Genomic DNA, 72,089 nt, shown 5'->3' on the forward strand with positions numbered 1-72,089 from the left:
AACTCAGGGCGGTGGTGAATGGCAACTGCCCGAAGCAGAAGCACAGCTCTTCCAGTGCCAAAACAACTCCACCTGCCTCATGAACTTCACATACCATCAGCTGTGCTAGCAGCTATCTAGGAAACCCTGTTTGGTCACTTCCGGTCCAATGCCCATTGAGCCCAGTGTGATGGAATCAAGCAGGTTGAGCACCCACACTAAACTAACATGGAGTTCCTCACTCAAGGCACTCAAAACTCCACAACCAAATACAAGTTCAGCACCCAACCATTTCCCGCTGCCATGGAAACCAAGTGCTCTGGCACCACATATGTCTGAAAGTGGATATGACACCTAGGGAACTCAGGGCGGTGGTGAATGGCAACTGCTCGAAGCAGCAGCACAGCTCTTCCAGTGCCAAAACAACTCCATCTGCCTCATGAACTTCACATACCATCAGCTATGCTAGCAGCGTTCTAAGAAACCCTGTTTGGTCACTTCCGGTCCAATGCCCATTAAGCCCAGTGGGATGGAAACAAGCAAGTGGAGCACCCACACTAAACTAACATGGAGCTCCTCACTCAAGGCACTCAAAACTCCACAGCCAAACACAAGTTCAGCACCCAAGCCATTTCCCACTGCCATGGAAACCAAGTGCTCTGGCACCACATATGTCTGAAAGTGGATATGACACCTAGGGAACTCAGGGCGGTGGTGAATGGCAACTGCCCGAAGCAGCAGCACAGCTCTTCCAGTGCCAAAACAACTCCACCTGCCTCATGAACTTCACATACCATCAGCTGTGCTAGCAGCTATCTAGGAAACCCTGTTTGGTCACTTCCGGGCGAAAGTCCATTGAGCCCAGGGGGATGTAATCAAGCAGGTTGAGCACCCACACTAAACTAACATGGAGCTCCTCACTCAAGGCGCTCAAAACTTCATAGCCAAACACAAGTTCAGCGTCCAAGCCATTTCCTGCTGCCATGGAAACCAAGTGCTCTGGCACCACATATGTCTGAAAGTGGATATGACACATAGGGATCAGTGAGTTGATGAATGGCAACTGCCCGAAGCAGCAGCACAGCTCTTCCAGTGCCAAAACAACTCCACCTGCCTCATGAACTTCACATACCATCAGCTGTGCTAGCAGCTATCTAGGAAACCCTGTTTGGTCACTTCCGGTCCAATGCCCATTGAGCCTAGTGGGATGGAATCAAGCAGGTTGAGCACCCACACTAAAATAACATGGGCTCCTCACTCAAGGCGCTCAAAACTCCACAGCCAAACACAAGTTCAGCGCCCAAGCCATTTCCCGCTGCCATATAAACCAAGTGCTCTGGCACCACATATGTCTGAAAGTGGATATGACACCTAGGGAACTCAGGGCGGTGGTGAATGGCAACTGCCCGAAGCAGCAGCACAGCTCTTCCAGTGCCAAAACAACTCCACCTGCCTCATTCACTTCACATACCATCAGCTGTGCTAGCAGCTATCTAGGAAAGCCTGTTTGGTCACTTCCGGTCCAATGCCCATTGAGCCCAGTGGGATGGAATCAAGCAGGTTGAGCACCCACACTAAACTAACATGGAGCTCCTCACTCAAGACACTCAAAACTCCACAGCCAAACACAAGTTCAGTGCCCAAGCCATTTCCCGCTGCCATGGAAACCAAGTGCTCTGGCACCACATATGTCTGAAAGTGGATATGACACCTAGGGAACTCAGGGCGGTGGTGAATGGCAACTGCCCGAAGCAGCAGCACACCTCTTCCAGTGCCAAAACAACTCCTCCTGCCTCATGAACTTCACATACCATCAGCTGTGCTAGCAGCTATCTAGGAAACCCTGTTTGGTCACTTCCGGTCCAATGCCCATTGAGTCCAGTGGGATGGAATCAAGCAGGTTGAGCACCCACACTAAACTAACGTGGAGCTCCTCACTCAAGGCGCTCAAAACTCCACAGCCAAACACAAGTTCAGTGCAAAAGCCATTTCCCGCTGCCATATAAACCAAGTGCTCTGGCACCATATATGTCTGAAAGTGGATATGACACGTAGGGAACTCAGGGCGGTGGTGAATGGCAACTGCCCGAAGCAGCAGCACAGCTCTTCCAGTGCCAAAACAACTCCACCTGCCTCATTCACTTCACATACCATCAGCTGTGCTAGCAGCTATCTAGGAAAGCCTGTTTGGTCACTTCCGGTCCAATGCCCATTGAGCCCAGTGGGATGGAATCAAGCAGGTTGAGCACCCACACTAAACTAACATGGAGCTCCTAACAACATACACTCAAAACTTCATAGCCAAACACAAGTTCAGCACCCAAGCATTTCCTGCTCCCATGGAAACCAAGTGCTCTGGCACGACATATGTCTGAAAGTAGATATGACACATAGGGATCAGTGAGTTGATGAATGGCAACTGCCTGAAGCAGCAGCTCAGCTCTTCCAGTGCCAAAACAACTCCACCTGCCTCATTCACTTCACATACCATCAGCTGTGCTAGCAGCTATCTAGGAAACCCTGTTTGGTCACTTCCGATCCAATGCCCATTGAGCCCAGTGGGATGGAATCAAGCACGTGGAGCACCCACACTAAACTAACATGAAGCTCCTCACTCAAGGTGCTCAAAACTCCACAGCCAAACACAAGTTCAGTGCCCAAGCCATTTCCCGCTGCCATGGAAACCAAGTGCTCTGACACCACATATGTCTGAAAGTGGCTATGACACCTAGGGAACTCAGGACGGTGGTGAATGGCAACTGCCCGAAGCAGCAGCACAGCTCTTCCAGTGCCAAAACAACTCCACCTGCCTCATTCACTTCACATACCATCAGCTGTGCTAGCAGCTATCTAGGAAACGCTGTAGGTCACTTCCGGGCGAAAGTCCATTGAGCCCAGTGGGATGTAATCAAGCAGGTTGAGCACCCACACTAAACTAACATGGAGCTCCTCACTCAAGGCGCTCAAAACTTCATAGCCAAACACAAGTTCAGCGTCCAAGCCATTTCCCGCTGCCATGGAAACCAAGTGCTCTGGCACCACATATGTCTGAAAGTGGATATGACACCTAGGGAACTCAGGGCGGTGGTGAATGGCAACTGCCCGAAGCAGCAGCACAGCTCTTCCAGTGCCAAAACAACTCCACCTGCCTCATTCACTTCACATACCATCAGCTGTGCTAGCAGCTATCTAGGAAAGCCTGTTTGGTCACTTCCGATCCAATGCCCATTGAGCCCAGTGGGATGGAATCAAGCAGGTTGAGCACCCACACTAAACTAACATGGAGCTCCTCACTCAAGGCGCTCAAAACTCGACAGCCAAACACAAGTTCAGTGCCCAAGCCATTTTCCGCTGCCATGGAAACCAAGTGCTCTGGCACCACATATGTCTGAAAGTGGATATGACACCTAGGGAACTCAGGGCGGTGGTGAATGGCAACTGCCCGAAGCAGCAGCACAGCTCTTCCAGTGCCAAAACAACTCCACCTGCATCATGAACTTCACATGCCATCAGCTGTGCTAACAGCCATCTAGGAAACCCTGTTTAGTCACTTCCGGTCCAATGCCCATTGAGCCCAGTGGGATGGAATCAAACAGGTTGAGCACCCACACTAAACTAACATGGAGCTCCTAACCCCATACACTCAAAACTTCATAGCCAAACAGAAGTTCAGCACCCAAGCATTTCCTGCTCCCATGGAAACCAAGTGCTCTGGCACGACATATGTCTGAAAGTGGATATGACACATAGGGATCAGTGAGTTGATGAATGGCAACTGCCTGAAGCAGCAGCTCAGCTCTTCCAGTTCCAAAACAACTCCACCTGCCTCATTCACTTCACATACCATCAGCTGTGCTAGCAGCTATCTAGGAAACCCTGTTTGGTCACTTCCGGTCCAATGCCCATTGAGCCCAGTGGGATGGAATCAAGCAGGTTGAGCACCCACACTAAACTAACATGGAGCTCCTCACTCAAGGCGCTCAAAACTCGACAGCCAAACACAAATTCAGCGCCCAAGCCATTTCCCGCTGCCATGGAAACCAAGTGCTCTGGCACCACATATGTCTGAAAGTGGATATGACACCTAGGGAACTCAGGGCGGTGGTGAATGGCAAGTGCCCGAAGCAGCAGCACAGCTCTTCCAGTGCCAAAACAACTCCACCTGCCTCATGAACTTCACATACCATCAGCTGTGCTACCAGCTATCTAGGAAACCCTGTTTGGTCACTTCCGGTCCAATGCCCATTGAGCCCAGTGGGATGGAATCAAGCAGGTTGAGCACCCACACTAAACTAACATGGAGCTCCTCACTCAAGGCGCTCAAAACTCCCCAGCCAAACACAAGTTCAGCACAAAAGCCATTTCCCGCTGCCATGGAAACCAAGTGCTCTGGCACCACATATGTCTGAAAGTGGCTATGACACCTAGGGAACTCAGGACGGTGGTGAATGGCAACTGCCCGAAGCAGCAGCACAGCTCTTCCAGTGCCAAAACAACTCCACCTGCCTCATTCACTTCACATACCATCAGCTGTGCTAGCAGCTATCTAGGAAACCCTGTAGGTCACTTCCGGGCGAAAGTCCATTGAGCCCAGTGGGATGTAATCAAGAAGGTTGAGCACCCACACTAAACTAACATGGAGCTCCTCACTCAAGGCGCTCAAAACTTCATAGCCAAACACAAGTTCAGCGTCCAAGCCATTTCCTGCTGCCATGGAAACCAAGTGCTCTGGCACCACATATGTCTGAAAGTGGATATGACACATAGGGATCAGTGAGTTGATGAATGGCAAGTGCCCGAAGCAGCAGCACACCTCTTCCAGTGCCAAAACAACTCCACCTGCCTCATTCACTTCACATACCATCAGCTGTGCTAGCAGCTATCTAGGAAAGCCTGTTTGGTCACTTCCGGTCCAATGCCCATTGAGCCCAGTGGGATGGAATCAAGCAGGTTGAGCACCCACACTAAACTAAGGTGGAGCTCCTCACTCAAGGCGCTCAAAACTCCACAGCCAAACACAAGTTCAGTGCAAAAGCCATTTCCCGCTGCCATGGAAACCAAGTGCTCTGGCACCACATATGTCTGAAAGTGGATATGACACCTAGGGAACTCAGGGCGGTGGTGAATGGCAACTGCCCGAAGCAGCAGCACAGCTCTTCCAGTGCCAAAACAACTCCACCTGCCTCATTCACTTCACATACCATCAGCTGTGCTAGCAGCTATCTAGGAAACCCTGTTTGGTCACTTCCGGTCCAATGCCCATTGAGCCCAGTGGGATGGAATCAAGCAGGTTGAGCACCCACACTAAACTAACATGGAGCTCCTCACTCAAGGCGCTCAAAACTCGACAGCCAAACACAAGTTCAGTGCCCAAGCCATTTCCCGCTGCCATGGAAACCAAGTGCTCTGGCACCACATATGTCTGAAAGTGGATATGACACCTAGGGAACTCAGGGCGGTGGTGAATGGCAACTGCCCGAAGCAGCAGCACAGCTCTTCCAGTGCCAAAACAACTCCACCTGCCTCATTCACTTCACATACCATCAGCTGTGCTAGCAGCTATCTAGGAAACCCTGTTTGGTCACTTCTGTTCCAATGCCCATTGAGCCCAGTGGGATGGAATCAAGCAGGTTGAGCACCCACACTAAACTAACATGGAGCTCCTAACCCCATACACTCAAAACTTCATAGCCAAACACAAGTTCAGCACCCAAGCATTTCCTGCTCCCATGGAAACCAAGTGCTCTGGCACCACATATGTCTGAAAGTGGATATGACACATAGGGATCAGTGAGTTGATGAATGGCAACTGCCTGAAGCAGCAGCTCAGCTCTTCCAGTTCCAAAACAACTCCACCTGCCTCATGAACTTCACATACCATCAGCTGTGCTAGCAGCTATCTAGGAAACCCTGTTTGGTCACTTCCGGTCCAATGCCCATTGAGCCCAGTGAGATGGAATCAAGCAGGTGGAGCACCCACACTAAACTAACATGGAGCTCCTCACTCAAGGCGCTCAAAACTCGACAGCCAAACACAAATTCAGCGCCCAAGCCATTTCCCGCTGCCATGGAAACCAAGTGCTCTGGCACCACATATGTCTGAAAGTGGATATGACACCTAGGGAACTCAGGGCGGTGGTGAATGGCAAGTGCCCGAAGCAGCAGCACAGCTCTTCCAGTGCCAAAACAACTCCACCTGCCTCATTCACTTCACATACCATCAGCTGTGCTACCAGCTATCTAGGAAACCCTGTTTGGTCACTTCCGGTCCAATGCCCATTGAGCCCAGTGGGATGGAATCAAGCAGGTTGAGCACCCACACTAACCTAACATGGAGCTCCTCACTCAAGTCGCTCAAAACTCCCCAGCCAAACACAAGTTCAGCGCCAAAGCCATTTCCCGCTGACATGGAAACCAAGTGCTCTGGCACCACATATGTCTGAAAGTGGATATGACACCTAGGGAACTCAGGGTGGTGGTGAATGGCAACTGCCCGAAGCAGCAACACAGCTCTTCCAGTGCCAAAACAACTCCACCTGCCTCATGAACTTCACATACCATCAGCTGTGCTAGCAGCTATCTAGGAAACCCTGTTTGGTCACTTCCGGTCCAATGCCCATTGAGCCCAGTGGGATGGAATCAAGCAGGTCGAGCACCCACACTATACTAACATGGAGCTCCTCACTCAAGGCGCTCATGATTTCATAGCCAAACACAAGTTCAGCGCCCAAGCCATTTCCCGCTGCCATGGAAACCAAGTGCTCTGGCACCACATATGTCTGAAAGTGGATATGACACCTAGGGAACTCACGGCGGTGGTGAATGGCAACTGCCCGAAGCAGCAGCACAGCTGTTCCAGTGCCAAAACAACTCCACCTGCCTCATGAACTTCACATACCATCAGCTGTGCTAGCAGCCATCTAATAAACCCTGTTTGGTCACTTCCGGTCCAATGCCCATTGAGCCAAGTGGGATGGAATCAAGCAGGTTGAGCACCCACACGAAACTAACATGGAGCTCCTCACTCAAGGCACTCAAAATTTCATACCCAAACACAAGTTCAGCACCCAAGCCATTTCCCGCTTCCATGGAAACCAAGTGCTCTGGCACCACATATGTCTGAAAGTGGCTATGACACCTAGGGAACTCACGGCGGTGGTGAATGGCAACTGCCCGAAGCAGCAGCACAGCTCTTCCAGTGCCAAAACAACTCCACCTGCATCATGAACTTCACATACCAACAGCTGTGCTAACAGCCATCTAGGAAACCCTGTTTGGTCACTTCCGGTCCAATGCCCATTGAGCCCAGTGGGATGGAATCAAGCAGGTTGAGCACCCACACTAAACTAACATGGGCTCCTCACTCAAGGCGCTCAAAACTCCACAGCCAAACACAAGTTCAGCGCCCAAGCCATTTCCCGCTGCCATGGAAACCAAGTGCTCTGGCACCACATGTGTCTGAAAGTGGATATGACACCTAGGGTACTCACGGCGGTGGTGAATGGCAAGTGCCCGAAGCAGCAGCTCAGCTCTTCCAGTGCCAAAACAACTCCACCTGCCTCATGAACTTCACATACCATCAGCTGTGCTAGCAGCTATCTAGGAAAGCCTGTTTGGTCACTTCCGGTCCAATGCCCATTGAGCTCAGTGGGTTGGAATCTAGCAGGTTGAGCACCCACACTAAACTAACATGGAGCTCCTCACTCAAGGCGCTCAAAACTCCACAGCCAAACACAAGTTCAGCGCCCACGCCATTTCCCGCTGCCATGGAAACCAAGTGCTCTGGCACCACATATGTCTGAAAGTGGATATGACACCTAGGGAACTCAGGGCGGTGGTGAATGGCAACTGCCCGAAGCAGCAGCACAGCTCTTCCAGTTCCAAAACAACTCCACCTGCCTCATGAACTTCACATACCATCAGCTGTGCTAGCAGCTATCTAGGAAACCCTGTTTGGTCACTTCCGGTGCAATGCCCATTGAGCTCAGTGGGATGGAATCTAGCAGGTTGAGCACCCACACTAAACTAACATGGGCTCCTCACTCAAGGCGCTCAAAACTCCACAGCCAAACACAAGTTCAGCACAAAAGCCATTTCCCGCTGCCATGGAAACCAAGTGCTCTGGCACCACATATGTCTGAAAGTGGATATGACACATAGGGATCAGTGAGTTGATGAATGGCAACTGCCTGAAGTAGCAGCTAAGCTCTTCCAGTGCCAAAACAACTCCACCTGCCTCATGAACTTCACATACCATCAGCTGTGCTAGCAGCTATCTAGGAAACCCTGTTTGGTCACTTCCGGTCCAATGCCCATTGAGCCCAGTGGGATGGAATCAAGCAGGTTGAGCACCCACAATAAACTAACATGGGCTCCTCACTCAAGGCGCTCATGATTTCATAGCCAAACACAAGTTCAGCGCCCAAGCCATTTCCCGCTGCCATGGAAACCAAGTGCTCTGGCACCACATATGTCTGAAAGTGGATATGACACCTAGGGAACTCAGGGCGGTGGTGAATGGCAACTGCCCGAAGCAGCAGCACAGCTCTTCCAGTGCCAAAACAACTCCACCTGCCTCATGAACTTCACATACCATCAGCTGTGCTAGCAGCTATCCAGGAAACCCTGTTTGTTCACTTCCGGTCCAATGCCCATTGAGCCCAGTGGGATGGAATCAAGCAGGTTGAGCACCCACACTAAACTAACATGGAGCTCCTCACTCAAGGCGCTCAAAACTCCACAGCCAAACACAAGTTCAGCGCCCAAGCCATTTCCTGCTGCCATGGAAACCAAGTGCTCTGGCACCACATATGTCTGAAAGTGGATATGACACCTAGGGAACTAAGGGCGGTGGTGAATGGCAACTTCCCGAAGCAAAAGCACAGCTCTTCCAGTGCCAAAACAACTCCACCTGCCTCATGAACTTCACATACCATCAGCTGTGCTAGCAGTTATCTAGGAAACCCTGTTTGGTCACTTCCGGTCCAATGCCCATTGAGCCCAGTGGGATGGAATCAAGCAGGTTGAGCAACCACACTAAACTAACATGGAGCTCCTCACTCAAGGCACTCAAAACTCCACAGCCAAACACAAGTTCAGCGTCCAAGCCATTTCCCGCTGCCATGGAAACCAAGTGCTCTGGCACGACATATGTCTGAAAGTGGATATGACACATAGGGATCAGTGAGTTGATGAATGGCAACTGCCTGAAGCAGCAGCTCAGCTCTTCCAGTGCCAAAACAACTCCACCTGCCTCATGAACTTCACATACCATCAGCTGTGCTAGCAGCTATCTAGGAAACCCTGTTTGGTCACTTCCGGTCCAATGCCCATTGAGCCAAGTGGGATGGAATCAAGCAGGTTGAGCACCCACAATAAACTAACATGGGCTCCTCACTCAAGGCGCTCAAAACTCCACAGCCAAACACAAGTTCAGCGCCCAAGCCATTTCCCGCTGCCATGGAAACCAAGTGCTCTGGCACCACATATGTCTGAAAGTGGATATGACACCTAGGGAACTCAGGGCGGTGGTGAATGGCAACTGCCCGAAGCAGCAGCACAGCTCTTCCAGTGCCAAAACAACTCCACCTGCCTCATGAACTTCACATGCCATCAGCTGTGCTAGCAGCTATCCAGGAAACCCTGTTTGTTCACTTCCGGTCCAATGCCCATTGAGCCCAGTGGGATGGAATCAAGCAGGTTGAGCACCCACACTAAACTAACATGGAGCTCCTCACTCAAGGCTCTCAAAACTCCACAGCCAAACACAAGTTCAGCGCCCAAGCCATTTCCTGCACCATGGAAACCAAGTGCTCTGGCACCACATATGTCTGAAAGTGGATATGACACCTAGGGAACTCAGGGCGGTGGTGAATGGCAACTTCCCGAAGCAAAAGCACAGCTCTTCCAGTGCCAAAACAACTCCACCTGCCTCATTCACTTCACATACCATCAGCTGTGCTAGCAGTTATCTAGGAAACCCTGTTTGGTCACTTCCGGTCCAATGCCCATTGAGCCCATTGGGACGGAAATAAGCAGGTTGAGCAACCACACTAAACTAACATGGAGCTCCTCACTCAAGGCACTCAAAACTCCACAGCCAAACACAAGTTCAGCGTCCAAGCCATTTCCCGCTGCCATGGAAACCAAGTGCTCTGGCACCACAGATGTCTGAAAGTGGATATGACACCTAGGGATCAGTGAGTTGATGAATGGCAACTGCCTGAAGCAGCAGCTCAGCTCTTCCAGTGCCAAAACAACTCCACCTGCCTCATTCACTTCACATACCATCAGCTGTGCTAGCAGCTATCTAGGAAACCCTGTTTGGTCACTTCCGGTCCAATGCCCATTGAGCCCAGTGGGATGGAATCAAGCAGGTTGAGCACCCACACTAAACTAACATGGAGCTCCTCACTCAAGGCGCTCAAAACTCCACAGCCAAACACAAGTTCAGCGCCCAAGCCATTTCCCGCTGCCATGGAAACCAAGTGCTCTGGCACCACATGTGTCTGAAAGTGGATATGACACCTAGGGTACTCACGGCGGTGGTGAATGGCAACTGCCCGAAGCAGCAGCTCAGCTCTTCCAGTGCCAAAACAACTCCACCTGCCTCATGAACTTCACATACCATCAGCTCTGCTAGCAGTTATCTAGGAAACCCTGTTTGGTCACTTCCGGTCCAATGCCCATTGAGCCCAGTGGGATGGAATCAAGCAGGTTGAGCACCCACACTAAACTAACATGGAGCTCCTCACTCAAGGCGCTCAAAACTCGACAGCCAAACACAAGTTCAGTGCCCAAGCCATTTCCCGCTGCCATGGAAACCAAGTGCTCTGGCACCACATATGTCTGAAAGTGGATATGACACCTAGGGAACTCAGGGCGGTGGTGAATGGCAACTGCCCGAAGCAGCAGCACAGCTCTTCCAGTGCCAAAACAACTCCACCTGCCTCATTCACTTCACATACCATCAGCTGTGCTAGCAGCTATCTAGGAAACCCTGTTTGGTCACTTCTGTTCCAATGCCCATTGAGCCCAGTGGGATGGAATCAAGCAGGTTGAGCACCCACACTAAACTAACATGGAGCTCCTAACCCCATACACTCAAAACTTCATAGCCAAACACAAGTTCAGCACCCAAGCATTTCCTGCTCCCATGGAAACCAAGTGCTCTGGCACGACATATGTCTGAAAGTGGATATGACACATAGGGATCAGTGAGTTGATGAATGGCAACTGCCTGAAGCAGCAGCTCAGCTCTTCCAGTTCCAAAACAACTCCACCTGCCTCATGAACTTCACATACCATCAGCTGTGCTTGCAGCTATCTAGGAAACCCTGTTTGGTCACTTCCGGTCCAATGCCCATTGAGCCCAGTGAGATGGAATCAAGCAGGTGGAGCACCCACACTAAACTAACATGGAGCTCCTCACTCAAGGCGCTCAAAACTCGACAGCCAAACAGAAATTCAGCGCCCAAGCCATTTCCCGCTGCCATGGAAACCAAGTGCTCTGGCACCACATATGTCTGAAAGTGGATATGACACCTAGGGAACTCAGGGCGGTGGTGAATGGCAAGTGCCCGAAGCAGCAGCACAGCTCTTCCAGTGCCAAAACAACTCCACCTGCCTCATGAACTTCACATACCATCAGCTGTGCTACCAGCTATCTAGGAAACCCTGTTTGGTCACTTCCGGTCCAATGCCCATTGAGCCCAGTGGGATGGAATCAAGCAGGTTGAGCACCCACACTAACCTAACATGGAGCTCCTCACTCAAGGCGCTCAAAACTCCACAGCCAAACACAAGTTCAGCGCCAAAGCCATTTCCCGCTGACATGGAAACCAAGTGCTCTGGCACCACATATGTCTGAAAGTGGATATGACACCTAGGGAACTCAGGGTGGTGGTGAATGGCAACTGCCCGAAGCAGCAACACAGCTCTTCCAGTGCCAAAACAACTCCACCTGCCTCATTCACTTCACATACCATCAGCTGTGCTAGCAGCTATCTAGGAAACCCTGTTTGGTCACTTCCGGTCCAATGCCCATTGAGCCCAGTGGGATGGAATCAAGCAGGTCGAGCACCCACACTATACTAACATGGAGCTCCTCACTCAAGGCGCTCATGATTTCATAGCCAAACACAAGTTCAGCGCCCAAGCCATTTCCCGCTGCCATGGAAACCAAGTGCTCTGGCACCACATATGTCTGAAAGTGGATATGACACCTAGGGAACTCACGGCGGTGGTGAATGGCAACTGCCCGAAGCAGCAGCACAGCTCTTCCAGTGCCAAAACAACTCCACCTGCCTCATGAACTTCACATACCATCAGCTGTGCTAGCAGCCATCTAATAAACCCTGTTTGGTCACTTCCGGTCCAATGCCCATTGAGCCAAGTGGGATGGAATCAAGCAGGTTGAGCACCCACACGAAACTAACATGGAGCTCCTCACTCAAGGCACTCAAATTTCATACCCAAACACAAGTTCAGCACCCAAGCCATTTCCCGCTTCCATGGAAACCAAGTGCTCTGGCACCACATATGTCTGAAAGTGGCTATGACACCTAGGGAACTCACGGCGGTGGTGAATGGCAACTGCCCGAAGCAGCAGCACAGCTCTTCCAGTGCCAAAACAACTCCACCTGCATCATGAACTTCACATACCAACAGCTGTGCTAACAGCCATCTAGGAAACCCTGTTTGGTCACTTCCGGTCCAATGCCCATTGAGCCCAGTGGGATGGAATCAAGCAGGTTGAGCACCCACACTAAACTAACATGGAGCTCCTCACTCAAGGCGCTCAAAACTCCACAGCCAAACACAAGTTCAGCGCCCAAGCCATTTCCCGCTGCCATGGAAACCAAGTGCTCTGGCACCACATGTGTCTGAAAGTGGATATGACACCTAGGGTACTCACGGCGGTGGTGAATGGCAAGTGCCCGAAGCAGCAGCTCAGCTCTTCCAGTGCCAAAACAACTCCACCTGCCTCATGAACTTCACATACCATCAGCTGTGCTAGCAGCTATCTAGGAAACCCTGTTTGGTCACTTCCGGTCCAATGCCCATTGAGCTCAGTGGGTTGGAATCTAGCAGGTTGAGCACCCACACTAAACTAACATGGAGCTCCTCACTCAAGGCGCTCAAAACTCCACAGCCAAACACAAGTTCAGCGCCCAAGCCATTTCCCGCTGCCATGGAAACCAAGTGCTCTGGCACCACATATGTCTGAAAGTGGATATGACACCTAGGGAACTCAGGGCGGTGGTGAATGGCAACTGCCCGAAGCAGCAGCACAGCTCTTCCAGTTCCAAAACAACTCCACCTGCCTCATGAACTTCACATACCATCAGCTGTGCTAGCAGCTATCTAGGAAACCCTGTTTGGTCACTTCCGGTCCAATGCCCATTGAGCTCAGTGGGATGGAATCTAGCAGGTTGAGCACCCACACTAAACTAACATGGGCTCCTCACTCAAGGCGCTCAAAACTCCACAGCCAAACACAAGTTCAGCACAAAAGCCATTTCCCGCTGCCATGGAAACCAAGTGCTCTGGCACCACATATGTCTGAAAGTGGATATGACACATAGGGATCAGTGAGTTGATGAATGGCAACTGCCTGAAGTAGCAGCTAAGCTCTTCCAGTGCCAAAACAACTCCACCTGCCTCATGAACTTCACATACCATCAGCTGTGCTAGCAGCTATCTAGGAAACCCTGTTTGGTCACTTCCGGTCCAATGCCCATTGAGCCCAGTGGGATGGAATCAAGCAGGTTGAGCACCCACAATAAACTAACATGGGCTCCTCACTCAAGGCGCTCATGATTTCATAGCCAAACACAAGTTCAGCGCCCAAGCCATTTCCCGCTGCCATGGAAACCAAGTGCTCTGGCACCACATATGTCTGAAAGTGGATATGACACCTAGGGAACTCACGGCGGTGGTGAATGGCAACTGCCCGAAGCAGCAGCACAGCTCTTCCAGTGCCAAAACAACTCCACCTGCCTCATGAACTTCACATACCATCAGCTGTGCTAGCAGCTATCCAGGAAACCCTGTTTGTTCACTTCCGGTCCAATGCCCATTGAGCCCAGTGGGATGGAATCAAGCAGGTTGAGCACCCACACTAAACTAACATGGAGCTCCTCACTCAAGGCGCTCAAAACTCCACAGCCAAACACAAGTTCAGCGCCCAAGCCATTTCCTGCGCCATGGAAACCAAGTGCTCTGGCACCACATATGTCTGAAAGTGGATATGACACCTAGGGAACTAAGGGCGGTGGTGAATGGCAACTTCCCGAAGCAAAAGCACAGCTCTTCCAGTGCCAAAACAACTCCACCTGCCTCATGAACTTCACATACCATCAGCTGTGCTAGCAGTTATCTAGGAAACCCTGTTTGGTCACTTCCGGTCCAATGCCCATTGAGCCCATTGGGATGGAATCAAGCAGGTTGAGCAACCACACTAAACTAACATGGAGCTCCTCACTCAAGGCACTCAAAACTCCACAGCCAAACACAAGTTCAGCGTCCAAGCCATTTCCCGCTGCCATGGAAACCAAGTGCTCTGGCACGACATATGTCTGAAAGTGGATATGACACTTAGGGATCAGTGAGTTGATGAATGGCAACTGCCTGAAGCAGCAGCACAGCTCTTCCAGTGCCAAAACAACTCCACCTGCCTCATTCACTTCACATACCATCAGCTGTGCTAGCAGCTATCTAGGAAACCCTGTTTGGTCACTTCCGGTCCAATGCCCATTGAGCCCAGTGGGATGGAATCAAACAGGTTGAGCACCCACACTAAACTAACATGGGCTCCTCACTCAAGGCGCTCAAAACTCCACAGCCAAACACAAGTTCAGCGCCCAAGCCATTTCCCGCTGCCATGGAAACCAAGTGCTCTGGCACCACATGTGTCTGAAAGTGGATATGACACCTAGGGTACTCACGGCGGTGGTGAATGGCAAGTGCCCGAAGCAGCAGCTCAGCTCTTCCAGTGCCAAAACAACTCCACCTGCCTCATGAACTTCACATACCATCAGCTCTGCTAGCAGCTATCTAGGAAACCCTGTTTCGTCACTTCCGGTCCAATGCCCATTGAGCCCAGTGTGATAGAATCAAGCAGGTCGAGCACCCACACTAAACTAACATGGAGCTCCTAACTCAAGGCGCTCAAAACTCCACAGCCAAACACAAGTTCAGTGCTCAAGCCATTTCCCGCTGCCATGGAAACCAAGTGTTCTGGCACCACATATGTCTGAAAGTGGATATGACACCTAGGGAACTCAGGACGGTGGTGAATGGCAACTTCCCGAAGCAGCAGCACAGCTCTTCCAGTGCCAAAACAACTCCACCTGCCTCATGAACTTCACATACCATCAGCTGTGCTAGCAGTTATCTAGGAAACCCTGTTTCGTCACTTCCGGTCCAATGCCCATTGAGCCCAGTGGGATGGAATCAAGCAGGTTGAGCACCCACACTAAACTAACATGGAGCTCCTCACTCAAGGCACTCAAAACTCCACAGCCAAACACAAGTTCAGCGTCCAAGCCATTTCCTGCGCCCATGGAAACCAAGTGCTCTGGCACCACATATGTCTGAAAGTGGATATGACACATAGGGATCAGTGAGTTGATGAATGGCAACTGCCTGAAGCAGCAGCTCAGCTCTTCCAGTGCCAAAACAACTCCACCTGCCTCATGAACTTCACATACCATCAGCTGTGCTAGCAGCTATCTAGGAAACCCTGTTTGGTCACTTCCGGTCCAATGCCCATTGAGCCCAGTGGGATGGAATCAAGCAGGTTGAGCACCCACAATAAACTAACATGGGCTCCTCACTGAAGGCGCTCAAAACTCCACAGCCAAACACAAGTTCAGCGCCCAAGCCATTTCCCGCTGCCATGGAAACCAAGTGCTCTGGCACCACATATGTCTGAAAGTGGATATGACACCTAGGGAACTCAGGGCGGTGGTGAATGGCAACTGCCCGAAGCAGCAGCACAGCTCTTCCAGTGCCAAAACAACTCCACCTGCCTCATGAACTTCACATGCCATCAGCTGTGCTAGCAGCTATCCAGGAAACCCTGTTTGTTCACTTCCGGTCCAATGCCCATTGAGCCCAGTGGGATGGAATCAAGCAGGTTGAGCACCCACACTAAACTAACATGGAGCTCCTCACTCAAGGCTCTCAAAACTCCACAGCCAAACACAAGTTCAGCGCCCAAGCCATTTCCTGCACCATGGAAACCAAGTGCTCTGGCACCACATATGTCTGAAAGTGGATATGACACCTAGAGAACTAAGGGCGGTGGTGAATGGCAACTTCCCGAAGCAAAAGCACAGCTCTTCCAGTGCCAAAACAACTCCACCTGCCTCATTCACTTCACATACCATCAGCTGTGCTAGCAGTTATCTAGGAAACCCTGTTTGGTCACTTCCGGTCCAATGCCCATTGAGCCCATTGGGACGGAAATAAGCAGGTTGAGCAACCACACTAAACTAACATGGAGCTCCTCACTCAAGGCACTCAAAACTCCACAGCCAAACACAAGTTCAGCGTCCAAGCCATTTCCCGCTGCCATGGAAACCAAGTGCTCTGGCACCACATATGTCTGAAAGTGGATATGACACCTAGGGATCAGTGAGTTGATGAATGGCAACTGCCTGAAGCAGCAGCTCAGCTCTTCCAGTGCCAAAACAACTCCACCTGCCTCATTCACTTCACATACCATCAGCTGTGCTAGCAGCTATCTAGGAAACCCTGTTTGGTCACTTCCGGTCCAATGCCCATTGAGCCCAGTGGGATGGAATCAAGCAGGTTGAGCACCCACACTAAACTAACATGGAGCTCCTCACTCAAGGCGCTCAAAACTCCACAGCCAAACACAAGTTCAGCGCCCAAGCCATTTCCCGCTGCCATGGAAACCAAGTGCTCTGGCACCACATGTGTCTGAAAGTGGATATGACACCTAGGGTACTCACGGCGGTGGTGAATGGCAACTGCCCGAAGCAGCAGCTCAGCTCTTCCAGTGCCAAAACAACTCCACCTGCCTCATGAACTTCACATACCATCAGCTCTGCTAGCAGTTATCTAGGAAACCCTGTTTGGTCACTTCCGGTCCAATGCCCATTGAGCCCAGTGTGATAGAATCAAGCAGGTCGAGCACCCACACTAAACTTACATGGAGCTCCTAACTCAAGGCGCTCAAAACTCCACAGCCAAACACAAGTTCAGTGCTCAAGCCATTTCCCGCTGCCATGGAAACCAAGTGTTCTGGCACCACATATGTCTGAAAGTGGATATGACACCTAGGGAACTCAGGGCGGTGGTGAATGGCAACTTCCCGAAGCAGCAGCACAGCTCTTCCAGTGCCAAAACAACTCCACCTGCCTCATGAACTTCACATACCATCAGCTGTGCTAACAGCTATCTAGGAAACCCTGTTTGGTCACTTCCAGTCCAATGCCCATTGAGCCCAGTGGGATGGAATCAAGCAGGTTGAGCACCCACACTAAACTAACATGGAGCTCCTCACTCAAGGCGCTCAAAACTCCACAGCCAAACACAAGTTCAGCGCCCAAGCCATTTCCCGCTGCCATGGAAACCAAGTGCTCTGGCACCACATATGTCTGAAAGTGGATATGACACCTAGGGAACTCAGGGCGGTGGTGAATGGCAACTGCCCGAAGCAGAAGCACAGCTCTTCCAGTGCCAAAACAACTCCACCTGCCTCATTCACTTCACATACCATCAGCTGTGCTAGCAGTTATCTAGGAAACCCTGTTTGGTCACTTCCGGTCCAATGCCAATTGAGCCCAGTGGGATGGAATCAAGCAGGTTGAGCACCCACACTAAACTAACATGGGCTCCTCACTCAAGGCGCTCAAAACTCCACAGCCAAACACAAGTTCAGCACCCAAGCATTTCCCGCTGCCATGGAAACCAAGTGCTCTGGCACCACATATGTCTGAAAGTGGATATGACACCTAGGGAACTCAGGGCGGTGGTGAATGGCAACTGCCCGAAGCAGCAGCACAGCTCTTCCAGTGCCAAAACAACTCCACCTGCCTCATGAACTTCACAAACCATCAGCTGTGCTTGCAGCGTTCTAATAAACCCTGTTTGGTCACTTCCGGTCCAATGCCCATTGAGCCCAGTGGGATGGAATCAAGCAGGTTGAGCACCCACACTAAACTAACATGGAGCTCCTGACTCAAGGCGCTCAAAACTCCACAGCCAAACACAAGTTCAGCGCCCAAGCCATTTCCCGCTGCCATGGAAACCAAGTGCTCTGGCACGACATATGTCTGAAAGTGGATATGACACATAGTGATCAGTGAGTTGATGAATGGCAACTGACTGAAGCAGCAGCTCAGCTCTCCCAGTGCCAAAACAACTCCACCTGCCTCATGAACTTCACATACCATCAGCTGTGCTACCAGTTAATTAGGAAACCCTGTTTGGTCACTTCCGGTCCAATGCCCATTGAGCCCAGTGGGATGGAATCTAGCAGGTTGAGCACCCACACTAAACTAACATGGGCTCCTCACTCAAGGCGCTCAAAACTCCACAGCCAAACACAAGTTCAGCGCCCAAGCCATTTCCCGCTGCCATGGAAACCAAGTGCTCTGGCACCACATATCTGAAAGTGGATATGACACCTAGGGAACTCAGGGCGGTGGTGAATGGCAACTGCCCGAAGCAGCAGCACAGCTCTTCCAGTGCCAAAACAACTCCACCTGCCTCATGAACTTCACATACCATCAGCTGTGCTAGCAGCTATCTAGGAAACCCTGTTTGGTCACTTCCGGTCCAATGCCCATTGAGCCCAGTGGGATGGAATCAAGCAGGTTGAGCACCCACACTAAACTAACATGGAGCTCCTGACTCAAGGCGCTCAAAACTCCACAGCCAAACACAAGTTCAGCGCCCAAGCCATTTCCCGCTGCCATGGAAACCAAGTGCTCTGGCACCACATATGTCTGAAAGTGGATATGACACCTAGGGAACTCACGGCGGTGGTGAATGGCAACTGCCCGAAGCAGCAGCTCAGCTCCTCCAGTGCCAAAACAACTCCACCTGCCTCATGAACTTCACATACCATCAGCTGTACTAGCAGCTATCTAGGAAACCCTGTTTGGTCACTTCCGGTCCAATGCCCATTGAGCCCAGTGGGATGGAATCAAGCAGGTCGAGCACCCACACTAAACTAACATGGAGTTCCTCACTCAAGGCGCTCAAAACTCCACAGCCAAACACAAGTTCAGCGCCCAAGCCATTTCCCGCTGCCATGGAAACCAAGTGCTCTGGCACCACATATGTCTGAAAGTGGATATGACACCTAGGGAACTCACGGCGGTGGTGAATGGCAACTGCCCGAAGCAGCAGCACAGCTCTTCCAGTGCCAAAACAACTCCACCTGCCTCATTCACTTCACATACCATCAGCTGTGTTACCAGCTATCTAGGAAACCCTGTTTGGTCACTTCCTGTCCAATGCCCATTGAGCCCAGTGGGATGGAATCAAGCAGGTTGAGCACCCACACTAAACTCACATGGAGCTCCTCACTCAAGGCGCTCAAAACTCCACAGCCAAACACAAGTTCAGCGCCCAAGCCATTTCCCGCTGCCATGGAAACCAAGTGCTCTGGCACCACATATGTCTGAAAGTGGATATGACACCTAGGGAACTCAGGGCGGTGGTGAATGGCAACTGCCTGAAGCAGCAACACAGCTCTTCCAGTGCCAAAACAACTCCACCTGCCTCATGAACTTCACATACCATCAGCTGTGCTAGCAGCCATTTAGGAAACCCTGTTTGGTCACTTCCGGTCCAATGCCCATTGAGCCCAGTGGGATGGAATCAAGCAGGTTGAGCACCCACACTAAACTAACATGGAGCTCCTCACTCAAGGAGCTCAAAACTCCACAGCCAAACACAAGTTCAGTGCAAATGCCATTTCCCGCTGCCATGGAAACCAAGTGCTCTGGCACCACAGATGTCTGAAAGTGGATATGACACCTAGGGAACTCAGGGTGGTGGTGAATGGCAACTGCCCGAAGCAGCAGCACAGCTCTTCCAGTGCCAAAACAACTCCACCTGCCTCATTCACTTCACATACCATCAGCTGTGCTTACAGCTATCTAATAAACCCTGTTTTGTCACTTCCGGTCCAATGCCCATTGAGCCCAGTGGGATGGAATCAAGCAGGTTGAGCACCCACACTAAACTAACATGGAGCTCCTCACTCAAGGAGCTCAAAACTCCACAGCCAAATACAAGTTCAGCGCCCAAGCCATTTCCCGCTGCCATGGAAACCAAGTGCTCTGGCACGACATATGTCTGAAAGTGGATATGACACATAGTGATCAGTGAGTTGATGAATGGCAACTGACTGAAGCAGCAGCTGAGCTCTCCCAGTGCCAAAACAACTCCACCTGCCTCATTCACTTCACATACCATCAGCTGTGCTACCAGTTAATTAGGAAACCCTGTTTGGTCACTTCCGGTCCAATGCCCATTGAGCCCAGTGGGATGGAATCAAGCAGGTTGAGCACCCACACTAAACTAACATGGAGCTCCTGACTCAAGGCGCTCAAAACTCCACAGCCAAACACAAGTTCAGCGCCCAAGCCATTTCCCGCTGCCATGGAAACCAAGTGCTCTGGCACCACATATGTCTGAAAGTGGATATGACACCTAGGGAACTCAGGGCGGTGGTGAATGGCAACTGCCCGAAGCAGCAGCACAGCTCTTCCAGTGCCAAAACAACTCCACCTGCCTCATGAACTTCACATACCATCAGCTGTGCTAGCAGCTATCTAGGAAACCCTGTTTGGTCACTTCCGGTCCAATGCCCATTGAGCCCAGTGGGATGGAATCAAGCAGGTCGAGCACCCACACTAAACTAACATGGAGTTCCTCACTCAAGGCGCTCAAAACTCCACAGCCAAACACAAGTTCAGCGCCCAAGCCATTTCCCGCTGCCATGGAAACCAAGTGCTCTGGCACCACATATGTCTGAAAGTGGATATGACACCTAGGGAACTCAGGGCGGTGGTGAATGGCAACTGCCCGAAGCAGCAGCACAGCTCTTCCAGTGCCAAAACAACTCCACCTGCCTCATGAACTTCACATACCATCAGCTGTGCTACCAGCTATCTAGGAAACCCTGTTTGGTCACTTCCTGTCCAATGCCCATTGAGCCCAGTGGGATGGAATCAAGCAGGTTGAGCACCCACACTAAAATAACATGGAGCTCCTCACTCAAGGTGCTCAAAACTGCACAGCCAAACACAAGTTCAGCGTCCAAGCCATTTCCTGCGCCCATGGAAACCAAGTGCTCTGGCACCACATATGTCTGAAAGTGGATATGACACCTAGGGAACTCAGGGTGGTGGTGAATGGCAACTGCCCGAAGCAGCAGCACAGCTGTTCCAGTGCCAAAACAACTCCACCTGCCTCATTCACTTCACATACCATCAGCTGTGCTTACAGCTATCTAATAAACCCTGTTTGGTCACTTCCGGTCCAATGCCCATTGAGCCCAGTGGGATGGAATCAAGCAGGTTGAGCACCCACACGAAACTAACATGGAGCTCCTCACTCAAGGCACTCAAAATTTCATACCCAAACACAAGTTCAGCACCCAAGCCATTTCCCGCTTCCATGGAAACCAAGTGCTCTGGCACCACATATGTCTGGAAGTGGATATGACACCTAGGGAACTCAGGGAGGTGGTGAATGGCAACTGCCCGAAGCAGCAGCACAGCTCTTCCAGTGCCAAAACAACTCCACCTGCCTCATGAACTTCACATACCATCAGCTGTGCTAGCAGCTATCTAGGAAACCCTGTTTGGTCACTTCCGGTCCAATGCCCATTGAGCCCAGTGGGATGGAATCAAGCAGGTTGAGCACCCACACTAAACTAACATGGAGCTCCTCACTCAAGGAGCTCAAAACTCCACAGCCAAATACAAGTTCAGCGCAAAAGCCATTTCCCGCTGCCATGGAAACCAAGTGCTCTGGCACCACATATGTCTGAAAGTGGATATGAGACCTAGGGAACTCAGGACGGTGGTGAATGGCAACTGCCCGAAGCAGCAGCACAGCTCTTCCAGTGCCAAAACAACTCCACCTGCCTCATGAACTTCACATAGCATCAGCTGTGCTAGCAGTTATCTAGGAAACCCTGTTTGGTCACTTCTGGTCCAATGCCCATTGAGCCCAGTGGGATGGAATCAAGCAGGTTGAGCACCCACACTAAACTAACATGGAGCTCCTCACTCAAGGCGCTCAAAACTCCACAGACAAACACAAGTTCAGCGCCCAAGCCATTTCCCGCTGCCATGGAAACCAAGTGCTCTGGCACCACATATGTCTGAAAGTGGATATGACACATAGGGATCAGTGAGTTGATGAATGGCAACTGCCTGAAGCAGCAGCACAGCTCTTCCAGTTTCAAAACAACTCCACCTGCCTTATGAACTTCACATACCATCAGCTGTGCTAGCAGCTATCTAGGAAACCCTGTTTGGTCACTTCCGGTCCAATGCCCATTGAGCCCAGTGGGATGGAATCAAGCAGGTTGAGCACCCACACGAAACTAACATGGGCTCCTCACTCAAGGCGCTCAAAACTCCACAGCCAAACACAAGTTCAGCGTCCAAGCCATTTCCTGCGCCCATGGAAACCAAGTGCTCTGGCACCACATATGTCTGAAAGTGGATATGACACCTAGGGAACTCAGGGCGGTGGTGAATGGCAACTGCCCGAAGCAGCAGCACAGCTCTTCCAGTGCCAAAACAACTCCACCTGCCTCATTCACTTCACATACCATCAGCTGTGCTAGCAGTTATCTAGGAAAACCTGTTTGGTCACTTCCGGTCCAATGCCCATTGAGCCCAGTGGGATGGAATCAAGCAGGTTGAGCACCCACACTAAACTAACATGGAGCTCCTCACTCAAGGCACTCAAAACTCCACAGCCAAACACAAGTTCAGCGTCCAAGCCATTTCCTGCGCCCATGGAAACCAAGTGCTCTGGCACCACATATGTCTGAAAGTGGATATGACACATAGGGATCAGTGAGTTGAAGAATGGCAACTGCCTGAAGCAGCAGCTCAGCTCTTCCAGTGCCAAAACAACTCCACCTGCCTCATTCACTTCACATACCATCAGCTGTGCTAGCAGCTATCTAGGAAACCCTGTTTGGTCACTTCCGGTCCAATGCCCATTGAGCCCAGTGGGAAGGAATCAAACAGGTTGAGCACCCACACTAAACTAACATGGGCTCCTCACTTAAGGCGCTCAAAACTCCACAGCCAAACACAAGTTCAGTGCCCAAGCCATTTCCCGCTGCCATGGAAACCAAGTGTTGTGGCACCACATATGTCTGAAAGTGGATATGAGAACTAGGGAACTCAGGGCGGTGGTGAATGGCAACTGCCCGAAGCAGCAGCACAGCTCTTCCAGTGCCAAAACAACTCCACCTGCCTCATTCACTTCACATAGCATCAGCTGTGCTAGCAGTTATCTAGGAAACCCTGTTTGGTCACTTCTGTTCCAATGCGCATTGAGCCCAGTGGGATGGAATCAAGCAGGTTGAGCACCCACACTAAACTAACATGGAGCTCCTCAAGGCACTCAAAACTCCACAGCCAAACACAAGTTCAGCGTCCAAGCCATTTCCTGCGCCCATGGAAACCAAGTGCTCTGGCACGACATATGTCTGAAAGTGGATATGACACATAGGGATCAGTGAGTTGAAAATGGCAACTGCCTGAAGCAGCAGCTCAGCTCTTCCAGTGCCAAAACAACTCCACCTGCCTCATTCACTTCACATACCATCAGCTGTGCTAGCAGCTATCTAGGAAACCCTGTTTGGTCACTTCCGGTCCAATGCCCATTGAGCCCAGTGGGATGGAATCAAGCAGGTTGAGCACCCACACTAAACTAACATGGGCTCCTCACTCAAGGCGCTCAAAACTCCACAGCCAAACACAAATTCAGCACAAAAGCCATTTCCCGCTGCCATGGAAACCAAGTGCTCTGGCACCACATATGTCTGAAAGTGGATATGACACCTAGGGAACTCACGGCGGTGGTGAATGGCAACTGCCTGAAGCAGCAGCACAGCTCTTCCAGTGCCAAAACAACTCCACCTGCCTCATTCACTTCACATACCATCAGCTGTGCTAGCAGCTATCTAGGAAACCCTGTTTGGTCACTTCCGGTCCAATGCCCATTGAGCCCAGTGGGATGGAATCAAGCAGGTTGAGCACCCACACTAAACTAACATGGAGCTCCTCTCTCAAGGCACTCAAAACTCCACAGCCAAACACAAGTTCAGCGCCCAAGCCATTTCCTGCGCCTATGGAAACCAAGTGCTCTGGCACCACATATGTCTGAAAGTGGATATGACACATAGGGATCAGTGAGTTGAAGAATGGCAACTGCCTGAAGCAGCAGCTCAGCTCTTCCAGTGCCAAAACAACTCCACCTGCCTCATTCACTTCACATACCATCAGCTGTGGTAGCAGCTATCTAGGAAACCCTGTTTGGTCACTTCCGGTCCAATGCCCATTGAGCCCAGTGGGATGGAATCAAACAGGTTGAGCACCCACACTAAACTAACATGGGCTCCTCACTCAAGGCGCTCAAAACTCCACAGCCAAACACAAGTTCAGCGCCCAAGCCATTTCCCGCTACCATGGAAACCAAGTGCTCTGGCACCACATATGTCTGAAAGTGGATATGACACCTAGGGAACTCAGGGCGGTGGTGAATGGCAACTGCCCGAAGCAGCAGCTCAGCTCTTCCAGTGCCAAAACAACTCCACCTGCCTCATGAACTTCACATACCATCAGCTGTGCTAGCAGCTATCTAGGAAACCCTGTTTGGTCACTTCCGGTCCAATGCCCATTGAGCCCAGTGGGATGGAATCAAGCAGGTGTTCCAGGTACCAGGGGAAGGCATGACAACTCACAGTCCTGCTTACCGTGAAAATGGTTAGGAAGGAACTTTCCAGTTCTCATCACAAAGACATGCTCAATGTTTGAGGCCCTGCATATGCAGATCTGATCATTACTCAGTGTATTCATGCACCAAAACATCACATTGCAAACCACGAATATTATTCTGTATCCATCATGAATAATGAAATAAATAATAAATTTGAGCCCCTAGAAGTAGAGAGTAGAATATGGGGAGTGATGGATAGCTACATACAGTTACTCAGAAGGAGTAAATGCTGGTGTTCCATAGTGCAGCAGAGTCACTGCAGTTTGTAATTATTTATTGTATATAGTTCATATGCTTTAAAGAACTAGGAAAAAGGAGTTTAAACTTCCTTAATATAAAGAAATGATATATGTTTAAGGAGGTGGAAATGCTGATCACCCTAATTCGATCATTGTATTTGTTAGAAATATATGGGACTTACATAATACAATGTAATTAATGAATTAAAAATAATAAAAAAGAAATATATGGGACTATCACACCGTGCTGCATAACTATGCATCATCTATAAAATAACAATAAATGTGACTCATGTTTAGCCTAATGGCTAAGATGTTTATATGCCATATTGGAGTACTCAGGTTCAGTTTTTTTTCTTTTCTTAAAATTTATTTATTTCATTGGAAAGGCAGATTTTCAGACAAAGGAGAGACAGAAATATCCTCCAATCACTGGTTCACTCCCCTAATGGCTGCGATGGCTAGGGTTTACCTAAGAAGCCGTTGAACTTGACTGGACAATAAGATGCTGAACTCTATGTTTGGTATACGCTTGCAATGAGGGAATCTCAACTGAACTTGAACTGTGGTTATGCAACAAGGTGGAGGAATCCACCATAGTGGGAGGGTTTGGGGAGGGGTGGGGAGAATCCAAGTATCTATGTAACTGTGTCACATAATACAATTTAATTAATGAAGTTAAATAATAAATAAAAAAAAGAAAAATAAATGAAACAGACCTTAACAATAAACAAAATCAAAATGTATAAAGAAAAAAAATAAATAAATAAATAAATAAATAAAAAAAAAAAGAATCAAGCAGGTGGAGCACCCACACTAAACTAACATGGGCTCCTCACTCAAGGCGCTCAAAACTCCACAGCCAAACACAAGTTCAGTGCCCAAGCCATTTCCCGCTGCCATGGAAACCAAGTGCTCTGGCACCACATATGTCTGAAAGTGGATATGACACCTAGGGAACTCAGGGCGGTGGTGAATGGCAACTGCCCGAAGCAGCAGCACAGCTCTTCCAGTGCCAAAACAACTCCACCTGCCTCATGAACTTCACATAGCATCAGCTGTGCTAGCAGTTATCTAGGAAACCCTGTTTGGTCACTTCTGTTCCAATGCCCATTGAGCCCAGTGGGATGGAATCAAGCAGGTTGAGCACCCACACTAAACTAACATGGAGCTCCTCAAGGCACTCAAAACTCCACAGCCAAACACAAGTTCAGCGCCCAAGCCATTTCCCGCTGCCATGGAAACCAAGTGCTCTGGCACCACATATGTCTGAAAGTGGATATGACACATAGTGATCAGTGAGTTGATGAATGGCAACTGCCTGAAGCAGCAGCTAAGCTCTTCCAGTGCCAAAACAACTCCACCTGCCTCATGAACTTCACATACCATCAGCTGTGCTAGCAGCTATCTAGGAAACCCTGTTTGGTCACTTCCGGTCCAATGCCCATTGAGCCCAGTGGGATGGAATCAAGCAGGTTGAGCACCCACACTAAAATAACATGGGCTCCTCACTCAAGGCGCTCAAAACTCCACAGCCAAACACAAGTTCAGCGCCCAAGCCATTTCCCGCTGCCATGGAAACCAAGTGCTCTGGCACCACATATGTCTGAAAGTGGATATGACACCTAGGGAACTCACGGCGGTGGTGAATGGCAACTGCCTGAAGCAGCAGCACAGCTCTTCCAGTGCCAAAACAACTCCACCTGCCTCATTCACTTCACATAGCATCAGCTGTGCTAGCAGTTATCTAGGAAACCCTGTTTGGTCACTTCTGTTCCAATGCCCATTGAGCCCAGTGTGATGGAATCAAGCAGGTTAAGCACCCACACTAAAATAACATGGAGCTCCTCACTCAAGGCGCTCAAAACTCCACAGCCAAACACAAGTTCAGCGCCCAAGCCATTTCCCGCTGCCATGGAAACCAAGTGCTCTGGCACGACATATGTCTGAAAGTGGATATGACACCTAGGGAACTCACGGCGGTGGTGAATGGCAACTGCCCGAAGCAGCAGCACAGCTCTTCCAGTGCCAAAACAACTCCACCTGCCTCATTCACTTCACATACCATCAGCTGTGCTAGCAGCTATCTAGGAAACCCTGTTTGGTCACTTCCGGTCCAATGCCCATTGAGCCCAGTGGGATGGAATCAAGCAGGTTGAGCACCCACACTAAACTAACATGGAGCTCCTCACTCAAGGCGCTCAAAACTCCACAGCCAAACACAAGTTCAGCGCCCAAGCCATTTCCCGCTGCCATGGAAACCAAGTGCTCTGGCACCACATATGTCTGAAAGTGGATATGACACCTAGGGAACTCAGGGCGGTGGTGAATGGCAACTGCCCGAAGCAGCAGCACAGCTCCTCCAGTGCCAAAACAACTCCACCTGCCTCATGAACTTCACATACCATCAGCTGTGCTAGCAGCGTTCTAAGAAACCCTGTTTGGTCACTTCCGGTCCAATGCACATTGAGCCCAGTGGGATGGAATCAAGCAGGTTGAGCACCCACACTAAACTAACATGGAGCTCCTAACTCAAGGCGCTCAAAACTCCACAGCCAAACACAAGTTCAGCTAAAAAGCAATTTCCCGCTGCCATGGAAACTAAGTGCTCTGGCACCACATATGTCTGAAAGTGGATATGACACCTAGGGAACTCAGGGCGGTGGTGAATGGCAACTGCCCGAAGCAGCAGCACAGCTCCTCCAGTGCGAAAACAACTCCACCTGCCTCATGAAATTCACATACCATCAGCTGTGCTAGCAGCTATCTAGGAAACCCTGTTTGGTCACTTCCGGTCCAATGCCCATTGAGCCCAGTGGGATGGAATCAAGCAGGTGGAGTACCCACACTAAACTAACATTGAGCTCCTCACTCAAGGCGCTCAAAAATTCATATCCAAGCACAAGTTCAGCGCCCAAGCCATTTCCCGCTGCCATGGAAACCAAGTGCTCTGGCACCACATATGTCTGAAAGTGGATATGACACCTAGGGAACTCAGGGCGGTGGTGAATGGCAACTGCCTGAAGCAGCAGCACAGCTCTTCCAGTGCCAAAACAACTCCACCTGCCTCATGAACTTCACATACCATCAGCTGTGCTAGCAGCTATCTGGGAAACCCTGTTTGGTCACTTCCGGTCCAATGCCCATTGAGCCCAGTGGGATGGAATCAAGCAGGTTGAGCACCCACACTAAACTAACATAGAGTCCGTCACTCCAGGCACTCAAAACTCCACAGCCAAAAACAAGTTTTGTGCTGAATCCATTTCCCGCTGCCATGGAAACCAAGTGCTCTGGCACCACATATGTCTGAAAGTGGCTATGACACCTAGGGAACTCAGGGCGGTGGTGAATGGCAACTGCCCGAAGCAGCAGCACAGCTCTTCCAGTGCCAAAACAACTCCACCTGCCTCATGAACTTCACATAGCATCAGCTGTGCTAGCAGCTATCTAGGAAACCCTGTTTGGTCACTTCCGGTCCAATGCCCATTGAGCCCAGTGGGATGGAATCTAGCAGGTTGAGCACCCACACTAAACTAACATGGGCTCCTCAGTCAAGGCGCTCAAAACTCCACAGCCAAACACAAGTTCAGCGCAAAAGCCATTTCCCGCTGCCATGGAAACCAAGTGCTCTGGCACCACATATGTCTGAAAGTGGATATGACACCTAGGGAACTCAGGGCGGTGGTGAATGGCAACTGCCCGAAGCAGCAGCACAGCTCTTCCAATGCCAAAACAACTCCACCTGCCTCATGAACTTCACATACCATCAGCTGTGCTAGCAGCTATCTAGGAAACCCTGTTTGGTCACTTCCGGTCCAATGCCCATTGAGCCCAGTGGGATGGAATCAAGCAGGTTGAGCACCCACACTAAACTCACATGGACCTCCTAACTCAAGGCACTCAAAACTCCACAGCCAAACACAAGTTCAGCGCCCAAGCCATTTCCCGCTGCCATGGAAACCAAGTGCTCTGGCACCACATATGTCTGAAAGTGGATATGACACCTAGGGAACTCAGGGCGGTGGTGAATGCAACTGCCCGAAGCAGCACAGCTCTTCCAGTGCCAAAACAACTCCACCTGCCTCATTCACTTCACATACCATCAGCTGTGCTACCAGCTATCTAGGAAACCCTGTTTGGTCACTTCCGGTCCAATGCCCATTGAGCCCAGTGGGATGGAATCAAGCAGGTTGAGCACCCACAATAAACTAACATGGAGTCCGTCACTCCAGGCACTCAAAACTCCACAGCCAAAAACAAGTTCAGCACCCAAGTCATTTCCCGCTGCCATGGAAACCAAGTGCTCTGGCACCACATATGTCTGAAAGTGGCTATGACACCTAGGGAACTCAGGGCGGTGGTGAATGGCAACTGCCCCAAGCAGCAGCACAGCTCTTCCAGTGCCAAAACAACTCCACCTGCCTCATGAACTTCACATACCATCAGCTGTGCTAGCAGCTATCTGGAAAACGCTGTTTGGTCACTTCCGGTCCAATGCCCATTGAGCCCAGTGGGATGGAATCAAGCAGGTTGAGTACCCACACTAAACTAACATGGAGCTCCTCACTCAAGGCACTCAAAACTCCACAGCCAAACACAAGTTCAGCGCCCAAGCCATTTCCCGCTGCCATGGAAACCAAGTGCTCTGGCACCACATATGTCTGAAAGTGGATATGACACCTAGGGAACTCAGGGCGGTGGTGAATGGCAACTGCCCGAAGCAGCAGCACAGCTCTTCCAGTGCCAAAACAACTCCACCTGCCTCATTCACTTCACATACCATCAGCTGTGCTAGCAGCTATCTAGGAAACCCTGTTTGGTCACTTCCGGTCCAATGCCCATTGAGCCCAGTGGGATGGAATCAAGCAGGTTGAGCACCCACACTAAACTAACATGGAGCTCCTCACTCAAGGCGCTCAAAACTCCACAGCCAAACACAAGTTCAGCGCCCAAGCCATTTCCCGCTGCCATGGAAACCAAGTGCTCTGGCACCACATATGTCTGAAAGTGGATATGACACCTAGGGAACTCAGGGCAGTGGTGAATGGCAACTGCCCGAAGCAGCAGCTCAGCTCTTCCAGTGCCAAAACAACTCCACCTGCCTCATGAACTTCACATAGCATCAGCTGTGCTAGCAGCTATCTAGGAAACCCTGTTTCGTTACTTCCGGTCCAATGCCCATTGAGCCCAGTGGGATGGAATCAAGCAGGTTGAGCACCCACACTAAACTAACATGGAGTTTGTCACTCAAGGCGCGCAAAACTCCACAGCCAAACACAAGTTCAACGCCCAAGTCATTTCGAGCTGCCATGGAAACCAAGTGCTCTGGCACCACATATGTCTGAAAGTGGATATGACACCTAGGGAACTCACGGCGGTGGTGAATGGCAACTGCCCGAAGCAGCAGCACAGCTCTTCCAGTGCCAAAACAACTCCACCTGCCTCATTCACTTCACATACCATCAGCTGTGCTAGCAGCTATCTAGGAAACCCTGTTTGGTCACTTCCCGTCCAATGCCCATTGAGCCCAGTAGGATGGAATCAAGCAGGTTGAGCACCCACACTAAACTAACATGGAGCTCCTCACTCAAGGCACGCAAAACTCCACAGCCAAGCACAAGTTTAGCGCCCAAGCCATTTCCTGCTGCCATGGAAACCAAGTGCTCTGGCACCACATATGTCTGAAAGTGGATATGACACCTAGGGAACTCAGGGCGTTGGTGAATGGCAACTGCCCGAAGCAGCAGCACAGCTCTTCCAGTGCCAAAACAACTCTCCACCTGCCTCATTCACTTCACATACCATCAGCTGTGCTAGCAGCTATCTAGGAAACCCTGTTTGGTCACTTCCGGGCGAAAGTCCTTCGAGCCCAGTGGGATGGAATCAAGCAGGTTGAGCACCCACAATAAACTAACATGGAGCTCCTCACTGAAGGCGCTCAGAACTCCACAGCCAAACACAAGTTCAGCGCCCAAGCCATTTCCCGCTGCCATGGAAACCAAGTGCTCTGGCACCACATATGTCTGAAAGTGGATATGACACCTAGGGAACTCAGGGCGGTGGTGAATGGCAACTGCCCGAAGCAGCAGCACAGCTCTTCCAGTGCCAAAACAACTCCACCTGCCTCATGAACTTCACATACCATCAGCTGTGCTAGCAGCTATCTAGGAAACCCTGTTTGGTCACTTCCGGTCCAATGCCCATTGAGCCCAGTCGGATGGAATCAAGCAGTTTGAGCACCCACACTAAACTCACATGGAGCTCCTAACTCAAGGCACTCAAAACTCCACAGCCAAACACAAGTTCAGCACCCAAGTCATTTCCCGCTGCCATGGAACCCAAGTGCTCTGGCAGCACATATGTCTGAAAGTGGATATGACACCTAGGGAACTCAGGGCGGTGGTGAATGGCAACTGCCCGAAGCAGCAGCACAGCTCTTCCAGTGCCAAAACAACTCCACCTGCCTAATGAACTTCACATACCATCAGCTGTGCTAGCAGCTATCTGGAAAACCCTGTTTGGTCACTTCCGGTCCAATGCCCATTGAGCCCAGTGGGATGGAATCAAGCAGGTTGAGTACCCACACTAAACTAACATGGAGCTCGTCACTCAAGGCACTCAAAACTCCACAGCCAAACACAAGTTCAGCGCCCAAGCCATTTCCCGCTGCCATGGAAACCAAGTGCTCTGGCACCACATATGTCTGAAAGTGGATATGACACCTAGGGAACTCAGGGCGGTGGTGAATGGCAACTGCCCGAAGCAGCAGCACAGCTCTTCCAGTGCCAAAACAACTCCACCTGCCTCATTCACTTCACATACCATCAGCTGTGCTAGCAGCTATCTAGGAAATCCTGTTTGGTCACTTCCGGTCCAATGCCCATTGAGCCCAGTGTGATGGAATCAAGCAGGTTGAGCACCCACACTAAACTAACATGGAGCTCGTCACTCAAGGCGCTCAAAACTCTACAGCCAAACACAAGTTCAGCGCCCAAGCCATTTCCCGCTGCCATGGAAACCAAGTGCTCTGGCACCACATATGTCTGAAAGTGGATATGACACATAGGGTTCAGTGAGGTGGTGAATGGCAACTGCCCGAAGCAGCAGCACAGCTCTTCCAGTGCCAAAACAACTCCACCTGCCTCATAAACGTCACATACCATCAGCTGTGCTAGCAGCTATCTAGGAAACCCTGTTTGGTCACTTCCGGTCCAATGCCCATTGAGCCCAGTGGGATGGAATCAAGCAGGTTGAGCACCCACACTAAACTAACATGGAGCTCCTCACTCAAGGCGCGCAAAACTCCACAGCCAAACACAAGTTCAGCGCCCAAGCCATTTACCGCTGCCATGGAAACCAAGTGCTCTGGCACCACATATGTCTGAAAGTGGATATGACACCTAGGGAACTCAGGGCGGTGGTGAATGGCAACTGCCCGAAGCAGCAGCACAGCTCTTCCAGTGCCAAAACAACTCCACCTGCCTCATGAACTTCACATACCATCAGCTGTGCTAGCAGCTATCTAGGAAACCCTGTTTGGTCACTTCCAGTCCAATGCCCATTGAGCCCAATGGGATGGAATCAAGCAGGTTGAGCACCCACACTAAACTAACATGGAGCTCCTAACTCAAGGCGCTCAAAACTCCACAGCCAAACACAAGTTCAGCGCCCAAGCCATTTCCCGCTGCCATGGAAACCAAGTGCTCTGGCACCACATATGTCTGAAAGTGGATATGACACCTAGGGAACTCAGGGCGGTGGTGAATGGCAACTGCCCGAAGCAGCAGCACAGCTCTTCCAGTGCCAAAACAACTCCACCTGCCTCATTCACTTCACATACCATCAGCTGTGCTAGCAGCTATCTAGGAAACCCTGTTTGGTCACTTGTGGTCCAATGCCCATTGAGCCCAGTGGGATGGAATCAAGCAGGTTGAGCACCCACACTAAACTCACATGGAGCTCCTAACTCAAGGCACTCAAAACTCCACAGCCAAACACAAGTTCAGCGCCCAAGCCATTTCCCGCTGCCATGGAAACCAAGTGCTCTGGCACCACATATGTCTGAAAGTGGATATGACACCTAGGGAACTCAGGGCGGTGGTGAATGGCAACTGCCCGAAGCAGCAGCAAAGCTCTTCCAGTGCCAAAACAACTCCACCTGCCTCATGAACTTCACATACCATCAGCTGTGCTAGCAGTTATCTAGGAAACCCTGTTTGGTCACTTCCGGTCCAATGCCCATTGAGCCCAGTGGGATGGAATCAAGCAGGTGGAACACCCACACTAAACTAACATGGAACTCGTCACTCAAGGCGCTCAAAACTCCACAGCCAAACACAAGTTCAGTGCAAAAGCCATTTCCCGCTGCCATGGAAACCAAGTGCTCTGGCACCACATATGTCTGAAAGTGGATATGACACCTAGGGAACTCAGGGCGGTGATGAATGGCAACTGCCCGAAGCAGCAGCACAGCTCCTCCAGTGCCAAAACAACTCCACCTGCCTCATTCACTTCACATACCATCAGCTGTGCTACCAGCTATCTAGGAAACCCTGTTTGGTCACTTCCGGTCCAATGCCCATTGAGCCCAGTGGGATGGATCAAGCAGGTTGAGCACCCACACTAAACTAACATGGGCTCCTCACTCAAGGCACTCAAAACTCCACAGCCAAACACAAGTTCAGTGCAAAAGCCATTTCCTGCTGCCTTGGAAACCAAGTGCTCTGGCACCACATATGTCTGAAAGTGGATATGACACCTAGGGAACTCAGAGCGGTGGTGAATGGCAACTGCCCGAAGCAGCAGCACAGCTCTTCCAGTGCCAAAACAACTCCACCTGCCTCATGAACTTCACATACCATCAGCTGTGCTAGCAGCTATCTAGGAAACCCTGTTTGGTCACTTCTGGTCCAATGCCCATTGAGCCCAGGGGGATGGAATCAAGCAGGTTGAGCACCCACACTAAACTCACATGGAGCTCCTCACTCAAGGCACTCAAAACTCCACAGCCAAGCATAAGTTCAGTGCCCAAGCCATTTCCCGCTGCCATGGAAACCAAGTGCTCTGGCACCACATATGTCTGAAAGTGGATATGACACCTAGGGAACTCAGGGCGGTGGTGAATGGCAACTGCCCGAAGCAGCAGCACAGCTCTTCCAGTGCCAAAACAACTCCACCTGCCTCATTCACTTCACATACCATCAGCTGTGCTAGCAGCTATCTAGGAAACCCTGTTTGGTCACTTCCCGTCCAATGCCCATTGAGCCCAGTAGGATGGAATCAAGCAGGTTGAGCACCCACACTAAACTAACATGGAGCTCCTCACTCAAGGCACTCAAAACTCCACAGCCAAGCACAAGTTTAGCGCCCAAGCCATTTCCTGCTGCCATGGAAACCAAGTGCTCTGGCACCACATATGTCTGAAAGTGGATATGACACCTAGGGAACTCAGGGCGGTGGTGAATGGCAACTGCCCGAAGCAGCAGCACAGCTCTTCCAGTGCCAAAACAACTCCACCTGCCTCATTCACTTCACATACCATCAGCTGTGCTAGCAGCTATCTAGGAAACCCTGTTTGGTCACTTCCAGTCCAATGCCCATTGAGCCCAATGGGATGGAATCAAGCAGGTTGAGCACCCACACTAAACTAACATGGAGCTCCTCACTCAAGGCGCTCAAAACTCCACAGCCAAACACAAGTTCAGCGCCCAAGCCATTTCCCGCTGCCATGGAAACTAACTGCTCTGGCACCACATATGTCTGAAAGTGGATATGACACCTAGGGAACTCAGGGCAGTGGTGAATGGCAACTGCCCGAAGCAGCAGCACAGCTCTTCCAGTGCCAAAACAACTCCACCTGCCTCATGAACTTCACATACCATCAGCTGTGCTAGCAGCTATCTAGGAAACCCTGTTTGGTCACTTCCAGTCCAATGCCCATTGAGCCCAGTGGGATGGAATCAAGCAGGTTGAGCATCCACACTAAACTCACATGGAGCTCCTAACTCAAGGCACTCAAAACTCCACAGCCAAACACAAGTTCAGCGCCCAAGCCATTTCCCGCTGCCATGGAAACCAAGTGCTCTGGCACCACATATGTCTGAAAGTGGATATGACACCTAGGGAACTCAGGGCGGTGGTGAATGGCAACTGCCCGAAGCAGCAGCAAAGCTCTTCCAGTGCCAAAACAACTCCACCTGCCTCATGAACTTCACATACCATCAGCTGTGCTAGCAGTTATCTAGGAAACCCTGTTTGGTCACTTCCGGTCCAATGCCCATTGAGCCCAGTGGGATGGAATCAAGCAGGTTGAGCACCCACACTAAACTAACATGGAGCTCGTCACTCAAGGCACTCAAAACTCCACAGCCAAACACAAGTTCAGTGCAAAAGCCATTTCCCGCTGCCATGGAAACCAAGTGCTCTGGCACCACATATGTCTGAAAGTGGATATGACACCTAGGGAACTCAGGGCGGTGGTGAATGGCAACTGCCCGAAGCAGCAGCACAGCTCCTCCAGTGCCAAAACAACTCCACCTGCCTCATGAATTTCACATACCATCAGCTGTGCTAGCAGCTATCTAGGAAACCCTGTTTGGTCACTTCCGGTCCAATGCCCATTGAGCCCAGTGGGATGGAATCAAGCAGGTGGAGCACCCACACTAAACTAACATGGAGCTCCTCACTCAAGGCGCTCAAAACTCCACAGCCAAACACAAGTTCAGTGCAAAAGCCATTTCCCGCTGCCATGGAAACCAAGTGCTCTGGCACCACATATGTCTGAAAGTGGATATGACACCTAGGGAACTCAGGGCGGTGATGAATGGCAACTGCCCGAAGCAGCAGCACAGCTCCTCCAGTGCCAAAACAACTCCACCTGCCTCATGAATTTCACATACCATCAGCTGTGCTAGCAGCTATCTAGGAAACCCTGTTTGGTCACTTCCGGTCCAATGCCCATTGAGCCCAGTGGGATGGATCAAGCAGGTTGAGCACCCACACTAAACTAACATGGGCTCCTCACTCAAGGCACTCAAAACTCCACAGCCAAACACAAGTTCAGTGCAAAAGCCATTTCCTGCTGCCTTGGAAACCAAGTGCTCTGGCACCACATATGTCTGAAAGTGGATATGACAAGTAGGGAACTCAGAGCGGTGGTGAATGGCAACTGCCCGAAGCAGCAGCACAGCTCTTCCAGTGCCAAAACAACTCCACCTGCCTCATGAACTTCACATACCATCAGCTGTGCTAGCAGCTATCTAGGAAACCCTGTTTGGTCACTTCTGGTCCAATGCCCATTGAGCCCAGTGGGATGGAATCAAGCAGGTTGAGCACCCACACTAAACTCACATGGAGCTCCTCACTCAAGGCACTCAAAACTCCACAGCCAAGCATAACTTCAGTGCCCAAGCCATTTCCCGCTGCCATGGAAACCAAGTGCTCTGGCACCACATATGTCTGAAAGTGGATATGACACCTAGGGAACTCAGGGCGGTGGTGAATGGCAACTGCCCGAAGCAGCAGCACAGCTCTTCCAGTGCCAAAACAACTCCACCTGCCTCATTCACTTCACATACCATCAGCTGTGCTAGCAGCTATCTAGGAAACCCTGTTTGGTCACTTCCCGTCCAATGCCCATTGAGCCCAGTAGGATGGAATCAAGCAGGTTGAGCACCCACACTAAACTAACATGGAGCTCCTCACTCAAGGCACGCAAAACTCCACAGCCAAGCACAAGTTTAGCGCCCAAGCCATTTCCTGCTGCCATGGAAACCAAGTGCTCTGGCACCACATATGTCTGAAAGTGGATATGACACCTAGGGAACTCAGGGCGGTGGTGAATGGCAACTGCCCGAAGCAGCAGCACAGCTCTTCCAGTGCCAAAACAACTCCACCTGCCTCATTCACTTCACATACCATCAGCTGTGCTAGCAACTATCTAGGAAACCCTGTTTGGTCACTTCCAGTTCAATGCCCATTGAGCCCAATGGGATGGAATCAAGCAGGTTGAGCACCCACACTAAACTAACATGGAGCTCCTAACTCAAGGCGCTCAAAACTCCACAGCCAAACACAAGTTCAGCGCCCAAGCCATTTCCCGCTGCCATGGAAACTAACTGCTCTGGCACCACATATGTCTGAAAGTGGATATGACACCTAGGGAACTCACGGCGGTGGTGAATGGCAACTGCCCGAAGCAGCAGCACAGCTCTTCCAGTGCCAAAACAACTCCACCTGCCTCATGAACTTCACATACCATCAGCTGTGCTAGCAGCTATCTAGGAAACCCTGTTTGGTCACTTCCAGTCCAATGCCCATTGAGCCCAGTGGGATGGAATCAAGCAGGTTGAGCACCCACACTAAACTCACATGGAGCTCCTAACTCAAGGCACTCAAAACTCCACAGCCAAACACAAGTTCAGCGCCCAAGCCATTTCCCGCTGCCATGGAAACCAAGTGCTCTGGCACCACATATGTCTGAAAGTGGATATGACACCTAGGGAACTCAGGGCGGTGGTGAATGGCAACTGCCCGAAGCAGCAGCAAAGCTCTTCCAGTGCCAAAACAACTCCACCTGCCTCATGAACTTCACATACCATCAGCTGTGCTAGCAGTTATCTAGGAAACCCTGTTTGGTCACTTCCGGTCCAATGCCCATTGAGCCCAGTGGGATGGAATCAAGCAGGTTGAGCACCCACACTAAACTAACATGGAGCTCGTCACTCAAGGCACTCAAAACTCCACAGCCAAACACAAGTTCAGCGCAAAAGCCATTTCCCGCTGCCATGGAAACCAAGTGCTCTGGCACCACATATGTCTGAAAGTGGATATGACACCTAGGGAACTCAGGGCGGTGGTGAATGGCAACTGCCCGAAGCAGCAGCACAGCTCCTCCAGTACCAAAACAACTCCACCTGCCTCATGAACTTCACATACCATCAGCTGTGCTAGCAGCTATCTAGGAAACCCTGTTTGGTCACTTCCGGTCCAATGCCCATTGAGCCCAGTGGGATGGATCAAGCAGGTTGAGCACCCACACTAAACTCACATGGGCTCCTCACTCAAGGCACGCAAAACTCCACAGCCAAGCACAAGTTTAGCGCCCAAGCCATTTCCTGCTGCCATGGAAACCAAGTGCTCTGGCACCACATATGTCTGAAAGTGGATATGACACCTAGGGAACTCAGGGCGGTGGTGAATGGCAACTGCCCGAAGCAGCAGCACAGCTCTTCCAGTGCCAAAACAACTCTCCACCTGCCTCATTCACTTCACATACCATCAGCTGTGCTAGCAGCTATCTAGGAAACCCTGTTTGGTCACTTCCGGGCGAAAGTCCATTGAGCCCAGTGGGATGGAATCAAGCAGGTTGAGCACCCACAATAAACTAACATGGAGCTCCTCACTCAAGGCGCTCAGAACTCCACAGCCAAACACAAGTTCAGCGCCCAAGCCATTTCCCGCTGCCATGGAAACCAAGTGCTCTGGCACCACATATGTCTGAAAGTGGATATGACACCTAGGGAACTCAGGGCGGTGGTGAATGGCAACTGCCCGAAGCAGCAGCACAGCTCTTCCAGTGCCAAAACAACCCCACCTGCCTCATTCACTTCACATACCATCAGCTGTGCTACCAGCTATCTAGGAAACCCTGTTTGGTCACTTCTGGTCCAATGCCCATTGAGCCCAGTGGGATGGAATCAAGCAGGTGGAGCACCCACACTAAACTAACATGGAGCTCCTCACTCAAGGCGCTCAAATCTCCACAGCCAAACACAAGTTCAGCGCCCCAGTCATTTCCCGCTGCCATGGAACCCAAGTGCTCTGGCAGCACATATGTCTGAAAGTGGATATGACACCTAGGGAACTCAGGGCGGTGGTGAATGGCAACTGCCCGAAGCAGCAGCACAGCTCTTCCAGTGCCAAAACAACTCCACCTGCCTCATTCACTTCACATACCATCAGCTGTGCTAGCAGCTATCTAGGAAACCCTGTTTGGTCACTTCTGGTCCAAAGGCCATTGAGCCCAGTGTGATGGAATCAAGCAGGTTGAGCACCCACACTAAACTAACATGGAGCTCCTCACTCAAGGCGCTCAAAACTCCACAGCCAAAAACAAGTTCAGCGCCCAAGCCATTTCCCGCTGCCATGGAAACCAAGTGCTCTGGAACCACATATGTCTGAAAGTGGATATGACACCTAGGGAACTCACGGCGGTGGTGAATGGCAACTGCCCGAAGCAGCAGCACAGCTCTTCCAGTGCCAAAACAACTCCACCTGCCTCATGAACTTCACATACCATCAGCTGTGCTAGCAGCTATCTAGGAAACCCTGTTTGGTCACTTCCGGTCCAATGCCCATTGAGCCCAGTGGGATGGAATCAAGCAGGTTGAGCACCCACACTAAACTCACATGGAGCTCCTCACTCAAGGCACTCAAAAATTCATAGCCAAGCTCAATTTCAGCGCCCAAGCCATTTCCCGCTGCCATGGAAACCAAGTTCTCTGGCACCACATATGTCTGAAAGTGGATATGACACCTAGGGAACTCACGGCGGTGGTGAATGGCAACTGCCCGAAGCAGCAGCACAGCTCTTCCAGTGCCAAAACAACTCCACCTGCCTCATTCACTTCACATACCATCAGCTGTGCTAGCAGCTATCTAGGAAACCCTGTTTGGTCAATTCAGGTCCAATGCCCTTTGAGCCCAGTGGGATGGAATCAAGCAGGTTGAGCACCCACACTAAACTAACATGGAGCTCCTAACTCAAGGCACTCAAAACTCCACGGCCAAACACAAGTTCAGCGCCCAAGCCATTTCCCGCTGCCATGGAAACCAAGTGCTCTGGCACCACATATGTCTGAAAGTGGATATGACACCTAGGGAACTCAGGGCGGTGGTGAATGGCAAGTGCCCGAAGCAGCAGCACAGCTCTTCCAGGGACAAAACAACTCCACCTGCCTCATGAACTTCACATACCATCAGCTGTGCTAGCAGCTATCTAGGAAACCCTGTTTGGTCACTTCCTGTCCAAAGGCCATTGAGCCCAGTGGGATGGAATCAATCAGGTTGAGCACCCACACTAAACTAACATGGAGTTCGTCACTCAAGGCGCTCAAAACTCCACAGCCAATAAAGATTGAGGAAAAAGATGGCCTACTGCAGAGAGTTGGTGTAGGGTGGAGTAGGGAAGGATTAGAGCCGATCCAGCAGAGAAACAGGACAATAGGCGCGAAACTGTAGGGAGAAGAGCGAGAAGGTCACTGGAGTTCACTAAAGCAAGAAGATCTACACAGCATGAAGGCACAGCCGCAAAAAGTAGGAAAGAAAATACAGCACGCCGCGAGAAACCTGGTGAGTCACGATCCCAGGCAGGGGTTAAGGCGGCAGAGGCTCAACCGCCCCAGGGAAAACAGAGGCGGCTGGAAGGATAGGCGCCCACACCGACAGGGGCACCAGTCCCCTGGAAGGTAGGAGCCCCCAGAGGAGGCTACTGGACTGATCATTGGGTGCATTATCCCTGCAGAAGTGGAGGAAAAGCAGGGGAGATTTCCCAGAGGCTTGCCTACCCGCTGCTCAGCGGCTGTGGGAGAGTGCAGAGGGAACAGGAGCGGCGCTGTGGGACTGGGGCTCAGAGATCCCCATATCGGCTCCGAGCTGTGGACTGGCTGCGGGAGAGTCAGTGGATCCTGTTGCTGGACTCGCCCTGAGCCCCAGAGGCTGGGCAACGCTCGACAGGGCCTCACGTCCTGGGCAGAGGAGCAGACTAGTGGGGGCACGTCTCACCTCAAGGGCTCTGTGCCTCTCAGAGATCCGCTTCCATCCTTGAGAGAGTGCAGCTGAGGAAGTGACTTCTTCAGGGTGGAGTCCCCAGCTGGGCTCAGCTAGAGAGGCCAGACCTGAGCGGGCTCAGCTGAACTGGCCGGACAGGTTTTCCCAGCAGGAGCCCGCTCGGAAAGACCTGCCTGTGGTGTTGCAGCCCTCAGTGGAGCAGCACTTCCAAGTTTGGCACTGGGGCCGCGGAGATTTCCAGCCCAGCACAGGCCGGGTTTGGGGATTTTAGGCTCCGAGCAGCAGGAGCCCTTGCTGTGCTAACCTCAAGCCCTGAAGGAGAGTCTCGGCTCAGCACTGAGGAAGAGACCCCCACTGTATTAGCCTTGTGATCCAAAGCCCAGGCACGGCTCGGCAGAGTGAATCTGTAGGGCACTGCCTTTGAGAGGGAGCCACAGGGGAAGTGGCCTGGCACTAGGGCTGGCCCACAAAGCCTCCTGACCCAACTCGGGGCTGTGATCTACAGACCCTGAAAGCAGCTGGTGACTCAGGCAGTAAGCCCTGCTGGGCTCAGCCGGAGACCCCAAACCAGAGCCGGCTCAGCTGAATCACCGCTAAAACCTCAAAACAACAAGAAGCAAAAACACAATGAGGAGAAGTATCAGAAAAAGCAATGACCCAGAGGAAAGATCAAGCACTCCCTCCCAATACAACCAAAAACTAATCCCAATATCTGAGATGCAAGATGAAGACATAGAGGAACTATCAGATAAGGACTTTAAGAAGCTAATGATGAAATTCGTCAGAGAGAGTGAAAAGCGCTGGGAAGAGTCTAAGGCATTCGAAAACCATATCACTGCAGAAATAAATCAAGTCAAAAAGGGAATCCTCGATATAGAGAACAAAATTGAAAGCCTAACCAACAGAATGAACACAGCAGAAGACAGAATATCAGAATTGGAAGACAATCAGAATGAAAGGCAGCAGCTCATCAAACAGTTGGAGACAAATCTAGAGAAAGCCAATAGGTCCATACAGGAAATGAAAGACAACCTCAAAAAATCAAATATTAGAATAATAGGCCTTCCCGAAGGAGTGGAAAAGGAGACAGGCTTGCAATGAGTGCTCAATGAGATAATACAGGAGAACTTCCAGAATACTGGAAATATAAATCCAGCACAAATCCAGGAAGGACAAAGAACCCCCAGTAGATACGACCCAAACAAATCGTCTCCCAGACATGTGGTCCTCAAGCTACCTTCAAGTGAATACAAGGAAACCATTCTAAGACAAGTAAGAAAAAAGGATAAGATTACTTTCAGGGGAAGGGAAATCAGGATCACAGCCGACCTATCAGAAGAAACGCTCCAAGCAAGGAGAGAATGGGGTAAAACCTATCAAATCCTGAAACAAAACAACTGCCAACCAAGAATAATGTACCCAGCAAAGCTCTCATTTATATTTGAGAATGAAATCAAATACTTCAACAGTAAAGAGAAACTCGAAGAATACATCAACACGAAACCAGCTCTGGAAAATCTCCTCAGGAAGGTGCTAAACCCAGAAAGAAAAAATACAAACCAAAATCAAAGATGGCAAATGGGAAGACCTCCCCACTAAAATCCATACAAGAAAAGTCAACCAATCAAAAACTCTAATAGTCGCAAATACACACTTGCACACTTACACTCATGGCAGCCCAAAACCAATTCCTCTCAATATTATCTCTAAACACAAATGGCTTAAACTCACCAATCAAAAGGCATAGATTAACGGAATGGATCATCAAACAGCACCCAACTATATGTTGCCTACAAGAGACACATCTAACCAGAAAATCCTGTAAGAAATTTAAAGTGAAAGGACATTTCATGCCAATGGATGAGAAAAAAAGGCTGGCGTAGCTGTTCTAATCTCAGATGACCTAGACTTCAAGCTGACAGACATCAAAAAGGACAGAGAAGGACATTATATATTGGTGAAGGGACTGATCCATCAAGAAGTAATTACAATCGTGAACATATATGCACCTAATTCCAATGCACCTAGCTTCGTGAAGCAACTACTTACAGACTTAAGGGGAGACATAGATACACACACAATAATAGTGGGAGATCTTAACACCCCGCTAACAACTATAGACAGATCAACAAAACAAAAACTCAACAAAGAAACAACAGAGCTCGTACAAACATTAGAACAACTGGACTTGGTAGACATTTATAGAATTTTTTATCCTAAGACCACAGATTATACATTTTTTTCAGCAGTGCATGGCACCTTCTCCAGGATCGACCACATGATAGGACACAAAGCAAATCTAAATAACTTCAAAAAGATAGGAATCATACCATGTACCCTCTCAGACCACCACGGAATGAAACTGGAAATCAGCAATTCAAAATGTCCAAGGAAATACAGAAACTCTTGGAGGTTGAACAATATGCTATTAAACGAACAATGGGTCAGGGAAGAAATTAAAGATGAGATCAAAAAATTTATTGAAACCAATGAAAACTCTGATACATCATTCCAAAACTTGTGGGACGCTGCCAAAGCAGTGCTACGGGGTAAACTCATCGCAATTGGAGCTCATGTCAAGGCCCAAGAGAGGCGCCAAATACAGGAACTAACCACACACCTCCAGGAATTGGAAAAGCAGCAGCAGATGAGCCCCACACACAACAGGAAACAAGAAATCATCAAAACAAGGGAGGAAATCAACCAGATAGAAATAAAAAAAACCATACACAAAATCAAAGAATCAAAAAGCTGGTTTTTTGAAAAGATAAACAAAATAGACACCCCGCTGGCCCATCTGACAAAGAAAAAACAAGAGAAAGCAAGAATTAACAGCATCAAAGATGAAAAAGGCAACATAACAACAGACATTACAACCATTAAGAACATAATCAGAAATTACTACAAAGCTCTGTACTCCAACAAATCAGAAGATCACCAAGAAATGGAAAAGTTCTTAGACTCACACAACCTGCCAAAACTTAGCCCAGAGGCAACAATCAACCTGAACAAACCCATAACTGAAGCAGAGATTGAATCAGTGATTAAAGACCTCCCAACAAAGAAAAGCCCAGGCCCAGACGGCTTCACTACAGAATTCTACAAAACATTCCGAACAGAACTAACCCCAATCCTCTACAAACTCTTCAAAACAATAGAAAAGGAAGCAACCCTTCCAAACTCATTCTATGAAGCCAACATTACCTTAATCCCAAAACCGGGCAGAGATCCTACAGAGAAAGAAAACTACAGACCTATCTCTTTGATGAACATTGATGCTAAGATTCTCAACAAAATCCTAGCCAACAGAATTCAAAAACACATCAGACAGATCATTCATCCAGATCAAGTAGGATTCATCCCTGGAATGCAGGGATGGTTCAACATTCAGAAATCCATAAATGTGATACACCACATCCAAAAACCGAAAAACAAGAATCACATGATAGTATCAATAGATGCAGAAAAAGCTTTCGACAAAATCCAGCACAACTTCCTGCTAAAGACCCTAACCAAGGTAGGCATAGATGGAAAAATCCACAACATAATCAAAGCAATATATGCAAAACCCAATGCCAGCATCATACTGAATGGAGAAAAACTGGAACCCTTCCCACTGAGATCTGGAACAAGACAGGGATGTCCGCTTTCTCCGCTGCTATTCAACATAGTTCTAGAGGTACTCGCTGAGGCCATAAGACAAGAAAAAGAAATCAAAGGAATCCAAATGGGAAATGAAGAAGTCAAGCTTTCACTATATGCAGATGACATGATTCTTTATATGGAAGAGCCAAAAGGCTCAACACAGAGACTACTAGAACTTATACGAGAGTTCGGTAGAGTGGCAGGGTACAAAATTAATGAACAAAAATCAACAGCCATAGTGTATGCTAACAGCCCCAAGTTGGAAAAAGATCTAACCAGCAAGATACCATTCAAAGTAACAAAGGAAAACATGAAGTATCTGGGAATTAACCTAACCAAAATGTTGGAGACCTATTTGAGGAAAACTACAAACTACTTAAAAAAGAAATTGAACAAGATCTAGAAAGATGGAGTAACACCCCATGCTCCTGGATAGGTAAAATCAATATCATTAAAATGTCTATACTGCCAAAGGCAATATATACATTCAACGCAATCCCAATCAAATTGCCCAAAACATTCTTCACAGATCTGGAAACAATGATTCAAAGGTTCATCTGGAAACACAAAAAACCACGAATAGCTAGAACCATTCTCAAGAACAGGAAGTTAGCAGGGGGAATCACAGTCCCAGACCTCTGGACATACTATAGGGCAGTGGTTATCAAAACAGCCTGGTACTGGCAAAAAAATAGAGAAGAAGATCAATGGAGCAGAATAGAAACACCAGATGGGAACCCACACAAATACAGCCAAATAATCTTTGACAAAAAGACAAACGACAACCCAGGCAAATGGGAAGGTCTGTTCAATAAATGCTGTTGGGACAACTGGTTGATAGCCTGCAGAAACAAAAAGATAGACCCACATCTCTCACCATATACTAAGATCAAATCCAAATGGATAAAAGATTTAAACCTACATCCAGAAACCTTCAAACTTTTGGAAGAAAATGTTGGAAACACACTGGAACACTTAGGGGTAGGCCCTCACTTCCTAAAAAAGACTCCAAATGCAGTAGAAATCAAGACCAAAATAAACAATTGGGACCTCATCAAACTAAGAAGCTTCTGTACAGCTAGAGAAACAATCAACAAAGTAAAAAGGCAACCCACAGAATGGGAGAAGATCTTCGCACACGACTTAGGTGATAGAGGGCTGATCTCCAGAATATACAAAGAGCTACAAAACAACCAAAATGTCAAAACAAACAAGCCACTCAAGAAATGGGCACGGGAAATGGGCAAACACTTCACAAAAGAACAAACCCAAATGGCAAATAAACATATGAAAAAATGCTCAAGTTCCCTGGCAATAAGGGAAATCCAAATTAAAACATCAATGAGGTACCACCTAACGCCAGTAAGACTGGCCCACATGAATAAAAGCACCAACAACACTTGTTGGCAAGGTTGCGGGGAAAAGGGAACCCTACTCCACTGCTGGTGGGGCTGCAGGCTGGTACAGCCTCTATGGAAATCAGTATGGAGAACATTCAAACAACTCAAATACAACATACCGTATGACCCGGCAATAGCACTCCTAGGAATATATCCAGAACACTTGTTTTATGAGAAAACAACATGCACTCCTATGTTCATAGCAGCACAATCAGTAATTGCAAAAACATGGAAGCACCCAAAATGCCCATCAGCAGACGATTGGATAAGAAAGCTATGGTTCATCTACTCCATGGAATACTACTCAGCTATTAAAAAAAACAAAATGCAGTTCTTTGTGGCCAAATGGGCCAAACTGGAAACCATAATGCTAAGGGAAATGAGCCAATCCCAAAAGGTTAAATACCACATGTTTGCCTTAATTTCAGATGATATGATGTTATGTATAACAAGTTATGTTATGAATGTTATATGTTGTGTATAAACCAAAATTGAAATGTCAATGAGGTGGTCACAGAAGGTGGATAAGAAATCGCATTTACTTTTACCATATTGGTTACTCATTACTATGTCAATTAATTCCATAATGATGTAAATTTTTGCTGATGGTATGTTGGAGCTTTTAATTGATCGGGATGACACTCTGCTGGCTCTGTCTTCAGACCAGAGAGGGTATACTTAAGAAGCCGTTGAACTTGACTAGACAGTAAGATACTGGACTCTATGTTTGGTATATGCTTGCAATGGGGGAATCTCAACTGAACTTGAACTGTGGTTATGCAAAAAGTTGGAGGAATCCACCATGGTGGGAGGGTTTGGGGAGGGGTGGGGAGAATCCCAGTACCTATGAAACTGTGTCACATAATACAATGTAATTAATGAATTTAAAATAAAATTCAAAAAAAAAAAATCCACAGCCAAACACAAGTTCAGCGCCCAAGCCATTTCCCGCTGCCATGGAAACCAAGTGCTCTGGCACCACATATGTCTGAAAGTGGATATGACACCTAGGGAACTCAGGGCGGTGGTGAATGGCAACTGCCCGAAGCAGCAGCACAGCTCTTCCAGTGCCAAAACAACTCCACCTGCCTCATTCACTTCACATACCATCAGCTGTGCTAGCAGCTATCTAGGAAACCCTGTTTGGTCACTTCCGGTCAAATGCCATTGAGCCCAGTGGGATGGAATCAAGCAGGTTGAGCACCCACAATAAACTAACATGGAGCTCCTAACTCAAGGCACTCAAAACTCCACAGCCAAACACAAGTTCAGCGCCCAAGCCATTTCCCGCTGCCATGGAAACCAAGTGCTCTGGCACCACATATGTCTGAAAGTGGATATGACACCTAGGGAACTCACGGCGGTGGTGAATGGCAACTGCCCGAAGCAGCAGCACAGCTCTTCCAGTGCCAAAACAACTCCACCTGCCTCATGAGCTTCACATACCATCAGCTGTGTTAGCAGCTATCTAGGAAACCCTGTTTCGTCAATTCAGGTCCAATGCCCATTGAGCCCAGTGTGATGGAATCAAGCAGGTTGAGCACCCACACTAAACTCACATGGAGCTCCTCACTCAAGGCGCTCAAAACTCCACAGCCAAACACAAGTTCAGTGCCCAAGCCATTTCCCGCTGCAATGGAAACCAAGTGCTCTGGCACCACATATGTCTGAAAGTGGCTATGACACCTAGGGAACTCAGGGCGGTGGTGAATGGCAACTGCCCGAAGCAGCAGCACAGCTCTTCCAGTGCCAAAACAACTCCACCTGCCTCATTCACTTCACATACCATCAGCTGTGCTACCAGTTAATTAGGAAACCCTGTTTGGTCACTTCTGGTCCAATGCCCATTGAGTCCATTGGGATGGAATCAAGCAGGTTGAGTACCCACAATAAACTACAATGGAGCTCCTCACTCAAGGCACTCAAAACTCCACAGCCAAACACAAGTTCTGCGCAAAAGCCTTTTCGTGCTGCCATGGAAACCAAGTGCTCTGGCACCACATATGTCTGAAAGTGGATATGACACCTAGGGAACTCAGGGCGGTGGTGAATGGCAACTGCCCGAAGCAGCAGCACAGCTCTTCCAGTGCCAAAACAACTCCACCTGCCTCATTCACTTCACATACCATCAGCTGTGCTAGCAGCTATCTAGGAAACCCTGTTTGGTCACTTCCGGTCCAATGCCCATTGAGCCCAGTGGGATGGAATCAAGCAGGTTGAGCACCCACACTAAACTCACATGGAGCTCCTCACTCAAGGCACTGAAAAATTCATAGCAAAGCACAATTTCACAGCCCAAGCCATTTCCCGCTGCCATGGAAACCAAGTGCTCTGGCACCACATATGTCTGAAAGTGGATATGACACCTAGGGAACTCAGGGCGGTGGTGAATGGCAACTGCCCGAAGCAGCAGCACAGCTCTTCCAGTGCCAAAACAACTCCACCTGCCTCATGAACTTCACATACCATCAGCTGTGCTAGCAGCTATCTAGGAAACCCTGTTTGGTCACATCCGGTCCAATGCCCATTGAGCCCAGTGGTATGGAATCAAGCAGGTGGAGCACCCACACTAAACTAACATGGAGCTCCTCACTCAAGGCTCTCAAAACTCCACAGCCAAACACAAGTTCAGTGCAAAAGCCATTTCCCGCTGCCATGGAAACCAAGTGCTCTGGCACCACGTATGTCTGAAAGTGGATATGACACCTAGGGAACTCACGGCGGTGGTGAATGGCAACTGCCCGAAGCAGCAGCACAGCTCTTCCAGTGCCAAAACAACTCCACCTGCCTCATTCACTTCACATACCATCAGCTACGCTAGCAGCTATCTAGGAAACCCTGTTTGGTCACTTCCGGTCCAATGGCCATTGAGCACAGTGGGATGGAATCAAGCAGGTTGAGCACCCACACTAAACTCACATGGAGCTCCTAACTCAAGGCACTCAAAACTCCACAGCCAAACACAAGTTCAGTGCCCAAGCCATTTCCCGCTGCCATGGAAACCAAGTGCTCTGGCACCACATATGTCTGAAAGTGGCTATGACACCTAGGGAACTCAGGGCGGTGGTGAATGGCAACTGCCCGAAGCAGCAGCACAGCTCTTCCAGTGCCAAAACAACTCCACCTGCCTCATTCACTTCACATACCATCAGCTGTGCTAGCAGCTATCTAGGAAACCCTGTTTGGTCACTTCCGGTCCAATGCCCATTGAGCCCAGTGGGATGGAATCAAGCAGGTGGAGCACCCACACTAAACTCACATGGAGCTCCTCACTCAAGGCACTCAAAACTCCACAGCCAAACACAAGTTCAGTGCCCAAGCCATTTCCCGCTGCCATGGAAACCAAGTGCTCTGGCACCACATATGTCTGAAAGTGGATATGACACCTAGGAAACTCAGGGCGGTGGTGAATGGCAACTGCCCGAAGCAGCAGCACAGCTCTTCCAGTGCCAAAACAACTCCACCTGCCTCATTCACTTCACATACCATCAGCTGTGCTAGCAGCTATCTAGGAAACCCTGTTTGGTCACTTCCGGTCCAATACCCATTGAGCCCAGTGGGATGGAATCAAGCAGGTTGAGCACCCACACTAAACTAACATGGAGCTCCAGACTCAAGGCACTCAAAACTCCACAGCCAAACACAAGTTCAGTGCAAAAGCAATTTCCCGCTGCCATGGAAACCAAGTGCTCTGGCACCACATATGTCTGAAAGTGGATATGACACCTAGGGAACTCAGGGCGGTGGTGAATGGCAACTGCCCGAAGCAGCAGCACAGCTCTTCCAGTGCCAAAACAACTCCACCTGCCTCATGAACTTCACATAGAATCAGCTGTGCTAGCAGCTATCTAGGAAAACCTGTTTGGTCACTTCCGGTCTAATGCCCATTGAGTCCAGTGGGATGGAATCAAGCAGGTGGAGCACCCACACTAAACTCACATGGAGCTCCTAACTCAAGGCATTCAAAACTCCACAGCCAAACACAAGTTCAGCGCCCAAGCCATTTCCCGCTGCCGCGGAAACCAAGTGCTCTGGCACCACATATGTCTGAAAGTGGATATGACACCTAGGGAACTCAGGGCGGTGGTGAATGGCAACTGCCCGAAGCAGCAGCACAGCTCTTCCAGTGCCAAAACAACTCCACCTGCCTCATGAACTTCTCATACCATCAGCTGTGCTAGCAGCTATCTAGGAAACCCTGTTTGGTCACTTCCGGTCCAATGCCCATTGAGCCCAGTGGGATGGAATCAAGCAGGTTGAGCACCCACACTAAACTAACATGGAGCTCCTCACTCAAGGCGCTCAAAACTCCACAGCCAAGCACAAGTTCAGCGCCCAAGCCATTTCCCGCTGCCATGGAAACCAAGTGCTCTGGCACCACATATGTCTGAAATTGGCTATGACACCTAGGGAACTCAGGGAGGTGGTGAATGGCAACTGCCTGAAGCAGCACAGCTCTTCCAGTGCCAAAACAACTCCACCTGCCTCATGAACTTCACATACCATCAGCTGTGCTAGCAGCTATCTAGGAAACCCTGTTTGGTCACTTCCGGTCCAATGCCCATTGAGCCCAGTGGGATGGAATCAAGCAGGTTGAGCACCCACACTAAACTCACATGGAGCTCCTCACTCAAGGCGCTCAAAACTCCACAGCCAAATACAAGTTCAGCCCCCAAGCCATTTCCCGCTGCCATGGAAACCAAGTGCTCTGGCACCACATATGTCTGAAAGTGGATATGACACCTAGGGAACTCAGGGCGGTGGTGAATGGCAACTGCCCGAAGCAGCAGCACAGCTCTTCCAGTGCCAAAACAACTCCACCTGCCTCATTCACTTCACATACCATCAGCTGTGCTAGCAGCTATCTAGGAAACCCTGTTTGGTCACTTCCGGTCCAATGCCCATTGAGCCCAGTGGGATGGAATCAAGCAGGTTGAACACCCACACTAAACTAACATGGAGCTCCTCACTCAAGGCGCTCAAAACTCCACAGCCAAACACAAGTTCAGTGCAAAAGCCATTTCCCGCTGCCATGGAAACCAAGTGCTCTGGCACCACATATGTCTGAAAGTGGATATGACACCTAGGGAACTCAGGGCGGTGGTGAATGGCAACTGCCCGAAGCAGCAGCACAGCTCCTCCAGTGCCAAAACAACTCCACCTGCCTAATGAACTGCACATACCATCAGCTACGCTAGCAGCTATCTAGGAAACCCTGTTTGGTCACTTCCGGTCCAATGCCCATTGAGCCCAGGGGGATGGAATCAAGCAGGTTGAGCACCCACACTAAACTAACATGCAGCTCCTCACTCAAGGCTCTCAAAACTCCACACCCAAACACAAGTTCAGCGCCCAAGCCATTTCCCACTGCCATGGAAACCAAGTGCTCTGGCACCACATATGTCTGAAAGTGGATATGACACCTAGGGAACTCAGGGCGGTGGTGAATGGCAACTGCCCGAAGCAGCAGCACAGCTCCTCCAGTGCCAAAACAACTCCACCTGCCTCATTCACTTCACATACCATCAGCTACGCTAGCAGCTATCTAGGAAACCCTGTTTGGTCACTTCCGGTCCAATGCCCATTGAGCCCAGTGGGATGGAATCAAGCAGGTTGAGCACCCACACTGAACTAACATGGAGCTCCTCACTCAAGGCGCTCAAAACTCCACAGCCAAACACAAGATCAGCACCCAAGCCATTTCCCGCTGCCATGGAAACCAAGTGCTCTGGCACCACATATGTCTGAAAGTGGATATGACACCTAGGGAACTCAGTGTGGTGGTGAATGGCAACTGCCCGAAGCAGCAGCACAGCTCTTCCAGTGCCAAAACAACTCCACCTGCCTCATTCACTTCACATACCATCAGCTGTGCTAGCAGCTATCTAGGAAACCCTGTTTGGTCACTTCCGGTCCAATGCCGTTTGAGTCCAGTGGGATGGAATCAAGCAGGTTGAGTACCCACAATAAACTAACATGGAGCTCCTAATTCAAGGCACTCAAAACTCCAGAGCCAAGCACAAGTTCAGCGCCCAAGCCATTTCCCGCTGCCATGGAAACAAAGTGCTCTGGCACCACATATGTCTGAAAGTGGATATGACACCTAGGAAACTCAGGGCGGTGGTGAATGGCAAGTGCCCGAAGCAGCAGCACAGCTCTTCCAGAGCCAAAACAACTCCACCTGCCTCATGAACTTCACATACCATCAGCTGTGCTAGCAGCTATCTAGGAAACCCTGTTTGGTCACTTCCGGTCCAATGCCCATTGAGCCCAGTGGGATGGAATCAAGCAGGTTGAGCACCCACACTAAACTCACATGGAGCTCCTAACTCAAGGCACTCAAACCTCCACAGCCAAACACAAGTTCAGCGCCCAAGCCATTTCCCGCTGCCATGGAAACCAAGTGCTCTGGCACCACATATGTCTGAAAGTGGATATGACACCAAGGGAACTCAGGGCGGTGGTGAATGGCAACTGCCCGAAGCAGCAGCACAGCTCTTCCAGTGCCAAAACAACTCCACCTGCCTCATTCACTTCACATACCATCAGCTGTGCTAGCAGCTATCTAGGAAACCCTGTTTGGTCACTTCCGGTCCAATGCCCATTGAGCCCAGTGGGATGGAATCAAGCAGGTTGAGCACCCACACTAAACTAACATGGAGCTCCTCACTCAAGGCGCTCACAACTCCACAGCCAAGCACAAGTTCAGTGCAAAAGCCATTTCCCGCTGCCATGGAAACCAAGTGCTCTGGCACCACATATGTCTGAAAGTGGCTATGACACCTAGGGAACTCAGGGCGGTGGTGAATGGCAACTGCCTGAAGCAGCAGCACAGCTCTTCCAGTGCCAAAACAACTCCACCTGCCTCATTCACTTCACATAGCATCAGCTGTGCTAGGAGCTATCTAGGAAACCCTGTTTGGTCACTTCCGGTCCAATGCCCATTGAGCCCAGTGGGATGGAATCAAGCAGGTTGAGCACCCACACTAAACTAACATGGAGCTCCTCACTTAAGGCACTCAAAACTCCACAGCCAAACACAAGTTCAGCACCCAAGCCATTTCCCGCTGCCATGGAAACCAAGTGCTCTGGCACCACATATGTCTGAAAGTGGATATGACACCTAGGGAACTCAGGGCGGTGGTGAATGGCAAGTGCCCGAAGCAGCAGCACAGCTCTTCCAGTGCCAAAACAACTCCACCTGCCTCATTCACTTCACATACCATCAGCTGTGCTAGCAGCTATCTAGGAAACCCTGTTTGGTCACTTCCGGTCCAATGCCCATTGAGCCCAGTGGGATGGAATCAAGCAGGTTGAGCACCCACACTAAACTAACATGGAGCTCCTCACTCAAGGCGCTCAAAACTCCACAGCCAAACACAAGTTCAGTGCAAAAGCCATTTCCCGCTGCCATGGAAACCAAGTGCTCTGGCACCACATATGTCTGAAAGTGGCTATGACACCTAGGGAACTCAGGGCGGTGGTGAATGGAAACTGCCCAAAGCAGCAGCACAGCTCTTCCAGTGCCAAAACAACTCCACCTGCCTCATGAACTTCACATACCATCAGCTGTGCTAGCAGCTATCTAGGAAACCCTGTTTGGTCACTTCCGGTCCAATGCCCATTGAGCCCAGTGGGATGGAATCAAGCAGGTTGAGCACCCACACTAAACTAACATGGAGCTCCTCACTCAAGGCACTCAAAACTCCACAGCCAAACACAAGTTCAGTGCAAAAGCCATTTCCCGCTGCCATGGAAACCAAGTGCTCTGGCACCACATATGTCTGAAAGTGGCTATGACACCTAGGGAACTCAGGGCGGTGGTGAATGGCAAGTGCCCGAAGCAGCAGCACAGCTCTTCCAGTGCCAAAACAACTCCACCTGCCTCATGAACTTCACATACCATCAGCTGTGCTAGCAGCGTTCTAAGAAACCCTGTTTGGTCACTTCCGGTCCAATGCCCATTGAGCCCAGTGGGATGGAATCAAGCAGGTTGAGCACCCACACTAAACTAACATGGAGTTCGTCACTCAAGGCACTCAAAACTCCACAGCCAAACACAAGTTCAGCACCCAAGCCATTTCCCGCTGCCATGGAAACCAAGTGCTCTGGCACCACATATGTCTGAAAGTGGATATGACACCAAGGGAACTCAGGGCGGTGGTGAATGGCAACTGCCCGAAGCAGCAGCACAGCTCTTCCAGTGCCAAAACAACTCCACCTGCCTCATTCACTTCACATACCATCAGCTGTGCTAGCAGCGTTCTAAGAAACCCTGTTTGGTCACTTCCGGTCCAATGCCCATTGAGCCCAGTGGGATGGAATCAAGCAGGTTGAGCACCCACACTAAACTAACATGGAGCTCCTCACTCAAGGCGCTCAAAACTCCACAGCCAAACACAAGTTCAGTGCAAAAGCCATTTCCCGCTGCCATGGAAACCAAGTGCTCTGGCACCACATATGTCTGAAAGTGGATATGACACCTAGGGAACTCAGGGCAGTGGTGAATGGCAAGTGCCCGAAGCAGCAGCACAGCTCTTCCAGTGCCAAAACAACTCCACCTGCCTCATGAACTTCACATAGCATCAGCTGTGCTAGCAGCTATCTAGGAAACCCTGTTTGGTCACTTCCGGTCCAATGCCCATTGAGCCCAGTGGGATGGAATCAAGCAGGTTGAGCACCGACACTAAACTCACATGGAGCTCCTCACTCAAGGCACTCAAAACTCCAGAGCCAAACACAAGTTCAGCACCCAAGCCATTTCCCGCTGCCATGGAAACCAAATGCTCTGGCACCACATATGTCTGAAAGTGGATATGACACCTACGGAACTCAGGGCGGTGGTGAATGGAAACTGCCTGAAGCAGCAGCACAGCTCTTCCAGTGCCAAAACAACTCCACCTGCCTCATTCACTTCACATACCATCAGCTGTGCTAGCAGCTATCTAGGAAACCCTGTTTGGTCACTTCCGGTCCAATGCCCATTGAGCCCAGTGGGATGGAATCAAGCAGGTTGAGCACCCACACTAAACTAACATGGAGCTCCTCACTCAAGGCGCTCAAAACTCCACAGCCAAACACAAGTTCAGCGCCCAAGCCATTTCCCGCTGCCATGGAAACCAAGTGCTCTGGCACCACATATGTCTGAAAGTGGATATGACACCTAGGGAACTCAGTGACGTAGTGGTGAATGGCAACTGCCTGAAGCAGCACAGCTCTTCCAGTGCCAAAACAACTCCACCTGCCTCATTCACTTCACATACCATCAGCTGTGCTAGCAGCTATCTAGGAAACCCTGTTTGGTCACTTCCGGTCCAATGCCCATTGAGCCCAGTGGGATGGAATCAAGCAGGTTGAGCACCCACACTAAACTAACATGGAGCTCCTCACTCAAGGCACTCAAAACTCCACAGCCAAACACAAGTTCAGCGCCAAAGCCATTTCCCGCTGCCATGGAAACCAAGTGCTCTGGCACCACATATGTCTGAAAGTGGCTATGACACCTAGGGAACTCACGGCGGTGGTGAATGGCAACTGCCTGAAGCAGCAGCACAGCTCTTCCAGTGCCAAAACAACTCCACCTGCCTCATGAACTTCACATACCATCAGCTGTGCTAGCAGCTATCTAGGAAACCCTGTTTGGTCACTTCCGGTCCAATGACCATTGAGCCCAGTGGGATGGAATCAAGCAGGTTGAGCACCCACACGAAACTAACATGGAGCCCCTCACTCAAGGCGCTCAAAACTCCACAGCCAAACACAAGTTCAGTGCAAAAGCCATTTCCCGCTGCCATGGAAACCAAGTGCTCTGGCACCACATATGTCTGAAAGTGGATATGACACCTAGGGAACTCAGGGCGGTGGTGAATGGAAACTGCCTGAAGCAGCAGCACAGCTCTTCCAGTGCCAAAACAACTCCACCTGCCTCATTCACTTCACATACCATCAGCTGTGCTAGCAGCTATCTAGGAAACCCTGTTTGGTCACTTCCGGTCCAATGCCCATTGAGCCCAGTGGGATGGAATCAAGCAGGTTGAGCACCCACACTAAACTAACATGGAGCTACTCACTCAAGGCGCTCAAAACTCCACAGCCAAACACAAGTTCAGTGCAAAAGCCATTTCCCGCTGCCATGGAAACCAAGTGCTCTGGCACCACATATGTCTGAAAGTGGATATGACACCTAGGGAACTCAGGGCGGTGGTGAATGGCAAGTGCCCGAAGCAGCAGCACAGCTCTTCCAGTGCCAAAACAACTCCACCTGCCTCATGAACTTCACATACCATCAGCTGTGCTAGCAGCTATCTAGGAAACCCTGTTTGGTCACTTCCGGTCCAATGCCCATTGAGCCCAGTGGGATGGAATCAAGCAGGTTGAGCAGCCACACTAAACTAACATGGAGCTCCTCACTCAAGGCACTCAAAACTCCACAGCCAAACACAAGTTCAGCGCCAAAGCCATTTCCCGCTGCCATGGAAACCAAGTGCTCTGGCACCACATATGTCTGAAAGTGGCTATGACACCTAGGGAACTCAGGGCGGTGGTGAATGGCAACTGCCCGAAGCAGCAGCACAGCTCTTCCAGTGCCAAAACAACTCCACCTGCCTCATTCACTTCACATACCATCAGCTGTGCTAGCAGCTATCTAGGAAACCCTGTTTGGTCACTTCCGGTCCAATGCCCATTGAGCCCAGTGGGATGGAATCAAGCAGGTTGAGCACCCACACTAAACTAACATGGAGCTCCTCACTCAAGGCGCTCAAAACTCCACAGCCAAACACAAGTTCAGCGCCCAAGCCATTTCCCGCTGCCATGGAAACCAAGTGCTCTGGCACCACATATGTCTGAAAGTGGATATGACACCTAGGGAACTCAGTGACGTAGTGGTGAATGGCAACTGCCCGAAGCAGCAGCACAGCTCTTCCAGTGCCAAAACAACTCCACCTGCCTCATTCACTTCACATACCATCAGCTGTGCTAGCAGCTATCTAGGAAACCCTGTTTGGTCACTTCCGGTCCAATGCCCATTGAGCCCAGTGGGATGGAATCAAGCAGGTTGAGCACCCACACTAAACTCACATGGAGCTCCTCACTCAAGGCGCTCAAAACTCCACAGCCAAACACAAGTTCAGCGCCCAAGCCATTTCCCGCTGCCATGGAAACCAAGTGCTCTGGCACCACATATGTCTGAAAGTGGCTATGACACCTAGGGAACTCAGAGCGTTGGAGAATGGGAACTGCCTGAAGCAGCAGCACAGCTCTTCCAGTGCCAAAACAACTCCACCTGCCTCATGAACTTCACATACCATCAGCTGTGCTAGCAGCTATCTAGGAAACCCTGTTTGGTCACTTCCGGTCCAATGCCCATTGAGCCCAGTGGGATGGAATCAAGCAGGTTGAGCACCCACACTAAACTAACATGGAGCTCCTCACTCAAGGCACTCAAAACTCCACAGCCAAACACAAGTTCAGTGCCGAAGCCATTTTCCGCTGCCATGGAAACCAAGTGCTCTGGCACCACATATGTCTGAAAGTGGATATGACACCTAGGGAACTCAGGGCGGTGGTGAATGGCAACTGCCCGAAGCAGCAGCACAGCTCTTCCAGTGCCAAAGGAACTCCACCTGCCTCATGAACTTCACATACCATCAGCTGTGCTAGCAGCTATCTAGGAAACCCTGTTTGGTCACTTCCGGTCCAATGCCCATTGAGCCCAGTGGGATGGAATCAAGCAGGTTGAGCACCCACACTAAACTAACATGGAGCTCCTCACTCAAGGCACTCAAAACTCCACAGCCAAACACAAGTTCAGTGCCGAAGCCATTTTCCGCTGCCATGGAAACCAAGTGCTCTGGCACCACATATGTCTGAAAGTGGCTATGACACCTAGGGAACTCAGGGCGGTGGTGAATGGCAACTGCCCGAAGCAGCAGCACAGCTCTTCCAGTGCCAAAACAACTCCTCCTGCCTCATGAACTTCACATACCATCAGCTGTGCTAGCAGCTATCTAGGAAACCCTGTTTGGTCACTTCCGGTCCAATGCCCATTGAGCCCAGTGGGATGGAATCAAGCAGGTTGAGCACCCACACTAAACTAACATGGAGCTCCTCACTCAAGGTGCTCAAACCTCCACAGCCAAACACAAGTTCAGCGCAAAAGCTATTTCCCGCTGCCATGGAAACCAAGTGCTCTGGCACCACATATATCTGAAAGTGGTTATGACACCTAGGGAACTTAGGGCGGTGGTGAATGGCAACTGCCTGAAGCAGCAGCACAGCTCTTCCAATGGCAAAACAACTCCACCTGCCTCATTCACTTCACATACCATCAGCTGTGCTAGCAGCTATCTAGGAAACCCTGTTTGGTCACTTCCGGTCCAATGCCCATTGAGCCCAGTGGGATGGAATCAAGCAGGTTGAACAAACACACTAAACTAACATGGAGTTCGTCACTCAAGGCACTCAAACTCCACAGCCAAACACAAGTTCAGCGCCCAAGCCATTTCCCGCTGCCATGGAAACCAAGTGCTCTGGCACCACATATGTCTGAAAGTGGCTATGACACCTAGGGAACTCAGGGCGGTGGTGAATGGCAAGTGCCCGAAGCAGCAGCACAGCTCTTCCAGTGCCAAAACAACTCCACCTGCCTCATTCACTTCACATACCATCAGCTGTGCTAGCAGCTATCTAGGAAACCCTGTTTGGTCACTTCCGGTCCAATGCCCATTGAGCCCAGTGGGGTGGAATCAAGCAGGTTGAGCACCCACAATAAACTAACATGGAGCTCCTGACTCAAGGCGCTCAAAACTCCACAGCCAAACACAAGTTCAGCGCCCAAGCCATTTCCCGCTGCCATGGAAACCAAGTGCTCTGGCACCACATATGTCTGAAAGTGGATATGACACCTAGGGAACACAGGGCGATGGTGAATGGCAAGTGCCCGAAGCAGCAGCACAGCTCTTCCAGTGCCAAAACAACTCCACCTGCCTCATTCACTTCACATACCATCAGCTGTGCTAGCAGCTATCTAGGAAACCCTGTTTGGTCACTTCCGGTCCAATGCCCATTGAGCCCAGTGGGATGGAAACAAGCAGGTTGAGCACCCACACTAAACTAACATGGAGCTCCTCACTCAAGGCGCTCAAAACTCCACAGCCAAACACAAGTTCAGCGCCCAAGCCATTTCCCGCTGCCATGGAAACCAAGTGCTCTGGCACCACATATGTCTGAAAGTGGATGTGATACCTAGGGAACTCAGGGCGGTGACGAATGGCAAGAGCCCGAAGCAGCAGCACAGCTCTTCCAGTGCCAAAACAACTCCACCTGCCTCATTCACTTCACATACCATCAGCTGTGCTAGCAGCGTTCTAGGAAACCCTGTTTGGTCACTTCCAGTCCAATGCCCATTGAGCCCAGTGGGATGGAATCAAGCAGGTTGAGCACCCACACTAAACTAACATGGAGCTCCTAACTCAAGGCGCTCAAAACTCCACAGCCAAACACAAGTTCAGCGCCCAAGCCATTTCCCGCTGCCATGGAAACCAAGTGCTCTGGCACCACATATGTCTGAAAGTGGATATGACACCTAGGGAACTCAGTGTGGTGGTGAATGGCAACTGCCCGAAGCAGCAGCACAGCTCTTCCAGTGCCAAAACAACTCCACCTGCCTCATTCACTTCACATACCATCAGCTGTGCTAGCAGCTATCTAGGAAACCCTGTTTGGTCACTTCCGGTCCAATGCCCATTGAGCCCAGTGGGATGGAATCAAGCAGGTTGAGCACCCACACTAAACTAACATGGAGCTCCTCACTCAAGGCACTCAAAACTCCACAGCCAAATACAAGTTCAGCGCCAAAGCCATTTCCCGCTGCCATGGAAACCAAGTGCTCTGGCACCACATATGTCTGAAAGTGGATATGACACCTAGGGAACTCAGGGCGGTGGTGAATGGCAACTACCCGAAGCAGCAGCACAGCTCTTCCAGTGCCAAAACAACTCCACCTGCCTCATTCACTTCACATACCATCAGCTGTGCTAGCAGCTATCTAGGAAACCCTGTTTGGTCACTTCCGGTCCAATGCCCATTGAGCCCAGTGGGATGGAATCAAGCAGGTTGAGCACCCACACTAAACTAACATGGAGCTCCTCACTCAAGGCGCTCAAAACTCCACAGCCAAACACAAGTTCAGTGCAAAAGCCATTTCCCGCTGCCATGGAAACCAAGTGCTCTGGCACCACATATGTCTGAAAGTGGCTATGACACCTAGGGAACTCACGGCGGTGGTGAATGGCAACTGCCTGAAGCAGCAGCACAGCTCTTCCAGTGCCAAAACAACTCCACCTGCCTCATGAACTTCACATACCATCAGCTGTGCTAGCAGCTATCTAGGAAACCCTGTTTGGTCACTTCCGGTCCAATGACCATTGAGCCCAGTGGGATGGAATCAAGCAGGTTGAGCACCCACACGAAACTAACATGGAGCCCCTCACTCAAGGCGCTCAAAACTCCACAGCCAAACACAAGTTCAGTGCAAAAGCCATTTCCCGCTGCCATGGAAACCAAGTGCTCTGGCACCACATATGTCTGAAAGTGGATATGACACCTAGGGAACTCAGGGCGGTGGTGAATGGAAACTGCCTGAAGCAGCAGCACAGCTCTTCCAGTGCCAAAACAACTCCACCTGCCACATGAACTTCACATACCATCAGCTGTGCTAGCAGCTATCTAGGAAACCCTGTTTGGTCACTTCCGGTCCAATGCCCATTGAGCCCAGTGGGATGGAATCAAGCAGGTTGAGCACCCACACTAAACTAACATGGAGCTACTCACTCAAGGCGCTCAAAACTCCACAGCCAAACACAAGTTCAGTACCCAAGCCATTTCCCGCTGCCATGGAAACCAAGTGCTCTGGCACCACATATGTCTGAAAGTGGATATGACACCTAGGGAACTCAGGGCGGTGGTGAATGGCAAGTGCCCGAAGCAGCAGCACAGCTCTTCCAGTGCCAAAACAACTCCACCTGCCTCATGAACTTCACATACCATCAGCTGTGCTAGCAGCTATCTAGGAAACCCTGTTTGGTCACTTCCGGTCCAATGCCCATTGAGCCCAGTGGGATGGAATCAAGCAGGTTGAGCAGCCACACTAAACTAACATGGAGCTCCTCACTCAAGGCACTCAAAACTCCACAGCCAAACACAAGTTCAGCGCCAAAGCCATTTCCCGCTGCCATGGAAACCAAGTGCTCTGGCACCACATATGTCTGAAAGTGGCTATGACACCTAGGGAACTCAGGGCGGTGGTGAATGGCAACTGCCCGAAGCAGCAGCACAGCTCTTCCAGTGCCAAAACAACTCCACCTGCCTCATTCACTTCACATACCATCAGCTGTGCTAGCAGCTATCTAGGAAACCCTGTTTGGTCACTTCCGGTCCAATGCCCATTGAGCCCAGTGGGATGGAATCAAGCAGGTTGAGCACCCACACTAAACTAACATGGAGCTCCTCACTCAAGGCGCTCAAAACTCCACAGCCAAACACAAGTTCAGCGCCCAAGCCATTTCCCGCTGCCATGGAAACCAAGTGCTCTGGCACCACATATGTCTGAAAGTGGATATGACACCTAGGGAACTCAGTGACGTAGTGGTGAATGGCAACTGCCCGAAGCAGCAGCACAGCTCTTCCAGTGCCAAAACAACTCCACCTGCCTCATTCACTTCACATACCATCAGCTGTGCTAGCAGCTATCTAGGAAACCCTGTTTGGTCACTTCCGGTCCAATGCCCATTGAGCCCAGTGGGATGGAATCAAGCAGGTTGAGCACCCACACTAAACTCACATGGAGCTCCTCACTCAAGGCGCTCAAAACTCCACAGCCAAACACAAGTTCAGCGCCCAAGCCATTTCCCGCTGCCATGGAAACCAAGTGCTCTGGCACCACATATGTCTGAAAGTGGCTATGACACCTAGGGAACTCAGAGCGTTGGAGAATGGGAACTGCCTGAAGCAGCAGCACAGCTCTTCCAGTGCCAAAACAACTCCACCTGCCTCATGAACTTCACATACCATCAGCTGTGCTAGCAGCTATCTAGGAAACCCTGTTTGGTCACTTCCGGTCCAATGCCCATTGAGCCCAGTGGGATGGAATCAAGCAGGTTGAGCACCCACACTAAACTAACATGGAGCTCCTCACTCAAGGCACTCAAAACTCCACAGCCAAACACAAGTTCAGTGCCGAAGCCATTTTCCGCTGCCATGGAAACCAAGTGCTCTGGCACCACATATGTCTGAAAGTGGATATGACACCTAGGGAACTCAGGGCGGTGGTGAATGGCAACTGCCCGAAGCAGCAGCACAGCTCTTCCAGTGCCAAAGGAACTCCACCTGCCTCATGAACTTCACATACCATCAGCTGTGCTAGCAGCTATCTAGGAAACCCTGTTTGGTCACTTCCGGTCCAATGCCCATTGAGCCCAGTGGGATGGAATCAAGCAGGTTGAGCACCCACACTAAACTAACATGGAGCTCCTCACTCAAGGCACTCAAAACTCCACAGCCAAACACAAGTTCAGTGCAAAAGCCATTTTCCGCTGCCATGGAAACCAAGTGCTCTGGCACCACATATGTCTGAAAGTGGCTATGACACCTAGGGAACTCAGGGCGGTGGTGAATGGCAACTGCCCGAAGCAGCAGCACAGCTCTTCCAGTGCCAAAACAACTCCTCCTGCCTCATTCACTTCACATACCATCAGCTGTGCTAGCAGCTATCTAGGAAACCCTGTTTGGTCACTTCCGGTCCAATGCCCATTGAGCCCAGTGGGATGGAATCAAGCAGGTTGAGCACCCACACTAAACTAACATGGAGCTCCTCACTCAAGGTGCTCAAACCTCCACAGCCAAACACAAGTTCAGCGCAAAAGCTATTTCCCGCTGCCATGGAAACCAAGTGCTCTGGCACCACATATATCTGAAAGTGGTTATGACACCTAGGGAACTTAGGGCGGTGGTGAATGGCAACTGCCTGAAGCAGCAGCACAGCTCTTCCAATGGCAAAACAACTCCACCTGCCTCATTCACTTCACATACCATCAGCTGTGCTAGCAGCTATCTAGGAAACCCTGTTTGGTCACTTCCGGTCCAATGCCCATTGAGCCCAGTGGGATGGAATCAAGCAGGTTGAACAAACACACTAAACTAACATGGAGTTCGTCACTCAAGGCACTCAAACTCCACAGCCAAACACAAGTTCAGCGCCCAAGCCATTTCCCGCTGCCATGGAAACCAAGTGCTCTGGCACCACATATGTCTGAAAGTGGCTATGACACCTAGGGAACTCAGGGCGGTGGTGAATGGCAAGTGCCCGAAGCAGCAGCACAGCTCTTCCAGTGCCAAAACAACTCCACCTGCCTCATTCACTTCACATACCATCAGCTGTGCTAGCAGCTATCTAGGAAACCCTGTTTGGTCACTTCCGGTCCAATGCCCATTGAGCCCAGTGGGGTGGAATCAAGCAGGTTGAGCACCCACAATAAACTAACATGGAGCTCCTGACTCAAGGCGCTCAAAACTCCACAGCCAAACACAAGTTCAGCGCCCAAGCCATTTCCCGCTGCCATGGAAACCAAGTGCTCTGGCACCACATATGTCTGAAAGTGGATATGACACCTAGGGAACACAGGGCGATGGTGAATGGCAAGTGCCCGAAGCAGCAGCACAGCTCTTCCAGTGCCAAAACAACTCCACCTGCCTCATTCACTTCACATACCATCAGCTGTGCTAGCAGCTATCTAGGAAACCCTGTTTGGTCACTTCCGGTCCAATGCCCATTGAGCCCAGTGGGATGGAAACAAGCAGGTTGAGCACCCACACTAAACTAACATGGAGCTCCTCACTCAAGGCGCTCAAAACTCCACAGCCAAACACAAGTTCAGCGCCCAAGCCATTTCCCGCTGCCATGGAAACCAAGTGCTCTGGCACCACATATGTCTGAAAGTGGATGTGATACCTAGGGAACTCAGGGCGGTGACGAATGGCAAGAGCCCGAAGCAGCAGCACAGCTCTTCCAGTGCCAAAACAACTCCACCTGCCTCATTCACTTCACATACCATCAGCTGTGCTAGCAGCGTTCTAGGAAACCCTGTTTGGTCACTTCCAGTCCAATGCCCATTGAGCCCAGTGGGATGGAATCAAGCAGGTTGAGCACCCACACTAAACTAACATGGAGCTCCTCACTCAAGGCGCTCAAAACTCCACAGCCAAACACAAGTTCAGCGCCCAAGCCATTTCCCGCTGCCATGGAAACCAAGTGCTCTGGCACCACATATGTCTGAAAGTGGCTATGACACCTAGGGAACTCAGGGCGGTGACGAATGGCAAGTGCCCGAAGCAGCAGCACAGCTCTTCCAGTGCCAAAACAACTCCACCTGCCTCATGAACTTCACATACCATCAGCTGTGCTAGCAGCTATCTAGGAAACCCTGTTTGGTCACTTCCGGTCCAATGCCCATTGAGCCCAGTGGGATGGAATCAAGCAGGTTGAGCACCCACACTAAACTAACATGGAGCTCCTCACTCAAGGCGCTCAAAACTCCACAGCCAAACACAAGTTCAGCGCCCAAGCCATTTCCCGCTGCCATGGAAACCAAGTGCTCTGGCACCACATATGTCTGAAAGTGGATATGACACCTAGGGAACTCAGGGCGGTGGTGAATGGCAACTGCCCGAAGCAGCAGCACAGCTCTTCCAGTGCCAAAACAACTCCACCTGCCTCATTCACTTCACATACCATCAGCTGTGCTAGCAGCTATCTAGGAAACCCTGTTTGGTCACTTCCGGTCCAATGCCCATTGAGCCCAGTGGGATGGAATCAAGCAGGTTGAGCACCCACACTAAACTAACATGGAGCTCCTCACTCAAGGTGCTCAAACCTCCACAGCCAAACACAAGTTCAGCGCCCAAGCCATTTCCCGCTGCCATGGAAACCAAGTGCTCTGGCACCACATATGTCTGAAAGTGGATATGACACCTAGGGAACTCAGTGTGGTGGTGAATGGCAACTGCCCGAAGCAGCAGCACAGCTCTTCCAGTGCCAAAACAACTCCACCTGCCTCATTCACTTCACATACCATCAGCTGTGCTAGCAGCTATCTAGGAAACCCTGTTTGGTCACTTCCGGTCCAATGCCCATTGAGCCCAGTGGGATGGAATCAAGCAGGTTGAGCACCCACACTAAACTAACATGGAGCTCCTCACTCAAGGCACTCAAAACTCCACAGCCAAATACAAGTTCAGCGCCAAAGCCATTTCCCGCTGCCATGGAAACCAAGTGCTCTGGCACCACATATGTCTGAAAGTGGATATGACACCTAGGGAACTCAGGGCGGTGGTGAATGGCAACTACCCGAAGCAGCAGCACAGCTCTTCCAGTGCCAAAACAACTCCACCTGCCTCATTCACTTCACATACCATCAGCTGTGCTAGCAGCTATCTAGGAAACCCTGTTTGGTCACTTCCGGTCCAATGCCCATTGAGCCCAGTGGGATGGAATCAAGCAGGTTGAGCACCCACACTAAACTAACATGGAGCTCCTCACTCAAGGCACTCAAAACTCCACAGCCAAACACAAGTTCAGTGCAACAGCCATTTCCCGCTGCCATGGAAACCAAGTGTTCTGGCAGCACATATGTCTGAAAGTGGCTATGACACCTAGGGAACTCAGGGCGGTGGTGAATGGCAAGTGCCCGAAGTAGCAGCACAGCTCTTCCAGTGCCAAAACAAGTCCACCTGCCTCATGAACTTCACATACCATCAGCTGTGCTAGCAGCGTTCTAAGAAACCCTGTTTGGTCACTTCCGGTCCAATGCCCATTGAGCCCAGTGGGATGGAATCAAGCAGGTTGAGCAACCACACTAAACTAACATGGAGCTCCTCACTCAAGGCGCTCAAAACTCCACAGCCAAACACAAGTTCAGCGCCCAAGCCATTTCCCGCTGCCATGGAAACCAAGTGCTCTGGCACCACATATGTCTGAAAGTGGATATGACACCTAGGGAACTCAGGGCGGTGGTGAATGGCAAGTGCCCGAAGCAGCAGCACAGCTCTTCCAGTGCAAAAACAACTCCACCTGCCTCATTCACTTCACATACCATCAGCTGTGCTAGCAGCTATCTAGGAAACCCTGTTTGGTCACTTCCGGTCCAATGCCCATTGAGCCCAGTGGGATGGAATCAAGCAGGTTGAACACCCACACTAAACTAACATGAGTTCGTCACTAAAGGCACTCAAAACTCCACACCCAAACACAAGTTCAGCATCCAAGCCATTTCCCGCTGCCATGGAAACCAAGTGCTCTGGCACCACATATGTCTGAAAGTGGATATGACACCTAGGGAACTCAGGGCGGTGGTGAATGGCAACTGCCCGAAGCAGCAGCACAGCTCTTCCAGTGCCAAAACAACTCCACCTGCCTCATGAACTTCACATACCATCAGCTGTGCTAGCAGCGTTCTAAGAAACCCTGTTTGGTCACTTCCGGTCCAATGCCCATTGAGCCCAGTGGGATGGAATCAAGCAGGTTGAGCACCCACACTAAACTAACATGGAGCTCCTCACTCAAGGCGCTCAAAACTCCACAGCCAAACACAAGTTCAGCCCCCAAGCCATTTCCCGCTGCCATGGAAACCAAGTGCTCTGGCACCACATATGTCTGAAAGTGGATATGACACCTAGGGAACTCAGGGCGGTGGTGAATGGCAACTGCCCGAAGCAGCAGCACAGCTCTTCCAGTGCCAAAACAACTCCACCTGCCTCATTCACTTCACATACCATCAGCTGTGCTAGCAGCTATCTAGGAAACCCTGTTTGGTCACTTCCGGTCCAATGCCCATTGAGCCCAGTGGGATGGAATCAAGCAGGTTGAACACCCACACTAAACTAACATGAGTTCGTCACTAAAGGCACTCAAAACTCCACAGCCAAACACAAGTTCAGCATCCAAGCCATTTCCCGCTGCCATGGAAACCAAGTGCTCTGGCACCACATATGTCTGAAAGTGGATATGACACCTAGGGAACTCAGGGCGGTGGTGAATGGCAACTGCCCGAAGCAGCAGCACAGCTCTTCCAGTGCCAAAACAACTCCACCTGCCTCATGAACTTCACATACCATCAGCTGTGCTAGCAGCTATCTAGGAAACCCTGTTTGGTCACTTCCGGTCCAATGCCCATTGAGCCCAGTGGGATGGAATCAAGCAGGTTGAGCACCCACACTAAACTAACATGGAGCTCCTCACTTAAGGCACTCAAAACTCCACAGCCAAACACAAGCTCAGTGCAAAAGCCATTTCCCGCTGCCATGGAAACCAAGTGCTCTGGCACCACATATGTCTGAAAGTGGATATGACACCTAGGGAACTCAGGGCGGTGGTGAATGGCAACTGCCCGAAGCAGCAGCACAGCTCTTCCAGTGCCAAAACAACTCCACCTGCCTCATTCACTTCACATACCATCAGCTGTGCTAGCAGCTATCTAGGAAACCCTGTTTGGTCACTTCCGGTCCAATGCCCATTGAGCCCAGTGGGATGGAATCAAGCAGGTTGAGCACCCACACTAAACTAACATGGAGCTCCTCACTCAAGGCGCTCAAAACTCCACAGCCAAACACAAGTTCAGCGCAAAAGCCATTTCCCGCTGCCATGGAAACCAAGTGCTCTGGCACCACATATGTTTGAAAGTGGCTATGACACCTAGGGAACTCAGGGCGGTGGTGAATGGCAACTGCCTGAAGCAGCAGCACAGCTCTTCCAGTGCCAAAACAACTCCACCTGCCTCATGAACTTCACATACCATCAGCTGTGCTAGCAGCTATCTAGGAAACCCTGTTTGGTCACTTCCGGTCCAATGCCCATTGAGCCCAGTGGGATGGAATCAAGCAGGTTGAGCACCCACACTAAACTAACATGGAGCTCCTCACTCAAGGCGCTCAAAACTCCACAGCCAAACACAAGTTCAGCGCCCAAGCCATTTCCCGCTGCCATGGAAACCAAGTGCTCTGGCACCACATATGTCTGAAAGTGGCTATGACACCTAGGGAACTCAGGGCGGTGGTGAATGGCAAGTGCCCGAAGCAGCAGCACAGCTCTTCCAGTGCCAAAACAACTCCACCTGCCTCATGAACTTCACATACCATCAGCTGTGCTAGCAGCTATCTAGGAAACCCTGTTTGGTCACTTCCTGTCCAATGCCCATTGAGCCCAGTGGGATGGAATCAAGCAGGTTGAGCACCCACACTAACCTAACATGGAGCTCCTGACTCAAGGCGCTCAAAACTCCACAGCCAAACACAAGTTCAGCGCAAAAGCCATTTCCCGCTGCCATGGAAACCAAGTGCTCTGGCACCACATATGTCTGAAAGTGGATATGACACCTAGGGAACTCAGGGCGGTGGTGAATGGCAACTGCCCGAAGCAGCAGCACAGCTCTTCCAGTGCCAAAACAACTCCACCTGCCTCATGAACTTCACATACCATCAGCTGTGCTAGCAGCTATCTAGGAAACCCTGTTTGGTCACTTCCGGTCCAATGCCCATTGAGCCCAGTGGGATGGAATCAAGCAGGTTGAGCACCCACACTAAACTAACATGGAGCTCCTCACTCAAGGCACTCAAAACTCCACAGCCAAACACAAGTTCAGTGCCCAAGCCATTTCCCGCTGCCATGGAAACCAAGTGCTCTGGCACCACATATGTCTGAAAGTGGCTATGACACCTAGGGAACTCAGGGCGGTGGTGAATGGCAACTGCCCGAAGCAGCAGCACAGCTCTTCCAGTGCCAAAACAACTCCACCTGCCTCATGAACTTCACATACCATCAGCTGTGCTAGCAGCTATCTAGGAAACCCTGTTTGGTCACTTCCGGTCCAATGCCCATTGAGCCCAGTGGGATGGAATCAAGCAGGTTGAGCACCCACACTAAACTAACATGGAGCTCCTCACTTAAGGCACTCAAAACTCCACAGCCAAACACAAGTTCAGTGCAAAAGCCATTTCCCGCTGCCATGGAAACCAAGTGCTCTGGCACCACATATGTCTGAAAGTGGATATGACACCTAGGGAACTCAGAGCGGTGGTGAATGGCAACTACCCGAAGTAGCAGCACAGCTCTTCCAGTGCCAAAACAAGTCCACCTGCTTCATGAACTTCACATACCATCAGCTGTGCTAGCAGCTATCTAGGAAACCCTGTTTATTCACTTCCGGTCCAATGCCCATTGAGCCCAGTGGGATGGAATCAAGCAGGTTGAGCACCCACACTGAACTAACATGGAGCTCCTCACTCAACGCGCTCAAAACTCCACAGCCAAACACAAGTTCAGTGCAAAAGCCATTTCCCGCTGCCATGGAAACCAAGTGCTCTGGCACCACATATGTCTGAAAGTGGATATGACACCTACGGATCTCAGGGCGGTGGTGAATGGCAACTGCCTGAAGCAGCAGCACAGCTCTTCCAATGGCAAAACAACTCCACCTGCCTCATGAACTTCACATACCATCAGCTGTGCTAGCAGCTATCTAGGAAACCCTGTTTGGTCACTTCCGGTCCAATGCCCATTGAGCCCAGTGGGATGGAATCAAGCAGGTGGAGCACCCACACTAAACTAACATGCAGCTCCTCACTCAAGGCACTCAATCCTCCACAGCCAAACACAAGTTCAGCGCCCAAGCCATTTCCCGCTGCCATGGAAACCAAGTGCTCTGGCACCACATATGTCTGAAAGTGGCTATGACACCTAGGGAACTCAGGGCGGTGGTGAATGGCAAGTGCCTGAAGCAGCAGCACAGCTCTTCAAATGGCAAAACAACTCCACCTGCCTCATGAACTTCACATACCATCTGCTGTGCTAGCAGCTATCTAGGAAACCCTGTTTGGTCACTTCCGGTCCAATGCCCATTGAGCCCAGTGGGATGGAATCAAGCAGGTTGAACACCCACACTAAACTAACATGAGTTCGTCACTAAAGGCACTCAAAACTCCACAGCCAAACACAAGTTCAGCATCCAAGCCATTTCCCGCTGCCATGGAAACCAAGTGCTCTGGCACCACATATGTCTGAAAGTGGATATGACACCTAGGGAACTCAGGGCGGTGGTGAATGGCAACTACCCGAAGCAGCAGCACAGCTCTTCCAGTGCCAAAACAACTCCACCTGCCTCATTCACTTCACATACCGTCAGCTGTGCTAGCAGCTATCTAGGAAACCCTGTTTGGTCACTTGTGGTCCAATGCCCATTGAGCCCAGTGGGATGGAATCAAGCAGGTTGAGCACCCACACTAAACTAACATGGAGCTCCTGACTCAAGGCGCTCAAAACTCCACAGCCAAACACAAGTTCAGCGCAAAAGCCATTTCCCGCTGCCATGGAAACCAAGTGCTCTGGCACCACATATGTCTGAAAGTGGATATGACACCTAGGGAACTCAGGGAGGTGGTGAATGGCAACTGCCCGAAGCAGCAGCACAGCTCTTCCAGTGCCAAAACAACTCCACCTGCCTCATGAACTTCACATACCATCAGCTGTGCTAGCAGCTATCTAGGAAACCCTGTTTGGTCACTTCCGGTCCAATGCTCATTGAGCCCAGTGGGATGGAATCAAGCAGGTTGAGCACCCACAATAAACTAACATGGAGCTCCTCACTCAAGGCACTCAAAACTCCACAGCCAAATACAAGTTCAGTGCCCAAGCCATTTCCCGCTGCCATGGAAACCAAGTGCTCTGGCACCACATATGTCTGAAAGTGGATATGACACCTAGGGAACTCAGGGAGGTGGTGAATGGCAACTGCCCGAAGCAGCAGCACAGCTCTTCCAGTGCCAAAACAACTCCACCTGCCTCATTCACTTCACATACCATCAGCTGTGCTAGCAGCTATCTAGGAAACCCTGTTTGGTCACTTCCGGTCCAATGCCCATTGAGCCCAGTGGGATGGAATCAAGCAGGTTGAGCACCCACACTAAACTAACATGGAGCTTCTCACTCAAGGCACTCAAAACTCCACAGCCAAACACAAGCTCAGTGCAAAAGCCATTTCCCGCTGCCATAGAAACCAAGTGCTCTGGCACCACATATGTCTGAAAGTGGATATGACACCTAGGGAACTCAGGGCGGTGGTGAATGGCAAGTGCCCGAAGCAGCAGCACAGCTCTTCCAGTGCCAAAACAACTCCACCTGCCTCATTCACTTCACATACCATCAGCTGTGCTAGCAGCTATCTAGGAACCCCTGTTTGGTCACTTCCGGTCCAATGCCCATTGAGCCCAGTGGGATGGAATCAAGCAGGTTGAGCACCCACACTAAACTAACATGGAGCTCCTCACTCAAGGCGCTCAAAACTCCAGGGCCAAACACAAGTTCAGTGCCCAAGCCATTTCCCGCTGCCATGGAAACCAAGTGCTCTGGCACCACATATGTTTGAAAGTGGCTATGACACCTAGGGAACTCAGGGCGGTGGTGAATGGCAACTGCCTGAAGCAGCAGCACAGCTCTTCCAGTGCCAAAACAACTCCACCTGCCTCATGAACTTCACATACCATCAGCTGTGCTAGCAGCTATCTAGGAAACCCTGTTTGGTCACTTCCGGTCCAATGCCCATTGAGCCCAGTGGGATGGAATCAAGCAGGTTGAGCACCCACACTAAACTAACATGGAGCTCCTCACTCAAGGCGCTCAAAACTCCACAGCCAAACACAAGTTCAGCGCCCAAGCCATTTCCCGCTGCCATGGAAACCAAGTGCTCTGGCACCACATATGTCTGAAAGTGGCTATGACACCTAGGGAACTCAGGGCGGTGGTGAATGGCAAGTGCCTGAAGCAGCAGCACAGCTCTTCAAATGGCAAAACAACTCCACCTGCCTCATGAACTTCACATACCATCTGCTGTGCTAGCAGCTATCTAGGAAACCCTGTTTGGTCACTTCCGGTCCAATGCCCATTGAGCCCAGTGGGGTGGAATCAAGCAGG

The sequence above is a fragment of the Ochotona princeps genome, chromosome 4 (genome assembly GCF_030435755.1).
Source record: "Ochotona princeps isolate mOchPri1 chromosome 4, mOchPri1.hap1, whole genome shotgun sequence".
In the NCBI taxonomy this organism is placed as follows: domain Eukaryota; kingdom Metazoa; phylum Chordata; class Mammalia; order Lagomorpha; family Ochotonidae; genus Ochotona; species Ochotona princeps.